Source organism: Glycine max, chromosome 12 (genome assembly GCF_000004515.6).
Source record: "Glycine max cultivar Williams 82 chromosome 12, Glycine_max_v4.0, whole genome shotgun sequence".
Taxonomy (NCBI): domain Eukaryota; kingdom Viridiplantae; phylum Streptophyta; class Magnoliopsida; order Fabales; family Fabaceae; genus Glycine; species Glycine max.
The window spans coordinates 20,167,815-20,239,903 of record NC_038248.2 but is presented as its reverse complement, the minus strand read 5'-3'; the positions used below and the strand labels follow the sequence as shown (position 1 = coordinate 20,239,903).

General features: G+C 35.2%; 2 protein-coding genes across 3 annotated transcripts; both read right to left on the bottom strand.

Annotated features, from left to right (window-relative positions):
• Window positions 1-21,082: 21,082 nt before the first annotated feature.
• LOC100805602 (ubiquitin carboxyl-terminal hydrolase 14) lies at window positions 21,083-36,232 on the bottom strand. 2 transcript variants are annotated; one of them, XM_006592521.4, is made up of 21 exons: window positions 36,142-36,232; window positions 35,909-36,045; window positions 35,392-35,563; window positions 34,150-34,262; window positions 33,697-34,033; window positions 32,785-32,879; window positions 32,465-32,598; window positions 32,328-32,384; window positions 32,168-32,245; window positions 28,778-28,832; window positions 28,651-28,692; window positions 28,201-28,281; window positions 27,472-27,670; window positions 27,320-27,377; window positions 27,118-27,240; window positions 26,809-26,897; window positions 26,644-26,733; window positions 22,374-22,541; window positions 22,156-22,274; window positions 21,912-22,041; window positions 21,083-21,601 (listed from the first exon to the last, which is right to left on the bottom strand). In XM_006592521.4, exons 2-21 carry the CDS (start codon window positions 36,017-36,019, stop codon window positions 21,429-21,431), a joined length of 2,424 nt encoding a protein of 807 aa, XP_006592584.1. In that variant the 5' UTR covers window positions 36,020-36,045; window positions 36,142-36,232; the 3' UTR covers window positions 21,083-21,428. The 2 variants fall into 2 exon arrangements, with proteins under 2 accessions (XP_006592584.1, XP_025980416.1); XM_026124631.2 differs by having other exon boundaries at window positions 35,909-36,176.
• Window positions 36,233-40,661: 4,429 nt separating this feature from the next.
• Window positions 40,662-66,981, bottom strand: LOC100798525 (abscisic acid 8'-hydroxylase CYP707A1). Its single transcript, XM_003541056.1, has 8 exons — window positions 66,832-66,981; window positions 66,120-66,269; window positions 65,603-65,851; window positions 65,388-65,474; window positions 64,931-65,009; window positions 41,324-41,461; window positions 40,987-41,164; window positions 40,662-40,737 (listed from the first exon to the last, which is right to left on the bottom strand). Exons 1-8 carry the CDS (start codon window positions 66,979-66,981, stop codon window positions 40,662-40,664), a joined length of 1,107 nt encoding a protein of 368 aa, XP_003541104.1.
• Between the last annotated feature and the right edge of the window lie 5,108 nt (window positions 66,982-72,089).

Genomic DNA, 72,089 nt, shown 5'->3' with positions numbered 1-72,089 from the left:
CAACAACATGGCCGAGTATGAAGCATGTGCCCTGGCCGTCCAGGCTGCGATTGACTCAGATGTCAAGCTACTCAAGGTGTATGGGGACTCAGCGTTGGTGATCCATCAGCTGAGAGGGGAATGGGAAACTAGAGACCCCAAGCTGATACCCTACAAAGCCTATATCAAGGAGTTGACTAATAATTCCTTTGATGATATCTCTTTTCATCATGTTCCCCAGAAGAAAAATCAAATGGCGGATGCGCTTGCTACTTTGGTATCCATGTTCCAGCTAACGCCACATGGGGATCTACCATACATCGAGTTCTGGTGTCGTGGTAAACCCGTGCATTATTGCCAGGTGGAAGAGGAACGGGATGGTAAGCCTTGGTATTTCAATATCAACCGATACGTCGAAAGCAAAGAGTACCCACCGGAGGCCTCCGACAATGATAAAAGGACGTTGAGAAGGTTGGCGGCCGTTTTCTTCGTGAGCGGGAGCATACTATATAAAAGAAACCACGACATTATTCTCCTGCGATGCGTGGATGCCGAAGTGGCGAACCACATGATCGAGGAAGTCCACGAGGGTTCGTTTGGAACGCACGCCAATGGGTATGCTATGGCCAGGAAAATCTTGAGGGCAGGTTATTACTAGCTCACCATGGAAAGTGACTGCTGCGTCCATGTAAGGAAATGCCACAAGTGTCAAGCGTTCGCGGACAATGTCAATGCTCTACCACATCCTCTGAATGTCATGGCCACACCGTGGCCCTTTTCCATGTGGGGAATAGATGTAATTGGAGCCATAGAGCCCAAAGCTGCAAATGGACATCGTTTCATCCTAGTGGCGATCGATTACTTCAGTAAATGGGTCAAAGCCGCGTCATACGCTAGCGTCACCAGGAGTGTGGTGGTCAGGTTCATTAAGAAGGAGATCATCTGCCGATATGGTTTACCGAGGAAGATCATCACGGACAACGGCACCAATTTGAATAATAAGATGATGGGGGAAATGTGCGATGAGTTTAAAATCCAACATCACAATAGCACGCCCTACCGACCAAAGATGAACGGAGCCGTGGAAGCGGCCAATAAGAATATCAAAAAGATCATCCAAAAGATGATCGTGTCATATAAAGATTGGCATGAGATGCTCCCATTCGCATTACACGGTTACCGGACTTCAGTGCGCACGTCAATCAGGGCAACGCCTTTCTCATTGGTATATGGAATGGAGGTTGTGCTACCGTTTGAGGTAGAAGTCCCGTCATTAAGAATCTTGGCGGAATCCGGATTAAAGGAATCAGAGTGGGCTCAAATGCGCTATGACCAACTCAACCTTATTGAAGGGAAGCGCTTAACGGCCATGAGTCATGGGCGCCTGTACCAGCAAAGAATGAAGAATGCATTCGACAAGAAGGTACGCTTGCGCAAGTTCCATGAGGGAGACCTGGTGCTGAAAAAGATGTCCCATGCTATCAAGGACAATCGAGGAAAGTGGGCCCCAAACTACAAAGGGCCTTTTGTTGTGAAGAGGGCTTTTTCCGGAGGAGCCCTTGTGCTTACCAACATGGACGGCAAGGAGCTACCTTCACCCGTAAACTCTAATGTTGTCAAGCGATACTATGCCTAGAATCTGGGGCAATTAAGGATGCCGCTGCATGTTCTTTATCTTTGTGTGTTTTCTGGGGTTTCCCCCAGGGATTCCCCGTCTACTGTATCTCTCGTTACAATCTTTTAAAGAAGTGAACATGGGTTCGAGGCTTCAGTCCTCACGTTGGTTTTAAACCATGTGTTAGTTTGTGATCGCCTGAGCCCTTTCCCTCAGTTCATGGGATGCCCCAAGCGCTTAATTAAAATTGAACCTAAACCAGCTTTCACTAAAAATTGCTGCGTTTAAAAACGTTCATGCATACGCATACGCCTGCATATTGTTGTGATAAAACAGGGGCAGAATCATCTCGAGCTACTGTCAGGGGTCGAGGCAAGGTTAAAGACAGAAAACCAATCGAGGTAAGACAGTGACCCGGTCATGATTGGCCGCACATTATTTGTTTCCTACTTGTAGGTACTTAGGAACGGACGCAAATGGAGGATAGGGTCACGACTGACCGATCGTCGTCCCTTCTCGGCGCTGGACAAGCAGAGAACGTCGCTGCAAGGCAGCCCAGTATCCTTTGAATTCACAGTGATTATTACTATTGTTTGTTTTAAATAAGTAAAATCGATGCCTAATTCTAACTTAAGTAAGTTCGAGTAGGCAAACGTTAACCTATAAAGAGAGGGGGCCATGGTTATGTTTCCCCTAAAAAAAAATGGCAGGTTAGCTCGCCTGGGCGAGCAACCCCTGCACCAAAATATAAAAACGAGGGAGGGGAACGTTTTTGCATTCAAAAACTTCTTTTCCCCCATTCAAAAGCAATACCCACGGGATTTATGAGTTTGCAGCCCTAGGGTCATCATTTTTCGCATTTTTTTATTCCGTTTTGTGCTTTTATTCGTCACCAACACGTAAGTGTTCCATCTTTAAGCTTTCTAGCTTTTCATTGGTGTATTTTGATCTTCTTTTGGTGCTCTAGATTATGGGGATGTGCTCAAATATGTGGGGCAATTTTGGTTTGTTTTCTTGCTTGATTGGGTTGGATTGAGGGTTTGTATGAGATGGCCCTAGGCCTATAATGCATTTTGGAGCAATGGGGCATGCCACATTGTCCCCATTCTCTTGCTACTAATGCCTAAACGTGCGCCCACCAAGTGTTCGGTGAAATGCCTCAATGGCATTTGCGCATGATTTTGTAGGGAAACAACCTATGGGACAATTTGGTTTGCGCGTGTTTGCTGTCTTTGGAGCATGTATTCAGTTTCATAAGGGCTAGAAAGATTGCCCCACATACACCCTAGGCCTGGGAACCGAAGCTTGTTTTTGGATGCAAGAGAACACGAGAATGGGTGCATATTAGGTGAAGCTACCCTTTTTGGCCAGCAATCAGCTATGGGCTATGCCATAAGAGTTTCCTTACACTTAGATGTTTAGAAATTTTGTTCATCATGGACATGTGGGTGTAGAATAGGTAGCAAAATACCTTTAGCAATTTACACCTTTGGATATGGTAGCAAGATACTTGGATTTGTGTACATGTAATTTTTGGGTAGTCAAAATGTCTCACAAAAATGTATATATGTTGTATGTTATGTAAAGAAATACCTTACAAAAATACCTTTTTAATTTGAATGCAATTTTAGTTAGCAAAAAAAAATATACTTGAATTTGCATGCAGCTTTAGGTAGCAAAAACACTTGAATAAGCATAAAATGTAGCACCTTATTGTGTGGGTAGCCAAGATTCCTCACGAAATTTGTGTATGTATAGGTATTAGAAATACCCGAATGTTCACGTGTGCAATTTTTGGTAGCCAAAATACCTTGAGTATGCATGTATGTAAATTTAGCAAAGGAAATGCATGTGATTTAGGTAGCAAATACGCCTTGGAAGTGCATATACGTGATCTAGGTAACGAAGATGCCTTGATTGTGCATGAGTGCAATTTTTAGTTAGCAGAATATCTTGTGCAAATGTATGTTCGTGAGGAAATATGTGCATGAGTTTGCTTTAAATTTACATTGATGTTTGTGTTTATTGGAGGAGGTTGCATGCCGTTTTTGCTTTGAAGGTAGCATTTCTTGGTGAAACTAACTTCCGCTCCCGAATATGACAGCCGTCGTTTTAGGAGCGCTGAGCACCAGCAGCGCTTCGAGGCCATCAAAGGATGGTCATTCCTCCGGGAGAGACACGTCCAGCTTAGGGACGACGAGTATCCTGACTTCCAGGAAGAGATAGTTCACCGGCGGTGGGCATCGTTGGTTATCCCCATGGCCAAGTTCGACCCGAACATAGTCCTCGAGTTTTATGCCAATGCTTGGCCTACAGAGGAGGGTGTGCGAGATATGCGATCTTGGGTGAGGGGTCAGTGGATCCCTTTCGATACGGATGCCCTCAGCCAGTTCCTGGGATATCCTTTAGTGCTGGAGGAGGGCCAGGAGTGCGAGTATGGCCAGAGGAGGAATTGGGCCGATGGGTTTGATGAGGAGGCCATCGCCCAGTTGTTGTGTATACCGGGGCAGGATTTTGCCCGAACCGCTGCCGGGAGGCGGGTGCGAATCATGCGCACCAATATGACTACCCTGACTCAGACATGGATGACGTTGCTGCTTAGCAATATCCTACCCAGCGATCATAATTCCGACCTCCCCCTACCGAAGTGTCAGCTAGTGTATGCCATTCTGACACGGATGAGCGTTCATGTGGCTCAGTTGATCGCTGATTCCATTTATCTATTTGCAGGTATGCCGCCTACCAGGCACCCTCTGGACCCGGATAAGTCCAACAGGGCCCTGGGATTTCCAGCTTTGATCACAGGACTCTGCCAGTCGTTCGGAGTCTCCGTCGCACCTAGTAAGGTGATTCGACCACCCATCACCCGAGCTTTTATTGAGAAGTATTGCACGTAGAGACAGGCACAGGGTGGCAACCCTCAGGCCCCAGATGCACCGCCTCCACCTCCTCAGGCTGACCCAGCTGGGTCATTTGACACGGAGCGGTATTTACGACATTTGGTTCGCCAACAGGCGGCCAACCACAGGGCGCACGAGCGGACCCATGACTCTCTATATCAGCTTAGCCTCAGCCTACAGAGCCAGGGTTTTGTTTCTTTTCCATGCCCTACTCCGAATCAGTTCAGGGCAGAGGTCGCATGGCCCGGAGATTGGCCTGAGGTCCAGGCTGCAGAGGGATCCGCAGAGGCTCCCGGCGAGCCAGATGAGGCCCGCGAGGATGAGGAGATGTCAGATTTGTTCGGCTTCTTGGGAGGGAGTGCAGCCACATGACTAGGAGATTCCCCAGATTCATGTTCTTTTCAGTTTTATGTTCATTTTTTTTGTCATTTTCATGTTATGTTATGAGGCTAACGTTTGTTTCGTTTTGGTTGACTTTTGTTTTGTGCATACGTGTCATTTGAACTGTTACGTTTGTATTTACTTCGTTGTTGTCAATAGTGTTTGTTAAAGTTCCGAAATCGCGTAGAATTTTTCATTTTTTTAGGAACGTCGTCCAAAATCAAAAAAAAAAAAAAAGAGGAAAGGAGAAAGTTCCCAATCAAAGAGTGGGAGAAAGCAAAAAAAGAAAAGAAGGAAAATTCCCAAATCAAAGAGTGGGAAGAAGAAAAGAAAGGAAAGAAAATCCCCGATCAAGGATCGAAAGAAAACAGAAGAAATATGCAGAAAGGTCTTTTAGACCAGACCACATCTGAACAAATACAGAGTTACTACCAAGTAAACACAAAAGAAGGGGGGGAAACCACGACCTGAAGTTGTCCTCTTCCTTTGATTGCCAAACAAAATCCCGTGCGTCGGTGACTTGTTCGCCTCACTCTAAACAAAAACTGAAAAGAAAAAGGCCAGAAAACTTAGAGCCTAATTTCCCACCAAAAGAATCCAATTCCCAAGAAAAGTCCTATTGATCCATGATCGCGCATGTAATCTTTGATTTGATAGGAAATGATTTGCAAAGTCAAGTCATGACATACCTATGGTTCGGAATTAGGATGAAACACTTACCTGTGCGAGATTGATACACTTTGAGTGAGTTTCTTCTATTTTTGCTGAACCCAGTGTTTCCTTTAAATGCTCATTTAGAAGCGAAATGCTAACATCCAAAATCTCATTTATGGTTATGAGAAGATTTCATTAGTTTACATTCCTTCCCTGGTAGACACATTGTTTTTCATCCAAAAAATATGTTGCTTTGATCAGTTGGAAGTTTTGTCTCTTTACTAAAGCATGTTCGCATTTTAGTGAAGAAAACACCGAGACTATTTTTAGTCTCACAACTTATCCAGAACTACGTAGGTCTGAGTTCCTCATTTGAGGATACGTAGGAGCAAGAGCCTCGCTTTTGTCGGCCGCCCCACAAGATCTCTCATACTGACACTGGAGTCACGTGACATGCGGGGATACCCAAGTGGTAGTCCGCACTTTCAAAACTTTCTTTTGCTATCTGTAAGACAGAAAGCCTGATAGCATGCAGAGACTAACGTCGTCTTCTGCACCCTTCGTCAATCGCGGCCCAACAAGCCCGTTGACACGCGAAGATTTACGTCATCTTCCGCGCTCACAAGATCTGTCATACTGACATTTGAGTCACGCTGACGGGCGGAAATACCCAAGTGGTTATCCGTATAAACATTCTTTTGCTATCTGTAAGACAGAAAGCCTGATACCATGCAGAGACTAACGTCGTCTTCTGCACCCTTCGTCAATCGCGGCCCAACAAGCCCGTTGACACGCGGAGATTTACGTCATCTTCTGCGCTCACAAGATCTGTCATACTGACATTTGAGTCACGTTGACAGGCGGAAATACCCGAGTGGTTATTCGTATAAACATTCTTTTGCTATCTGTAAGACAGAAAGTCTGATACCATGCAGAGACTAACGTCATCTTCTGCACCCTTCGTCAATCGCGGCCCAACAAGCCCATTGACACGCGGAGATTTACGTCATCTTCCGCGCTCACAAGATCTGTCATACTGACATTTGAGTCACACTGACGGGCGGAAATACCCGAGTGGTTATCCGTATAAGCTTTCTTTTTCTATCTCTAAGACTCAAAGCATGATAGCAAGCTGAATGGGTAAATGCGTAGAAATAGATTTTGCGCCCTTTACCATTCAGATTTCGCAAGTTGGGTGATAAACGCGCAGAGACAAATTTTGCGCCCTTTGTCATTCCGCACATCTTTTCGCCACCTAGAGGCGATCGTGTCCAACAAAATGAGGAGACAAATTATGGTCATTCTGCGTCTTGTATCAACCGAGAGGAACAAATTCGACAGTATCGAGATGATGTGTCGGTACTGATCATTTTCAGATTTTTGCAGGTTCCGCTGACAGGAAGGTTCACTGGCCGAAAGGTGTATCGCTCGAACGAAATTAGTGTCTTATCTTTACTTCCCTTTTATCTCCAATAAAAGACAAGTAAAGAGGGGCAACTGTCATACCCTAATTTCGTCCGGGGACCTTTGCTTGGTGGCATGCAACTTTCATTTAACCATTTTGAGGTACTTGGCACCCATCGTCAGGCAATTTGTGAAGTTCCATGACATGCCGAAACTCAAAAGGAAGCATCGTTGCATAATTCGTGAGGTTCCGTAACATTCCGTAAGTCAAAAAGGGGATGATTATGTAATCCGCAAGGTTCCGTAATATTACGGAAAGAAAACAGGTATCGTTACGAAATTCGTAAGTTTTCGTAACTTTATGAAAAAAGAATCACCAAAAAAAAGGTAGGGGTGTATTTAGCATAAATGGGGGTGCAAATAGCAACCAGGCCCACTTGGGCCCTCCAGAAGATTCCTCTAGAAGGCGGTTGCTTCTGGAGGAAGTCACCTTGCTCGCCTGGGCGAGCTGGGTGGCAAGCATCTCCCCCATTTTCCTATAAATAGGGGGAGAAATGAAGAGGAATTTCGTTCAGCCCTCCTAGTAATTCAAGAATCACTTGAAATTAGTGAAAAAAATTGGTTCCGCGAAGAAAATCCGAGCCGAGACACTTTCGTAAGGTTTTCGTAACGTTTCCGTGGGGATTTTCGCGAAGATTTTCAGTCGTTTTTCGACGTTCTTCGTTCGTTCGTCATCGTTCTTCGGTCTTCAACGGGTAAGTTTCCAAATCGAGCTTTTCAATTCATTCAATGTACCCGTGTTGGTCCCCATTTGTTTTTACGTGCTTTTTATTTTCATTTTATTTACTTTCCGTACCCCCTTTTGACGTGCTTTAGTCATTTGCTTAAGTCATTTTCTCATCTAATCAAAAAATAAAATAAATTTCCACGGATCATTTAAATTGTAATATCCGTTAGTTTCTGTTAAAATGAAATCCGACCGTTCGGTCATGCCGTAACTACGTTGGAAGCCAAAAAAAGGGCAAAATAATAATATAATAATAAAAAATATCTTTTAGTAAAATAAATCAAAAAGAATCAATCGGACATTCTCCTTTGGGATTTCTCTTTCTTAATTGAATCGATTAATAACCAAAGTGAAACTAAGGCTAAAATCAATTCATAAACCAAACTTTTGACGTTGCCTAAAAAGCCATTTTCAAAGGTCCAAAGCCTTGAAATGGTCTTTCCCGCTTTTATCGATTAAGTGTAAGTTTCAAAAGGGCTAAAATCAACATGTAGCTTTATTTCCTCTTTCAAAGAGAACATTAATGACCCAATGCCTTAATGTCTTCTCTCTTTTCAAAAGAATCGAAAGTTTGTTTAACGGTCCAACGCCTTAAATAACCTTTCATTCAACAAAAGCATATCTTTCAAAAAGGATAAAAACAACTTAACCAAACATTTTGTTCACAAAGAACTACGTAGGTCTGATTTCCTTATCACAATTAAGGAATACGTAGGAGCAAGGGAAACACCCTCGTCGACTGCAAAAAGATAAAAAAATATAAAAAGGAATAAAGACGTAAAAGGAAACTTAAAAATTGAAAGTCATGTTTGCACATTTAATTAAAGGCTTCCGTCTCTTGTGACGGACGCGTGGGGTGCTAATACCTTCCCCGTGCGTAAATACAACTCCCAAACCTTTCACTTAAAAGTTCGTAGATCACGTCTTTTCCGGTTTTTCTGACGTTTTCCTCAAATAAACGTTGGTGGCGACTCCGCGCGTATTCCTTTCTTGGAACACGCTCCCGTGAGTCACGCGTCACCCTCCCGCCGAAGGGTAGGTTGCGACACGATGCACATGCAAATCCATCTACCTCAGCTAAAGCCAAGATGAATAGGAAAGTTATCCTACAAAAAAAAAAAAGACTCAGCCTCAGGCACCACATGAGGCAACTATAGATTCCACTTTGAAAGATATACAATGTCATGGTGAGAAATTATAAATAACATGTTTTCTTTTAAAAAAACATTAGTCTATTCAATCTTACTTAATTTGTCTCTATTTTTAAGTCATAATAGTTGATTCATTAGAGAATATAAATTCAGAAAATCGATTACCAGTAGCAAAGTTTGTTTTTCAAAAGCTTTCTATTGAATTTACAACGTTCCAATAAATTTCAAAATGGTATAATCGATTACAAGATATTGGTAATCGATTACCAGTGTGTTTGAACATTGAAATTCAAATTCAATTGTGAAGAGTCACATCCTTTCACAAAAATGCTTTGTGTAATCAATTACAATGATTTGGTAATCGATTACCAGTGATAAGTTTTGAATAAAAATCAAAAGATGTAACCCTTCCAATGGTTTTCAAGTTTTTTCTAAAGGTTATAACTCTTCTAATGGTTTTCTTGACCAGACATGAAGAGTCTATAAAAGCAAGACCTTAACTTGCCTTTTAAGAACAATTATTACAATCCTTTACAACCTTTGAATCTCTTTGAGCATCCTCTTGAATTTCTTCTTCTTCTTCCTTTGCCAAAATCTTTCTAAAGTTTTATGGTTTTCTAAACCTTGAAAACAAAAGTGTGCTATTCATCTTTTTCATTCCCTTCTCTCTTTGCCAAAAAGAATTCGCCAAGGACTAACCACCTGAATTCTTTTTGTGTCTCTCTTCTCCCTTTTTCCAAAAGAACGAAGGACTAACTGCCTAAATTATTTTGTGTCTCCCTTCTCCCTTGTCAAAGAATTCAAAACGACACAGTCTGAGAATTCTTTTGATTCTTCCCTTTCCCATAAACAAAATATTTCAAAAGACTAACCGCCTGAGAATTCTTTGGTTTCCCCATTCACAAAGTTTCAAAGGACTAACCGCCAGAGAACTTTGTCTTAACACATTGGAGGGTACATCCTTTGTGGTACAAGTAGAGGGTACATCTACTTGGGTTGTTGTGACTGAGAACAAGAGAGGATACATCTCTTGTGGATCAGTTCTAGTGGAGGGTACATCCACTAGGTTGTTCAAAGAGAACAAGGGAGGGTACATCCCTTGTGGATCTTTGCTTGTAAAGGATTTTACTAGGTTGAAAAGAAATCTCAAGGACCGCAGGTCGCTTGGGGACTGGATATAGGCACGGGTTGTTGCCGAACCAGTATAAAACTCTTGTGTTTGTCTTCTTCTTTCCTATACTCTTTAATTTCCGTTGTGCACTTTAATTATCGCTTTTACTTTTGATTAAGTTTATATTTCTGTTCTTTACTTTCTTAACATTATAGTAAAAGCCTAATTGAATTTAGTAACATTAAGAAGGATAAATTTTTAATTAGTAAAGGTTCATTAATAATTAATTCAACCCCCCCCTTTCTTAATTATTCCGAGACCACTTGATCCAACATCAGGGTCGGCTTAAGGCCGAAACCGCCTAAGAGCTTTAGGTCCAAAAAAAAGGTCGATAATTTTGCATCACAAAAGTATGAAAAAATAATTTTAAATAAAACAATGATAATTTTATTAAACTATTTTATGAGTAAATAAAAGATCTCATTCTTAAATTTGCTTTAGATCTTTCAAGTCCTTGAACCGCCCTGTTAATTGCACCAAAGCTTCCAAGTCAACAACAACAAAATATAAATAGTTGATAAAAACTTTCATAACTGCAATGCAAAATATTTAAAACAGAATTAATGTTGATTTGGTGGTAAAGTTGGCAGTAATAACCATATCTAATTACCTTGTCCAGGACAAAATGAAATAAGGGAACCTCATGTATCTTCTGCCACAATGCCCTCACTATTACTTCCATTGGCAACGGTCTGGCTAGATGGGACACTCGTACATGATCTTTTGTTGTGTCTATTCAGTCCATACTTGTTGCAATTTTGGATCCTCATAACTCTCCCACGCACAGTGGTTGAAGTACGACCACTTCCCTTTGTACGCAAAATAAGAGGATCTTCAACATCAACCTCAACATTTTCAAGCTCATTAGAGACAGGATTTGGAGATCGTTCAACACCATGCTTAAGTTTCAATCGACTAAGCTTTTTGGTAAGCAATTGAAACATAAGATCACAATCTTCCTCATCACAATACGAATATTGACATGCCTACCTTGAAAGATCAACCAATGTGGAATATCTACCAATCAAGTAAGAATCCCAATAGTTAGATCCATGCATGTATACAGCATGGATTCCCTCCCTTTCTTCCTTTGACCAGCTACTAAACTTCAAAGACTGTAATTCATTAAAGAACAAAGCTTGTAATACAATTAAAATGTGACTACATGGCTTTCCCATGGACTCCATTCTCAAACAACAACATCTAAACTCATCAACAATAGGACAATATGACATAAGCCACCTCTTACCACTACAATGATACTTAACAACAATGAAAATTGAATGCATTGTCGTCTTATGGCAATCCGCTACCCTAAACAATGAAGCTCTTTTAAACATAGGGAGGAAAATGTAGAACAACTCTTTGGTAAAAGACCTAAATGCTGACATCTCAATGGCTTTGTAACACGTCTGCTTTGTTTCATCACCGTAGTCAAAACGAAAATCATTAACCGAAAATATGCCAAGCAACGTTAGAACTGTTGTACGAAATCAGTCCAATTGGCCCTAGAGTCAACATACCTCGCAACATGGCTATGGAATGATTCACATCATGAGGTGGTTCTTATACCAACAAAGGAATTTCCACGAATGTAAACAGGGGACCACGTCTTCTTTTCATACAACTCTTTAATCCATTTGTTACCTTACAAACCAAACTTCATAACCATTTCATTCCATTTATTTTCAAATTGAAAAATCTCTAGGTCACTAAGCATGAACCTTTTCAGATCGGGCAAAAAATCATAAGGACAAACATTACTAACAACATTAGGCAAAAGGTTCCAAGCACATAACCTATGGAAGGCACTGGGGTATACTTTTTTAATCACATTCTTCATAGCAACATCACCATTTATTATTATAGAGCATGACACTTTACCTTTCATTGCATCATTGAATTGCTCCAACAACCAGATGTATGTTTCTTTGTTCCCACTAGTCACAAGAGCAACAATGATAATCTGCATGTTTAGCCTATCCATTGTTGATTGTGAGATTATAAAGCCAAATCATCCAATGGCTCACAAAAGTTTCCTAATTTGGGAGACCAAAAGAAGTTTCCTACTGTAGCACATCATGGAAAAATAATAAATGCTAATTCTTATGAGATTTACTAGTCGATTAAAGAGGTGGCATGATAACATTTTCGCATAAGAGTTGGTCTGTTGATTAATGGAGCTGATCCATTGATTATCTTTGAACATGACGAATGAGATTCCTTTTCTAACCTTTTTAGCATGATATGGTAGAATGCTTTACTTTTCTTGGAATAATTTTTGTGCAAAAGTCAAAACTAAAACCTAAATCACAAATCCTCTAATTATGCTCTTAGACTTGAGAACAAAAGCAGTAGTAGGCAAGAAAACAGTAAATGGAATTTGTTGTTCTGCCTCCATTAGAAAAAATCGACACACACACACACACACACACACACACACACACAAGGTCATCCAACTTCTTAGCTAAGATTTCTCCTATAACTTCTCCTAACATATCTGATACAACTATTTATCCTAAAAATAAGTGATCCCAATAATCAAGAGATCAAGATACAAAATAGAATTAAAATGCAATCAAAATTAATACAAATGGAATCAATTAGGATCAACACAATCATGCAATAATATTCTCAGTATTTTGCATTACCCCCCTCAAGTGGGAGCATGAAGATTTCGAATGCCCAACTTGCCAAGCAGAAGATTAAATGGTGCACGTCCCAAAGCCTTAGTAAATGTGTCTGCAAGTTGTGCACAGGTAGGAACATACGAAGGTTGGAGGTGACCATGAATAATTTCATTACGTACAAAATGACAGTCGACTTCAATGTGCTTCGTACATTCATGAAAAATAGGATTTTGCACAATGTGAAGCGCAACCTGACTATCACAATAGAGCAGCATATGCAGGGGATGAATGATACCAAGAATTGAAAGAATACCACTCACCCACTTAAGTTCGCATGTTGTATTAGCCATTAACGATACTCAGCTTCAGTAGAGGACCGAGACACCGTTTGCTGCTTCTTGGTCTTCCAAGAGATAGGAGAATGACCTAAAAAAATGATCCAACAAGTAAGTAACCATCGAGTAGTGGGACAAACAGCCCAATTAGTGTCGCACTAGCCATATAATTTCATATCACAATTGCTATCTAAAAAAAATCCTTACCCCGGATTCCCTTTGAGATATTGCACCACCGGTAGTGCAGCAGTCCAGTGTTTTGCTTGTGGTTGTTGTATGAATTGAGAGAGAACATGGAAACTATATGACAACTCAAGTCGAGTAAAACTAAGATAAATAAGGAAACCAACGTGCTTGCGATACCTGTCTGGATTGTCAAGAAATTGTCCTTTGGCAAGACTAAGATTATGGTTCTACTTTATTGGAGTTTCCATAGGCTTTTCTCCAAGCAATCCAACTTCACTAATAGTGTCTAAAGCGTATTTTCTTTGGAAAAGAAAAATCCCAGTAGGAGATCTGGCCACTTCCACTCCCAAAAAATATTTCAATACTCCCAAGTCCTTCATATGAAAACACTGACTCAAATAATCTTTGAAGCGCTGAATAGATGTAGAATTATTTCCACAAATGATTAGATCATCGATGTAAACCAGAACCACAAGTTGCACATCTTTATCAATTAAAGTGCATAAAGAATAATCTGAGTAGGATTGATGAAATCCATAATGCTTGAAAGCTGAGGAAAGTTTACCAAACCAGCAATGGGGAGCTTGTTTTAAGCCATGTAATGATAGCTTGCACACCATACCTGGTTGACCAATGTGAAATCCAGGAGGTAATTTCATGAACACTTCCTCTTGCAACTCACCATGAAAAAATGCATTATGCACTTCCATTTGATGAAGATCCCACCCTTTTGTTGTAGCAACAACTAAAACAATCCGAACAGTGACCAATTTGGCCACAGGAGCAAATGTTTCAGTGTAACCGATTCCTTCCACTTGATGGTTTCCAAGAATGATCAGGCGAGCTTTAAACCGTTCTATAGTGCCATCGGAATGGTACTTGATCTTGTAGATCCATTTACATCCCAAGGCCTTTTTATTTGCTAGAAAAGAACACACAGTCCATGTGTGATTGTTTTCAAGATCTTGTATTTCATGTTGTATAGCAGAGCATCATCTACCATCTTTAACTGCCTCTGAGAATGTTCTTGGTTCTTTCTCTGCAATCACAGCTGCAAGAAACCTGCGATGCAGGACAAAAAATTTATCACAACTCATATAATATGTTATAGGATAGGCCGCACCTCATTTTCGCTGTAGAGAGAGTGAACAATCGGATGGGCTCATCTTGTGGAGAGTATAAGTCACAAAATCTTGCAGCTTCACAGAGGGAATTCTGCTACATTTACCTCGGCCAAGAGATTCCTCATTATTTGGTTCAGATTCATCATCATCTTGATGTTCCAACATCTTGAGTGAGCTCCAATTTGACACCCCCCTTACTTCAAGAATCCTATCTTCTATAGCCACCACTGACTCCTCACTCACTGCATTTTCAATTTCAGTTTCAACACTTCTAGCTGCAACATTACCAGTGGAAAAAGAAAAGGGAACTCATTCTCAAAAAAATTAACATCGTTCTTGACACAAAGTTTTGTTATTTAGATCAAAAAGCTTCCATCTTTTCTGTCCATGAGGGTACCCCACAAACACACACTTTTTACTTCTGCTAGCAAACTTGTCGCCCTTCTTACCTTGATTATGAGCATAACATAGAGACCCAAACACCCTTAACTGATCATACAAAGGTGGCTTCCCATTAAGCACCTCATAGGGAGTTATTTAGTTCAAAAATGGTGTTGGCATTCTATTTATTAGATATCCAACTGTTAAGATGCACTCACCCCAAAAAGAAATAGGTAGGTTACCTTGAAATCTCAAAGCATGAGCAACATTAAGGATATGTCTATGTTTTCTTTCCATTCTGCCATTTTGTTGGGGGGTTCCCACACATGATGTCTGAAAAACAATGCCACACTCAAGAAATTGCATTCTCAAACATATAAATTCAGTTCCATTATCACTTCGAATTATTTTGATTTGCTTCTCATATTGTCTTTCTACTAAAGCAATGAAATTCAACAAGACTCGTGACACTTCCTTTTTATCAAGCAACAAATAAATCCAGATAGCTCGAGAAAAATCATCTACTATAGTTAAAAAATAATAAGATCCACAAGAAGATGGTGTTTTGTAAGGCCCCCACAAGTCATAGTGAACCAATTCAAAACTACTACTAGCTTTATTACTGCTCAAAGGAAAACTATCTCTAGTTTGCTTTGCCCTTTGACACACATCACATGCTTTATTTCCGATTACACTACTATCATCATTTGGAATTAGCTTAATAATCTTCAAGGAAGGGTGCCCCATACGCTTATGCCAAAGATCAATTGATCGTGTGCCATTGAAGGATTTGTGGCTCCGTAAATGGTAGGGCCATTCTGTTTGCACAAAATTTTGAGAATGGTGAAGTGAAGAAGTATATTAGTGATAAATTGCTTAGCTATAGCTGGTGATCTTCCAATTTTTCAGTGCTTTTTTCTTTTCTTTTTTCTTCCTGATATTTTTATTGAGTTCCTAACAACATGCTTGGGACTTGGCATAATGAAGAATTTTGAAATAATTTTCTGATTCTGATAATAACAAATGAAATAGATTATGAGACGAAGTGAAGTGAATTAGCATCCATTTTTTGTTTTAGAAAGAAAGTGTATTCCCTGTGCTTAGGAGCTACTCGAAGTTAGTAGGCACAAAGAACCTAGGAATCTGCTACTTAAACCCTAAAATTCCAAAATCTGCTACTTAAACCCTCAAAATTCGAGACTTATCACATCTTTAATTGATGCAATCTTGTCCCCCAAGGGTATTGGATAGAAGACTCCAAGAAGATTGGACCAGAGATACAAGAGAAGGCCCTAGGGTTCTTATAAGCCTTAGGGTAGATTTTGGGCCCATGGGCTCAGTATGAGCCCATTTATCTTTGTACATATTAGATTAAGGTTTCATTATTTTTTGGTCTTTTATTTAGAGCTTCATAGTGTAGGGAGGGTATCCTAGTAATGTAGGATTTTCAGCCCTTGTATTTTAGGGCACGTAGACTAGTTTTTGTATTAGGGGTAATTTTATAATTTCACATGCATTAAGTGCACTATTTGATGTGTGTTTTGGGAGATAAATTTAATTGAATTGGGAGAAGCCCAATCCAATTAAATGTTGGACCATCTTAAGGGGGAGGTGAGCATTTGCTTGCTACACCCTATTGTCACATCATATAGTCACACTTTGTGCATGTCCTTCATGCTTTACATGTCTCATGACACCTAAGCACACTTAGTGGAGAATCTTGGACTTGATCTTGGATTAGTGGGCTGAACCATAACTAAAATTCACTAATAATAATTAGTGAAATTTTGGCTCCAAATTTGGCTCCGCCAATTCAAATTCAAATTCAAGTAAAATTTGAATAGATTTCCCTCCAATTTTGTGAAACACTTAGGCTATAAATAGAGACTTTATGTGTGCATTTTTTCAACTTTGATCATCTGAGAATTACACTTCAAAGTTCAGACCTCATTTGAGGCATAAAATTTCGTGCTCCTTCTCCCTCCACTCATCTTCTCGTACCTTCAAGCTCTTATCCATGACTTCCTATGGTGGTGAGCTTGTTCTTGACTCTTCTTCTCCTTGAAGTGACATCTTCAAACATCTTTCTTCCTTCTCCATTCTATTGTCATTGATCTTCAAGAAGCAAAGGACTTCATTGATGAAGAAGATCCAAGGCCTACAAGCTCCACATGGAGTTACATCATGTGCCTACAAGATCCAATTTCATGGTTTTCTTGGTGAGGCATTGAAAAGTAATGTGTCTTCTTCCAAAACATTTAAAAGACTTTATAGAGCTAGTCTTCTCTTGCATACTAGCCTTAGGAGGTTGCTTTTCTATTGTCTTCCCCTTATTATCTTTGGGCTTAGAAGGTGCCACCCCTAAGATGCCTTGACCTTAGTCTTTCTTTGGATAAAAGTGAGAGCCATAAAATTTTGAAGTAGACCTCCTTTTAAGTTGTTGCTCTATCCTTATTTCTCAATCTAAATAAGCCTCTACATTGTCCTTCCCATGGAAGTATGGGAGATTAATGTTAGCCTCTTGAGGCTTTCTTTCCTTTTCTCTCCTTTGGGGGTGATGTCTAAGATGTGACCTATGCCTTCCTTCATAATAGTCACGAAGTTCTTCACTTAGGCTCTTGCAAGAGTCATGACTACTATAGGAGGCGTGTTTTTCTTTTCTTGACTCTTTTATTTTCCTTCTTTCTTTTTCCCTTATATGTTCCCTCTAATCTTAATTTATTTCTACCTTCTCTTTTACTTTTTCTTTTCTTTCTAGTGTTTCTTTCCATAACTAGAGGGAACTCAACTCATCTAAGATTCTAGATAGAGGGTCCTTATGACTAGTACCCTCACCATTAACACTAGATGAATGATGACTCATGTTGGTTCCTAAGTTGTGGTTCTTTCTTGTTGGGGGTTTGTAAAAGGTAAAAGGTAGGGCTCAAAAGAACTCAAGATAAGCGTGATAAGCAAGAAGAAGGTATTATGTAATAACAAGATAAAATAAGCGTGACTAGTAAAGAAAATAAGCTATGAAAGTAAGCAAGAAATTAAAGTGCAAGAAATGTAAACTAGGCATATCTTAAGAGTGTTTGGATGACCACATTTAAGGTTCCCAACAAAACACTTACTATCTTAAGGGAAAATTGCCTAAAATTATTACACACAAATGAAAGTTTGGTAACCTATTGGAGGCTCCCAACACACTTCCAATGAAATGCCTTTTTGTTAAAAAATTTGAAAGCAATGAAGGTAAGTAAATTGCCAATTACAAAATTACAAAAAGGTTCCCAATTTTGGTGGTTGATCTCTCTTTGGTGATTCACTCAATTTGGAGTGTTTCTTAGTCCAATATCTCTTAAGGTGGTTGGCCATTTGCTTCTTGACTCAAATTCTTCAAGGGATGACACTAATCCTCCATTCCAATTCCCTATATGACAACTCACAAACAAGGAAACAAAGAGACAAGCAATAACCAAAGACAAAAAAAAATGAAATGAAAGTTAAACCAATAGATTTTTAACAAGACAGATTTTCAAGGACTATTCAACAATTAAAGCAATGAAAAACACATAAAAGCAAACTAGGACTCAACGAGAAACCTAGAATGGCTCTAGAGTAGAGTAGAAAAACTAAAAAAAAAAAGACTCAAGAAACCTCTAGTTTTGGCACTTGTTTTCACACTACTTTTCAACTGAAATTTCAAAACTAAGATTGGTATAAAATAGGCACTAATTATAGAACAAATTTTGAGCCAAAACAACAAATACACTTCCCTTTTACTTTTTTTCCGTGGACACTGATTTTCCTTCTAGCTTGTGTGATTTTTCTTATTTTTTCCTTTTATCCAAATCACTTGGTTCTTTTTTCTAATTTTTTTTCCAGATGTCTTGAAAATTCAATAAAAATTTCAGCTCAAAATTCAAAGTATTCAAGCCATGGTGGAGTTAAGAAGACAGTGTGCCAAAACTAACAGCAACCAGAATTTCAACCTAGAAATCAAGAGTAGTGTTTATGTTGCTTAATGCTTGGATAATTACAATTTGTGTTTGCTTATGCTCAATTGTCTTGAATAACACAATTCAAGAGAGATTAAGACTTATTATGATTCACAAATTCAGCCACAACTCAGCACCACAACTCAATTTCTTCATAAGCATCATATAGGAAACTTACAAAACAAAACAAAAAAAAAAGTTTAACAACAAGACTACTTCTAGGAATTGATTTAGAACATGTATGAACTAAATAACATGCATGAATTAGACTCAAAATTCAAATGATAGGCTAAGAATTGCAAGAATACATGAACAAATGTATCTAGAATTCAATCAACAAAATCAAAATTGAACACAAACTTAGAACATAATGTGATAATTATTATGATGAAACATGACTCTAAGACAACATGAATGAAGTAATTTACACTTACATTTTTGTGTTTTCTTTTCTATTCAATATTTTGCAAGAAAATTGAGATCTAAAGATTCAGAACAAGAAGATTATGACTAAAATATGATATAACCTAAAATCAACACAAAAACATAATTCGAGAGTAGATCTATAAAATTTGAACCATAGAAATGCAAGAACAATTGTAGATCTAAGATTTAATCGGTTTATTTTTTTGAATCTACTCTAAACAACACCAAACCACAAGACAATGGAAGATATACATGAAGAATAAGATGAAAAACAAGGAATTAAAGTGAATTGACCGAACAAAAAGATAGAGGAAGCAAAAGAACATCACCTAGATGAAGATGCTCAAATACTACATAATGTAGCTCCATGTGGAGCTTGTAGGCCTTGGATCTTCTTCATCAATGGAGTCATTTGCTTCTTAAAGATCAATGGCAAGAAGAAAGAAAGATTATTGAAAATGTCACTTCAAGGAGAAGATGAGTCAAGAACAAGTTCACCACCATAGGAAGTCATGGATAAGAGCTTAAAGGTAAGAGAAGATGAGTGGAGGTAGAAGGAGAGAAGGAGCACGAAATTTTATGTCTCAAATGAGGTCTGAACTTTGAAGTGTAATTTTCAAATGATCAAAGTTGAAAAAATGCACACGCAAGACCTCTATTTATAGTCTAAGTGTCACATAAAATTGGAGGAAATTTTGAATTTTTATTCAAATTTCACTTGAATTTGAATTTGAATTGGGAACCAAATTTGAAGCCTAAATTATGATTAGTAAATTTTAATTATGATTCAACCTACTAATCCAAAATCATATCCAAGACTCCACTAAATGTATTAAGGTGTCATGAGACACGTAAAACATGAAGGACATGCACAAAGTGTGACTATATGATATGACAATGGGGTATAGCAAGCAAATGCTCACTTCCCCCTTAAGATGGTCCAGAATTTAATTAGATTGGATTTCTCCCAATTCAATTAAATTTATCTCTCAACACACATATCAAATAGTGTACTTAATACATGTGAAATTACAAAACCAACCCTAATACAAGTGTCCTAAAATACAAGGACTGAAAAATCTTACATTACTAAGATACCCTCCCTACACTATGAAACCCTAAATAAAGGTCTAAAAATAATGAAACTTTAATCTAAGATAAGTGAACTCATACTAAGCCCATAGGCAAAAAATCTACCCTAAGGCTCATGGGAACCCTAGGACTTTCTCTTGTATCTCTGACTCAATCTTCTTGGAGTCTTCTATCCAATGTCCTTGAAAAGGTAGGATTGCATCCCTAATGACCAAAACTATCACTTCGAAAATCTCAAAACATATTAAATTAATTTGGGGCAAAAAATTATTTTTTATTTTTAAAAAACTTTGAAAATCAATTACTTATATAAAATATTCAAACTAACACTTAAGAAAACTTAAAAAACCTAAAGTACCAACTAGACTTACTCCAACAATAAAAGAAAATAAAAAAAAACCATTTTTTATTCTAAGAAACTCATCAAACATTTTCTATTGGAGATGACCTTAGGTCCTTTAATCCTTTTAAAATCTTCGTGGAACATTAAATGACTACCTCTTGTTTTTACCTAATTTTTCTTGGTAAATTTTTTTTTATCGGCAAATAAAATTCTGATTTGATAAAAATGCTTCTATATTTTTATCAAAACTATTTCATGAACTATTCTCCAAGGAATATTGTCATGGTATGACTAATCAAAACTATATTTTCAAATGTTTGGAAAAATTAGAATAAATTCGTTTTTTGGTTCAAGTCTTCAAGATACGTGAATTACTGCACTCAAATAGAACAAATTCGTTTTTTGGTTCAAGTCTTCAAGATACGTGAATTACTGCACTCAAATAGAACATATTTTTTCAGCTATTAACTGCCAAAGAAAGAATTTATGCTTTTGTGAAGGCAAGAACAAACAAAAGTCATACAAACTTTTCAAAGAAACCGGTTTTAGACATCAGAAAAATGAAGTTGTATAAACATTCACTAAACTGCATTCGTTGTATTGTTATTTGAATCCCTAGAACTGACAATCCGTCTCCATTGTAATTTGAATTCCTAAACATGCAATTTATAGAAGATGAATGCAATGTGAAGTTCCAAAATGCTTCAATACCGCAGAGAACCAAGAAAAGAAGATTCGGCCAACTAGAGGAATGTTTACCATGCCACCAAGGAAAGGTAGCATGAATATTATCACATCAGCAGAAGTAGGTGGCATGTTAAGGCCATTCAAAAACGACCTGCGCCTCTTAATGGTTGAAATATTCACCTTGTTGAAAGCCTAACACCAATCAAAGCCTTTCGAAGAAATAAAGATAGCCCATTTCCTTTGGAGGATCAATGGATGCCCCGACCTTGTTGTCGTTGAAAATTGCCCATCTACCATCTTTTAAAATGTGAGCAACATAGTGGCCACACTGCGTAGAAGTTCCACTGTGGCTCACAATCCCCATAAGTCGATATTCTGGAATGCGGGAGGTTGAAAAATAAAATCAGATTGTTAAATTAATACAAACAAGAAGATGAAACAATTTTAACACCCTACCACCCAACCCAACAAAATTTTTATCGATTAGACGTAACATGGAAGGAAAAATGTGGGCAACACAAACAACAGATTAGCCAGATCAAAATTTTGAGGTGTGGTGAGAGGGGAAAATGATAATGATTCACAATAATTACAATCTCCGCCCCCCCCCCCCCCCCCCCCTTTTAATTAATTAAGGATCAATAAAATCCACAACAAGGTACGTCATAAAGTGAAAGCAACTTACTCCCTCCTCCATCGGGTAGGTTAACATCATTGGTAGTGGATGCAGAGGTTGATGGGGCAGCATTCATACTGGAGACTGATGCATCGAGATTGTTAAATATCCAATCCGTTGCTTTCTCAATGTCACCATCCTACAGAACAGTGATTTCCATTTGTATAGTCAAACATTGAGGCACATTTTATCAAAAACCTAATCCTACAGTCACAAGGGAGAGGGGAAAATAAAAAAATAAAAAAGAAATTACCGATGCCTTCAGAGCCTTCCTAGCAATTTCTTCTTCAAATCCAAAAGAAATTAGAATATCAACTTTTGATTGGTCAACAGTTTCAGAGCCATGGCCTTTGGAAATAGGATTGTCAATGTCTACGTAAAACAAATTTATCCAGCATTATTGTCCTGGATATTACCAGGTAACTTACAAACAAGTTTGTTTTACATGATAGTTAAAAAAATGTCAGGTACCTGGATCATCCATGTGAGATAGCAACCAATTCATTGCCTCTTCTACTCCAACATTGGATGTATTTATAGCAGCTTTCTGACAATGGAGATGGTTAAAGCCCATGGAAACCAGCTGGGCAACAATTTCATCGTTGGCCGAAATTTTGTTTGAATCTTCCTCTTCAGGAACTGTAAATCACAAATAATTAATGTCAAGATTTGATAATTTTCAGATTTAGTTCAGTTAAAATAATTGTTATTAAAATGAAAAGGCACAACTTTTTATAACTGAGTTGAAAAATTGATAAGGAGCAAAATTTGCAAGTTAACACTTGAAACTGAAGGAGTAAAAACACCCTCCTTTCCCAGGAGGTTGCTCCATATAAATATCCTCCTCAAGATCACCGTGGAGGAAGACATTCTTAATATCAAGCTGATAGAGGGGTCAATGACGGATAGCAGCCATAGCAAGAAACAAACGAACAGTGGTGAGTTTGGCTACAGGAGAGAAAGTATCACAGTAATCAATGCCATATACCTGTGTGTAGCCCTTAGCCACCAAGCGAGCCTTAAGCCGATCAAGCTTACTGTTGGGCCCAACTTTAACAGTGTAGACCCATCTACAACCCACAGTGGTCTTACCAGGAGGAAGAGGAACAAGCTCCCAAGTACCATTATTTTCAAGAGCCTGCATCTCATCAATCATAGCCTGTCCCCAACCAGGATGATCAAGTACCTCACGGACAGTGGAAGGAATAGTAAGGGAGGACAATGAGAAAACAAAGGAACTGTATGAAGGAGACAAACGGAGGTAACTTAAGAAATTATAAATAGGATGAGGATTACGAGTAGAGCGAGTACCTTTCCTGATGACAATGGGCCAATGTGAGTCAAAATGAGAAGAAGAAGTGGAAGGATCCATGAGTGGAGGACTGGTTGAAGAAGAACGAGAATCACGAGGAGAAGCTTCAGGTACTGGAAATCCAATTTGTGTTGTCCTCGATTGATCTGTAATCAAAGGTGAAGATACAATTTCAGGTGAATTTGGTGAAGAAGATGGAACAACACTGACATTTTGGTCTGAGTCATCTAGAGGACAAGGAGAAGGAATATGAAGAACTTCCTGGAGAGACAAAGAATGGTCTACGGAGGGTGAGAAGAAGGGTGTGTCTTCAAAGAAGGTTACATCTGTAGACATGTAGTATCGTCTCATGGTTGGAGAATAACATTTGTAACCTTTTTGAAGACGAGAATAACCCAAGAACACACATTTGACTGACCTAGCAGAGAGTTTGTCTAAACCAAGAGACAAATCATGGACAAAACAGGTACAACCAAACACTTTAGGAGAGACATGAAATAGTTGATCATGAGGAAAGACAATTGAGTGAGGGATTTGGTTTTCAAGAGAAGAAGAGGGCATCCTATTGATTAGGAAACAAGCAGTAAGCACTGCATCTCCCCAATGATGTGTAGGAACATTTGAATTTAGCATTAGGGAACGTGCAGTTTCAAGAAGATGACGATTCTTCCTTTCTACTATGCCATTTTGTTGTGGTGTGTGAGGACATGTGGACTGATGTAGAATACCTTTGGAAGACAAAAAAGAAGAAAGGTCATGAGAGAAATATTCTTTAGCATTGTCACTCCTGAAAATTTTAATTGTTTTTCCAAATTGATTCTCAATCTCATTGTAGAATGACACGAATATAGGCAAAAGTTCAGATCTGTCTTTCATTAAATAAATCCAAGTACATTTGGAGAATTCATTAATGAAGGTTACAAAATATCGAAAATCAAAAGATGTAACACGACTTGGTCCCCAAATATCAGAATGAATGGTAGAGAAAGTCGAGTTACATCTTTGTACAGTTTGAGGAAATGACGACCTGACATGTTTTCCTAATTGACAAGACTCACAATCTAAGACTCGAAGATTCTTGAGACTAGGAACCATCATCTTCAATTTTGGTAAACTTGGGTGACCTAGACGATCATGCAAAAGTTTGGGCTTTGAGATTGCAAAACAAGCCCCAGGTGGACTGGATTCCAAATAGTAAAGTCCTCGTGATTCATGTCCTTCTCCAATCAGTCGCCCCGTCCCATGTTCTTGAATAACAAACGAATTAACAATAAAGGTTACTGAACAATTTAACGAACGAGTTAACTGACTTAATGAAATTAGATTATAGGGACACTGAGGAATGAATAACGCAGAATTCAATTTCAGAGAAGGAGATAAAGAAACTTGACCACTTCCTTGAGACGCAACCTTGGAACCATTGGCTACAGTAACAAGGTGAGGAATTTTTGGAAAAGAAAAGGATGAAAAGGAGGACTTATTACCAGAAATATGATCAGAGACACCTGAGTTGAGTATCCAAGGACTAGAACCTTCAATGGATTGAGAGATACAAGCTGTTGAAAAACATGGTTCAAATGAGGATTGAGCTTGGTTGTTGGGTTTCTCGGATTTAAGCTTCAAATACTCCTGATACTCCTCATCAGAAAATCTAAACTACTCTGCCTTCTCTGATCTAGAGACCTGTGCGACCTTGTCGGGAAACCCATGCAACGAGTAACAATTCTCTTGGGTGTGACCCATCCTCTTGCAATAAGTGCAATGAGGACGTCCACCCCTTCCACTGCAACCTCCTCTGTTGTTGCGGCTACCTCCTCTTCCTCGAGACGCAGCCATGGCTGACGTCTCCACACCATCGGCAGGATTCTCATCCTTCAATAAATGAGGCACGCGGAGAAGTCTAGTGATAAGGGAATCCATAGATGGAACTTGGTCCCCAGCAAGTACTTGATCACGAACATGATCAAAGTCTGAATGTAAGCTCCTCAGAATAAGGACCATGTAGAACTTGTCAAGTTTCCTGTTCACTTCTTCCAATGAATCAGCTACAAGGAACTTTCTCAACTCTTCCACGGCAGCCCGAGCCTTACCCACATGAGCGATCATGCCATGACTAGTTTGCTTGAGGGCTATAACCTTCATGGTTGCGTCAAACAAGCTTTGGATATCATTGACAAAAATTTCCTGGGCCTTCTCTTCCAAAAAGAACGACACGTTTTAAAGGATCTAAGAATTTCCAAAATATCCGGCTCAACTGATTGCCATAATATAGCGCAGAGCTGATAGTCAAGCTTCTCCCATTCAGGTCTCTTGTCATTTGGAACGGAATCGGAAGCTTTCTCCAAGTGGTCATGATGTCCTTGACCGAGAAACCAAAGTTCCACGGAAGCAGACCACGAGGGATAATTCTTCCAGTTCAGCTTAGCAGTAGTGATGGTCGGAGTCCCGGAGAAGGAGAAAATAGGTCCAGAGGCAGCCATTTTGACCCACAAGATGAAACCCTAAAGGGGTAAAAAGGAGAGAAGAGTGGGGTGATATGTTCCAGGCAACAAAACTCGAAATTGAGGGCTAGAACGGACTCAAAAGAGGCCGACGAGCAGACTGGTGGCGGCGCATGGGCTTCACGCGCCCGAGAACGCACGTGAGAATGGCGGCGGGTGGCGGCTCCTTTGGAGGCGCGACTTCCAGGGGTGGGTCGCGCTTTTTGAGGCAATCCTAACCCTGGTCTCGCCGGAGAAAACTGACCGGAGATGGCGGCGGCCGGCGGCGACGGCGGACAAACCCGCTCTAATGCCAACTTGAAACTGAAGGAGTAAAAACACCCTCCTTTTCCTCTTAGCTTTATTAAATTCAAAAGGTTACATATATATTAGAATACAAGAGAGAGAGAGAGAAGGGCAATGATAGTGACAACTCACTGCTGCCCTTCTAAACAAGCTTACCAACTAAGCTACCAAATGTAGATAAAAATACAAAAACATTCAACATTAACTAAGGTTGTATGATCAGATTCATCACGTGTATTTATTTAAGATAAAATTTCTGTTTGAGACAAAATGACAGACCAACTATATTCTTCTATATTAATACTAGTCATAAGAAATGAACAGGTTCGGTTTAAGACAGATTAAAAAAGAGCATTAAAAAACTAATTTAGTGGACTGAGATTATGTGAATCATCAGCAATGGGAAGTGATATTACATCATAGTGAGCCATAAATTCAATCTCTTCAAATCAAATTTCACCAATGATATAGCAGAGGGACCTTAAACATATAAAAACAGAAGTGACACATGTGAGCACAATAACACAGAATTTAGTTCAGTTTTGACACAATTTTTGTACATCTGATTTCTATGTAACAAATTATCTGCTTTTCTTTATTTGAAACTACAAGATATCACTCGAACAGAGAACTTCTTACATACCACCATCAGGTAATAGCTCTTCCCCAGACTGCTGACCTTTGCTGCGCATGTGACTGATATCTATGATATCAGGAACATCAATGTACACATCTGAAAGAAGAAAAATGCTTAACAAAATATATAATACCTTTTTAACGTTAATAGGCATATAAAGACATAACATACCAAGCTTTTTTGGTACCCAATCTGCCTCCATAACAAATCTCCGCATATGTAACACCAGGTAATCAGGAAATGAGGTCAGACCTGCAGTCCTACGGAATAAATGTTGTTTCAGCAATAAGGTTATAAGTTATTACTATATTAGCTTGGCAAAATAATGCCTAAACAAATGTGATTGTCATCCACTCAACAAAGACTTAGTAAACAATTCATGAAACCAAAGAAAATCCATTATATAGCTAAGTAACTTCTATCTGATACAGTAAGCATGGCACTGCAATATAATATATTTTGAAACTTCAACATGCTTACTTCAGTGCTGTTGTCTTTGTCTTCAAAGCAGTACTGTAAAAATCATGTATCTCCTCAGGAGCTGAGAAATTCGCAAGGCAAGTTTCTAAAGGTACCCTTGGACGCACAATCTCATTGGCATTTCTATCAGAATAAATACGCTCAGAAGCATCCATAGAAACATATGAATGAAATAAAAAGATTTCTGAGCATCTCAACTTACATTTCCTTTCCTTCTGCAAGTTTCTCTGCTTTCAGTTTGTGAAAGGATTCTAATTCTTCTGAAATTTCTCAAAACAAAACAAGTATTAGATTTGAGATCCCAAAGACATTTCAATTCTCACATAAGGAAAGGCTAGTGACATAAATATTCACCTTTGTTAGTTGCCTCATGTAATGGGATATTGAGAGAAAGAATGTAGTCATGCCTTCTATTATATGTAACTTTTCCAGATGAACACAAAATTCTATCTTCAATACCAAATTTGAAACTCGTCGATGGATCCAGTTCAACTTTCCCAGCATTAGCTCGCTCAACTTGATCAAGAAAATGTAGGAAAAATTCTAAAGCATCCTAACATCAAATTGGAATCAAGCAATCAAAAACTAAAGATAGCATAGTAACATGACTTTAAGCAGAAGAATATACATATACTGTATATTAAATCAAGGATAGCAGCATTTTGAAGAATCAGAACACCTTATGCTTATACATCATCTACATCAGACTTTTTAAAAGGCAAATAAGCATATGGCCTATTATTATTATAAAAAAAAGAAAGTAAAATCAACTAATAAATTGTTGAGTGTTATGACAAAGATAATATTGATCATAGGCCTTGAGCATAGACTTCAAATGATGAAAACTAAGTATTAAGAGTAAGACTGCAACTATAATTTAATAGTAAAATTAAGAGTATTGTGACATTTTGTAATTAATAGTGAAAACAATAATTAAAAACAACATAATTCACAATCAAATGGCCACCTATGTTTGCTTTCAACTAAAATTCATAAATAACTTTTGACATATAAAACTGCAAAATATTGAATGTTTCTTATATCATTAATGCATGGACGGGAAAAAAATAGTTCTAAACATACCTGTTGCCTCGGAGATGAAAATTCAGGATGGCTGGCAGCTATTACAGATTTAAACATATGTGGACGTATCCCTTCTTGTTTCTAATGTTTGAAGAAAGTGAACATGGGCAGACAGAAAAAATGAGCAAAGAAAATGGATCAAGATAAGAAAGAACAAGAAAGAGGATATGTAAAAACATTCAATAACATGAATCTTTCATTTCTAGCAGAGACTTCAACCAAAAGGCACAGCAACACATCCAAAACCATCATAATTAAAGTTCATCCCATGTAAAAAATTGTTCCATCACAAAAAAGCTTGTAAAGCATATAAATCTAAAGGGAAGCAAAAAAAAGAAGAAATGAACAAAAAAATAAGTACTTAATCAATATATGAAAATTCAGTAATCATTAAGGTAAACGTAGAGTAAGAATTTAAATTTTTAAACACCCAAGAGCCAGAAAGCTTACAGCAGTTGTAGTTGAAGTAGCAACATTTTCTTTTTCATCATTCTGGATGCCAGACGAAGGTAACACAAATTATCAAAGACTCTAAACAAAATTTCAAACGAAAGTTTACTGAGTTATGGGGGCATACCTCAAATGCCGGAACAGAATATTTACCAGAAAGTATGCCGTGAGCCAATTTTGTTCTGTCAATAAATGAAACTATAATTAAATTTCATTAAACTATAATTAAAAGGGTCTCTACCTTGAACTACCTCCTTTCATAAACAATTTCTTCCATGGAGGAAGCAGGTAGATTTATACATATGGGATTATTTACACAAATAACCTATTAAATCCGATTTTAGTAAATAATAATAGTATTATTATATGTTATGTTTAAATAGTTTATTACATTTTGCATTAAAAGAAAGTAGTTTATCACATTTTTTATTACTACTATTACTTATTTTATTACAATATATCTTATGCTATAAATATATATATATATATATATATATATATATATATATATATATATATATATATATATATATATAAGTTGATCCATGTAGCCGACCCCACCTAGTGGGATAAGGCGTTGTTGTTGTTGTTGTTGTATATATAAGTAGAGAAACTAAGCTGGACTCAAATTGAAGTCCAACAAACCAAAAAAAAAAGAGAGAAACACATAAAAAGGGGAACATGTTATGCGAATGTTCACGTAAAAAGGAGGAAACTTAAAAAGGAAAGATAAAAGAATTAATAGGGGGGACAAAAACAAAAAGGTTTAAAAAATTAAGGTGGCGCTTGGTTTGAGTGTTTATTTTCTGAAAATAATTTTCATTTTCGAGATTTACAAAACATGTATCAAGAAGAAAGTACTCTAAGGTGCTACCTTGTTTTCACTTCTTCAGAAAAGGTTGGAAATGTTAATTTGTAGTTTTCAGTTTTCGACATGCTTTTGAAAATATTTCTAGAGAAAATGTTTTCTAAATTTTAAGCAAACATATTTTCATCCTTGTTTTCTATTTTCTTTAAAAATGAAAACAGAAAACACTCAAACCAAGCGCCACCTAAAAAACCTTAAAACCCAAAAACAAAAATGGAGCAGCAATGTAAAACAAAGGAACAAATGCGATTTTTCACCACAAATGTTGAAGTCGCAGCCGCTTATTTGCAGGTGTACAACAATTTGACATCAAAACATGGCTGCAATCACTGTGGTAGGAAACCCTCACCACACCGCTAAAGTGGGCACGATTGACTACTTTGAGTGGTAGCAGCTCAAGGATGATAAAAATGACTTCAAAAAGAAATTGTTGAAGATAATTGAGAATCACAAGGTAGTGTTAACCTTATTTGGGACAAGAAGTTTAAGAAGGTTAGGAAGGTTGCCAAATTATCTTGAGTGAATGAAAAGGTTTTTGAGCAAGAGAGAAGGAATCTTGTTAATGGAATGAAAGTGTTCAAAAAAAGTATGAAATAGAAGGGAGTGTTTTAAGGCCTTACATAGGTGCAATATTGTTAAAAATTGGGCAAGATATCAAAAGTTTAGAAATGAGACATGGAAAGTTGTGAGTGACAAACAATCCAAAGCTTTTGAGGACTTTTACTCAGATCTTGGAACAAAGAATGAAGAATGTAAGACATATAAGCTTGCCAAGAATAAGGAAAGGAAATCAAAACATTTGGATCAAGTATGATGTATTAAGGATGAAGGAAAATAAATTTTTCTCATCCATCAAGATATCAAATTCTCAATGTCTTCTTTTAACTCTCAAACTTGAATTTTGCTATAGTAATCCAATTTTTGTTTGTCTACTTCTATTTCTAATCCTTCCATATTGGTCAATCCATGCCTATTTTTGAAAAGCTGACAGAAATAGTTATCCCATAGCTCTTCAATATCGATATATAACAAAAATTGAGTAAATACAAAGGGATAAAACTTATGAGCAATACTATGAAACTACAGAAAAAGGTATTTGTGCATAGATTAAGAAAAGAGACTAAGAATGCAGAGAATCAATTTAGATTTATGTCAGGGACTCAGGATAGTCTATATAACAGAAGCTATTTATCTTCTATTGGGGTTGATGGAAAGGTACCAAAGAAACAAAGAGACCTACATAGAGTTCTTATTGAGTTAGAGAAATTATACAATCAAGTGTCAAGAGACGTTCTGTGGAAGAAGGCTTTCAAAAAGAATGTATGATAGGATAACTACTAGTATGGAAACTCCTAGAGGAAAGGTTAAGAAAATTCCTATAAGGATAGGTTTCAATCAGGGCTCATCAACCTTAAGTTCAAACTTATTTAATATAGTCTTCAATGTGCTTTCAGAGAAATACAAAAGATTATTTGTAAATGCATGCTTTTTGTGGATGATATAGTTTTGATTGAGGAATTAAGGGAAGACGTTAACTCAACTTGAGCTGTGGAAACAAATATTGAAACAAAGAGTTTCACTTAAGTAAGACTAAGAGCATATGCATTGAATTTTAGCAAGAAACAAGAAGAAAATGACTTACAGATAAAAATTGGATATGTTTCTAAGTTAAGTATATGAGATAGATATTACAAATTGATGGGGGAAATTAATGAAGTCATCACATGTATGATACAAGCTAAGTAGTTAAACACGAGAAAGACATTGGGAGTTATTTGCCATTGCAAAATACCTATCAAGCTCAAAGGGAAGTTTTATCGTACTACTATACGACTAGCTATACTCTGAATGTTGAGCTCTAAAAGAACAAGATAAAAAAATGGGAATAACATAACTGTATCTTAAGATGAATGCGTAGTCACACACATAAACAAAGATAACAGAATGACTGTATATAAGGAGATATTATATTTAGGCGCATGCAAAGAAGTCACTAGAGGCACCAATAAACAGAGTAGATTGCATGATTTTTAACCCATTGAAAAGGGGGCTAAAGGGAGACCAAGAAGGACATTTAAAGAAATTATTAAAAGGAATCGCACAGTGGACAACATCCCCAATAATTAGGTTTTTAATTGAGCCTAATGGAAAAATGTGATTCATGACTTCATGTAGTCAATCTCACCTAGCGAGATAAGGCTATTGTTGTTTCAACTTTCAATATCTATTTGTGCTATTTTATCAAACTGACTTGATTGATTAATTCTAAATATAAACAAAAAAAAAATGTGATTTTTGTAGTAAGCTTTGGTGAGTTGGCAATGTTTTGAAAAAAATAGTCAATCTTGTTACACAATGTCTCACTTCATCATGTAAGTTTAAAAGTTGACTGAACATTTCATCTTTTGATTTTTCATTCTCTTCCATACATGCACAAACAAAGGACCAATACGCATGTATTCACATAGACAAAACATGACTACCAAATAAGATATTGTAATAGTAATCTAATAACCTAAAATAAGCTAGCTACTTAGCACATGATAGATTTGTTAATTTATATACGAAAAAGACATTTTAAACAAAAATTCTATGATTTTGATTATAAGCTTTTGTAAACACAATAAACTAATCCAAACATGCACTTACAACTGCATATTTAGGTCTACAGTGGGATCAGCAGGAGACATCTCAAATGCCTTCTTTAGACTTTGGTTCAAATAGTACCTAAGAATGAAATTACAGAAATTGAAGTAAATGCAAACAGGGTTCAAACAGTTGCAAGAAAAAATAAGAGACATGAACAGACCGTGATGTGAAGGATCTTGTTGAAAACACAACTTGCATAGTTGCTGCCATGTAACAACTGGAAGAAAACAAAATGAAATACAGAAGTGTCAAACTTGTATTTTATAATAAGCAGAAAATAGTAGGGACCAACTCTACCTGTTTCCAATATTGACCAATCCTGTATATCCAGGTCCAAAAATTGGATCTACTTCTTGTCCACTTTCTTGGATTCGATTCCAATCAAAATTCGTATTTTGATCAAGTTCTCTTTCAGCAGTTGTCATTTCAGTCTGAATATAAGAAATTGGACCAGTTTAAAATATTAAGAGTCAAGTGATATTTAAATTTAATTAATTTTAAGTACACTCTTACGCCATGCCTGTTGGAGTAACAAGACAAAAGTTTATACTCAAGATTAATAATTAATATATTTTTTATTGTGCGTGAAAAGTATCATTTCAAGATAAATAATTAACCTTTCGTAGTGATGAAAAGTCAATGCCAAAAAATGCCAGATGCTGCGCTAATTGTGGATCCAAGACACTTTCATCATCTGGATAAGAGTAAACATCTGTGCTGTCACAATACATTACCCATAATTAGCACACCACAGAAAATGAAAAAGTTCATCATTTACTCCATAGAGCATATTTAGATTATATAGAAACATAACTATTTAGTGTGAAACAAAGCATCACAGTGTGACAAATGTACTTAAATAATGACACCTTTAAACCTCAATTGATAAAATCATGATAAATTTCTAACTTATCTCTTTCAGCATGACAGTGGAAAAGTGGCAAGCTTGCATCTAACTTTCAAAGTACATAATTCTATCTTTAAATATTGTCATCAGATAAAAATAACATGGTGTTTGGGATGAATCAAATGGATAAACACAAGTTAAAAAAACATCATTCTTTAAAATGGTTTAGAATTTCGCACATAATGTATGGTGAATCCAAGCTTAAAACTATTAAAAAACAGTTCCACTTTATCTTATCCCCATCCCTTCCACCTTGAATAAAATGAGAAAAACTGTCTATGCTTACATTTCATAAGGAAATACTCTTCCGTCAGCATTGGGAATTTCAAATTTGAGATATTAAAATTGATAATTATCTTTATATTTAATTAGGATTTAAATTTTGAACAGGAGCAAAAAATACAGTTTAGAAAAAGCTACATCATAATCAATTGACCAGATCATTAAAAAATAACAATTGAAAAAGGAAAGAAAAACCTCGCAAATCGTAACCCTGAAATAATCAGAAGGGCATAATAGTTTCCTTTCACACTTACAGACTGCAAATCATACAAGTAAGCCATTGATATTAATCAAAGAGCATATACAAGACAAAACATAATATTCAGCAAGAAGGCATCACCTGCTGCTTCAAGATCAGCAGTGATAGTTCCAAGCTTTACAGCAACAGGGAAGCCTGTCTCTTGGTAATGCTCAACAGCATGGTTGTTTCCACCAGTTCCACCCCACATTTTCCTCCCACAAAGAATCATTCCATCAGTCAGGTTTAGCCAAAGATTGTCAGTCTTGTCACATTTAGCACATTTCCACCCAGATGGTGGAATAACAACACCATTGTCAATTTGTTGTAAATTTGTTGCATAGGAACTAACTTTCTTCTTATCAGCAGTCCATGCTGCAAGTTGCTCCTTTCGTTCAGCACCCTCAGCTAGTAAGATTGCATCAACTGCCAACCTTACCTAAAATATTTATAACAAATGAGATAACTAAACTAAACTCCTATATAGCATACATATTCTCTTGAAATAATGAAAGGGGGAAATAAACAGAAAACTAAAAAGAGGAGAATAAGTACCTTCTCTGGCAATTCCACAGAAGGGAATGGAAGAGAAACATACTCAGGTAATATAACTACACTATGAGTTTCCTCATATTCTGGCTCATTGTTATCAAATCCCCCATCAACACCTAGAAATTAATAAGAGAGATAAAATTATGTTACCCGAAAAAGGAACAGCTGATTGTCAAAAACTCAAATATTGGAAAGAATAATAATTTAGCCTTCACAAAACTGCCAAACTGATTACTCCACAACCCAATACCTAGAATGTTAGAGCAAGGTTTTAAATTGCGGCCACGGTTGCATTTAGGTTTTTGCGATTACGAGTATTGTGGATTTGGCAATGCAGATTGAGGTTGTTGTGGTGTGTATTGTGCACACCTTGACACAATTATATTAAAATTTCATGTATTATTAATTTATTATATAATCCTATTAATGCATAATAATATATAATTAATATTATCTCAATCCCCACCCGACAAAGCCACAAGTCTCAATCACACCACATACACACACACATGTTGAGATCGACCCACTCAGCCCAAATCCCCCAACACTGACCCACATGGACACACCCAACTCACACGCACACACACTGTCAAACCCATAGTTCCAAAATTTCCAACCGCACAATCCCCTTCCCAGATACAACCACAACCATCCAAACACACACACACACACACACACACAAACAAACGACTCTTCTCCTCCCTCAACACCCAGAAGTCACATTAATAGCTGCTGAACAGAGATTGGGAAGATGCGCACAGCAGAGGCCTGGTGGGTGAACGGTGGACCTATGCTCATGAATTTTGATGAAGGGCAAAGCTACAAACTACAAAGGCTTCAATTCCAGAGAGGCAGAAAAGGTTACAAGTTTGAAACAGGTTTTTGGGGGAAAGTATCGGACAAAACGGCATTTTCAAAGCTGTGTTGTGGCCGGAACAACGTTTAGTTGCACAATCAAAATATGTGATTTCTTTTCACTCCACAATATCATCCTGTAACGGTATCATTGAGGGGCAAAACCGTTTTGTTACACCCAGTTTTGTGTAACTGAGCGACATTTAAAACATTGATTAGAGCTTGTGACAAACAAGATATGTAAGTGACAAACACAGAAGTCGTGCTTAACAACTGAACAAAGATTGAAAACGAACACAGAAATAGTCACAAAGCACATCATAATGTTTTCTCATGAGATGCATGATCACATATATTGCCAAGAATGAAGTGATTTTAAATTTAACACACCTATAGCCAAGAGAGTAGGTTTCTTTGAAGGCCGGTCTTCTGGAACTAATTTATTTGTCTGCTTTATATGCAAATAGACAGGATTTCCAGTCTTCTCATAATTCCAACCAACAAAATCCTTCCCGAAAGCAAGAAAAGTACACATGTCGACGAACAAACCACCTTCCGACCTCTAAAATTCATCAGAAAAAAAAAAACCAGTACCAAGCATCAATTTCCTGCACTGTGAAGCTCTATACACATTAACATACAAAAAAATTGCAGGAATCCAAAACCATTCACACTAACATCTTAAACTCGCAATGTTGAAAAACCACAAAACCATTCGCATAAAAAACCTAATGCCTAAAATTCTGAAAAACAGTTAACCAAACAAACAGCGTGGTTACCACAAATTACTCAATGCCTTCGAATTCTAAGAAGAATTATCAAATTAGAACAATCGAAGAACAACACGAAGTTGTTTCAAACAACAATTCATCATTTCCAGAACTATACGAGAGAAGAAAAACATCACCGGAGAGTCGAACGAAACGCAGCATTCGTGCTTGTAGATGCGATTGGTGGGTTCGGGGATCCGAACCCGGGAGAGATTGGAGCGGAGCAAATCCAAGGGTTGGATGGTCATCGTCGTTCGCTGAAACACCGAAAACCCTTGGCGGAAGAGCAAGAGAAGTGATAAAAATAAGTAACGCGAGAATTTAAAAGAGAGAGAGAGAAAGAAAGAAAGAAAGAAATGAAGTCTTTTACAAGTCTTGGTACGATACAAACGAGTCTCACTTTCACTAGGTGCTTTGCTTCGATTGAGTGTGCTTCTTTATATTGCTGTCATTGGAAAGGGATTTTAAAAGTGGACCGTATGTGAATCGGTAATAGACCCGTCTTTTTTAAACTCAAAAAATTCTATTTATAATTTTTATAATTTATATTCTCTTCGATGATCTATATTATTAATAAAAGAAATATTCATTTTTGTCTATATTATTAATAAAGAAAATATCGCTTTGGTGTCCACAAATTTTAAATAATTTTACCATTTTCAGTTTTTTTATTGGATCCTTTTTAGTTTTTAAACTTCTACTACTATATTTTAATAATTGCTGATTAATCTTATGTTGTTAGTTACTTTTTATTAATCTTATTTTTATTTTTTAACTTCTAAATCTTATTCCCTTTTCTTTTATTTTTATTTAAAATCTATATTATTAATAAAGAGAATACTCCTTTTTTGTCTATACTATTAATAAAGAAAATATTTCTTTTAATGTTCATAAATTATAGACAATTTTATCTTTTTTTTAGTTTTTTTTATTGAGTCCTTTTCAGTTTTTAAACTCCTACTACTATCTTTTAATAATTATCCAATATTCTCATGTCGTTAGTTATTTTTATTTTTTAACTTCTAACTCTTTTTTCTTTTTCTTTTATTTTTATTTAAAATATGTAAAGGCACGCTTACCCTAATTTATATAGAAAACAAATAATTAATTTATCAATGCAAATAAAATTAAGTAAGTTAGTTAATTTAATTAATAATATTATAAATTTAAATCTTATTAAAAAAACACTCATAGAAAGTACTCCCTTTGTTTCATATGAAGTGTGGCATTTGGGAAAAACATTTGTTTTAGAATAAGTGTTACAGTTTACTTGCATTAGTTGATATTTTTCACTAATACCCATAATAAATGTCACTAGTTTTTGAATTTAATATTAATATCACTCCTTTTCATCTATTTAATAAAGTTAGTTTTGTAAAACTATTAGTCTATTTCATATATTTATCCGACTTTCTTGTTCTATGTAAACTAACCTAAAACAACATTTATTTTGTGATGAAGGAAGTAATGATAATATTTAACGATAATACACGTAATTCAAGGAATGATTTATTTCTACTAATGAATTTGCTTATATTATTAATAGATCAATAAATGCATTCACTTGCATGGATAATGAATAGACATCTTTCACATTAAATAAGGGTATAAAAGAAATTTAATAACTAATACATCTTAAAGTGGGTCAATGTTTCTTACAAGTATGACCAAAACCATATACTCATTTGTTTTTTTTTTATAAAAAAAAGGACCAAAAGGAATACTCTATAGTCTTTAGTCTATAATTATAACTTACAACAACATAATTTATAACTATTAATAAAAGATAATACTTTTCTTTGATATTCACATTTCTTTAAAAGCAAATTACACTAACACTCCTGAGATTTCGTCAAATTACACAAAATATCCTTGTTTTTAATACTTGCAATGCCCTCCCTTACTAGTTGTTTAAACCTTAAGGGTGTGTGTAAGGTAAAAATGGATGTCAGTGTAATGTTTTTCAAACAATTAAAAAAGATTTGCATAGGGATAAAAAATGCAGGAATATTTTGTGAAGTGACAAAAATACCAGGAAGGGGTTGAATTGTGGCGTCATAATGTTTTTAAATCCTTTTTGAAAGAAAACAAGTTTTTGATATAAGTTAAAACGAGACAGTTCATAATAAAGAATTGTTCTGAGTTCAGAACGAAAATGTAAGCAGGTCTGAAAAAAGAGTTTTTACAATTCATAGCTCTATTTCAAAAAGAGTTGCTTGTTTACAAAGACTTAAGTGGAAAGGTTCAATTTTAAGAGTATTTGTAAAGGTTTTTTGTTTTAATGATTAACAAAAATAGTAAACAGATCAAACCACAAAATCAGTGCAAAGAGAGAAAGGGAAAATGATGCACAAAGATTTTTATACTGGTTCACCCTAACCTTGGGTTACATCCAGTCCTCATCTTTCAAGATGAGATTTCACTACACAACTAACCATTGTTGGACCAACAAATCACTTAATTTCAACAACCTGCCAACACTCCTACTAGATTTCACACCTAGCCACAACCAACACCATTGGTAACAACCTTTGCCCCCCATTATTGGACTTTTGACAAAAAAAAAAGATTATGTATTTTTGATTGCACAAACATAGATCTTCACCTTACAAGAGGGTTTCTACTCAGGAAAATACAATCTCTCATTTCTATCTTAGATTTATTACAAATTATAAGCTTTTTAAAAAAGTGGGTCTCTCTCTCTATTGAGAAGGTTGGAGCATCAATGACAAATTTCTCACACAAAGAACTTTGCTCGAGTTTCTCTCACTTGGAAGGCTTCAACTTGACTTCATCATGCTCTTAAAGCTTTAAAGAAGACATTGAAGTGAAGTCCACTCAACTGACAAGTTTCTGAAGGAAGTAGACAAAGATGACAATTGTCTGGAAATGACTGCTAGCAAAGTCATTCTAGTTGGTCATTCTAAGGTTCGTATTTTGAGGAACCTTTCTGATAAGCATTTTGAAGTAACATCAAAATGATGATTTTGATGTTAGTTGAGAAAGGATCCATACTTGAAGTAGATCCTTTTGATGAAGATCAATTGTTATGTCATTCTAAAGTAGCCCCGCTTCATCAATATTAACACATCTTTACAACACAAAGCATTCCGAAGTAGATTGCTACATAAAATCAAAGTGAAGGTACAATTACCGGTATGTGTCATTTTTTTTAATTTTTACTTAATAAATAATAAAACATCTTCCAATACTAACTTTTTTTCAAAACAAAACGTGATAGTCTAGAAATGCTAAATAGTTGCATTGAATTAAAATAAATGCTTATGTAGAGTAACTTAGTTTTCATGCATAAACAAATAAAACTTGTAGTGTCACAAAGAAATTGATACAACCCATAATAGTGTGATACTAAACCATACATTTTTCATTCCTGTTACAACAAAATACATGTCTGTGCAGAAAATATCTCTCAAAATTGATATGAACCCTCATGGCACAAGGGCTAACTTAGGATCGTCTAGGATTAAACCTTGTTGGAAAATTCAAAAAATTGATTAAGAAAAGGATGGGAAATTGGCAAGATTCAAGGGTTTCGCAGTGGCTAATTTCCTGGGACTTAATAAGGTGAATCTTGGCATAAAATGGATGAATGAGATGGTAAAAACGTAGGTTAAGTGGTGACTGGACATAAATATAGAAATGGTTATAACTCAAGCTACAAGGCTCCAAATGAGGTGATTCCAAAACGAGGTGAAAGCTCTCGTTTTGAATTTCAATTTAGGCTCAAGAATCACTTAATTTGAACGAGTAAAACGAGAGTTATGGTCACGAGATAATTCTAGGTAGAATTGGATTTTCTGGAATTGTGGTTTGAAAGAACAAGGTTGAAGATGAAATGGTGGAAGGAAAGAATCACTCTTTCCGACGAGGGCAACACACAAAGGATGTGAAAGACCTTTGATATAGCTAGGGTGTTCTTAAATCACTCAAGAACTTAGGAGAATCACTCTTACTAAGATAAAAGAGATAAACTCTAATTTTTCTGAATAAAACTTAACTTGTGTTTATTGATAAAATGGTTCAACTTATAAAGAAGCTTTACCATCAGATTTTACATATGCTTCATTAAAGGCAATTACAATCCACTTAAATTTAGTAATGATCCACTAACCTAGGGAATTAAAAGAACTTAATGGATGAGTGTAACTAAAATTGTGGCAACCAAAAGTCACCCCAAGGTTGATGCCTAAGCTGCCAATTGGACCCTTATTACAACTTGAACTAAACCAAACTAAAGCCCCTTTAGTTGATTAACCCAAAACATATTTTTGGTCAGCCAACTTTACATGGATTGAGCCATTATTTAGACAAACTAAACACTCTAAAATTGAGATGAAGTGGTGTCATTTAGTCCTCCTCCATTTGGGCCATGATACAACTCATAACCTTGGACTTTTCTCCTTGAAACTTGGGCTTGTATGCAAATAGTATGGACAACACTTGTTGAAGAGCTTCCTTTGTTTTCCTTGCTCTAGCCCTTGTCATAGGTCCTCCTTGTCCTTCAAGTGAATCCTTGCACTTGCTCTTGGTCATGTCCTCATCAAAAATACATTAAAGCAGTAAAGAAATTAGGACCAGAACATACCACTTATCACATTATAAGTATAGAACTAACTAAGACATGTCCTCGAAAGAATCGTCACTCTTATCCTTAGACTTCGGTTCCAATTGCCTCAGTAATTCTTGATACTCCTCCATCTCCTTGGATGACATGTTCAAATGGTCACCTCGATCCTTTATAACCTCCACTGGGTGTACTTGATGCACGCTATATCTAGTCTATTGGTCGGCACTATGTGGACTCAAGTATGGCAAGTTTAACGTGTAGTCCCTATTACGGTGTAGGGTCATACCCACTCTCTTTGAGAGCTACACTGAGCCCATAGACGCCTCGGTGTACTCGATATCGTCAGTACCTAAAAGTTGTTGGTTGTAGGGGCGAGTCCTTCGCTCATCAAACGCCACAAACAATAGAAAATAGTAAAACAAAAGTAAAACATACAATTTACGTAACCATTGTGTGTGGTTATCTAAACAAACAATATTCCCGCATTCTAAGCACAAAACTATCACACTTAACTCACCAAAAGGCCCAATTATTGCCACCAATCCTCCTAGGTCTTGATGGTCTTACAAAAATCATGTGGATGATAGTTGGGAGTGATCGCTACATACAAATAAATCATACACTAACCCTTCATCTCCCAACTCAAAAAGCATAGTCTTGGAGCCTGTCAGAAGTAGCAAACAAATGAGTGCACCAAATGCAGGGTAGTCACCACTCACTAATTCCCCTAGGTTCTTTAAACCTCTATGCCCACTACGCCCCCATGTATCTTTATCAATCATCCACTTCCTCAATGCAACCTCACCTTCTCATAGAAGAAAATAAAACCACTGGTTCTTTACTCTTTGTCCAATCCTCTTGAATCTTGCCACCGCATCATGTGTGTAGTCCTCATACCATGTACATTAACAAACGCGTACAAACAAGCAAACAAGAAAGAAAGAGGAGGCTCGAGCCTACGCACTATTCTTGGGGAACCAATTGTGATCCCTTAAGCGACAAAACAACTTGTGATACACAAACAATTGGATAGCATAACGGTTGTACTTATAGCCATTTAAGCAAACATAAACAATTAGTCGAGGGTCGAACACCCCTGAACCTAAACCACAATGCATACAAATAAAAATGAAAATATGCAACACACACACACACATAATAGAAAATAAATTTGCATATCACATATATAATTGTCAAAGTTCACACTTTGTCGGTCTTATCATTCAATAATCATAATAATAAAATACAGGCACGTATTTTAGTAATTTTATCAACAGAGAATCATCAAAATTTTAGAACATGGATCAACCATAAGATCTTGCAATTATCTCATCAATATAATAGAAAATAAATAAGGAGTTCCAGAAAATAAATAATTCTGATATAATTTACACAAAGACAGAGATTCCAAAGTTAAGCTATTTACTGTCCAAAAATCACTTTGTCACTTGATTTTTCAAAGTTTTGCTCCTAAATTATTTTTAGCGCTCTTGGTGCTTCAGAAGTCGGATTTTCACAAATCTTATATGCTACCCTACATTTTAAACTAAAAAAAATCATTTTTGAAGTCAAAACTTTAATAAAAACAAGCCATACTACTGTAACTCACAACCCAAATTCATGACAAATTTTTCATTTTACTAAAGGTCCTTAAACTTGTTTTATTTGTAACTTTTGCTAGGAAACTCCGATTTAGGTGAAATTTAAGGCTAACTCTATGTTTTAAGATGCAAAGATCTCAATTTTGGCATCTAAAGCTCAAGAAAAATAGCTCAACACACAGATTCAGGACATGACAGCAAGCTCAAAAATTCCAAAAACAATAACATGTTCAAGGAAGTTCAACAACAAGCATATAGTTCAAGAGTTAGAGAGACCCCCTTACCTCTTGATGAACTCACGAAATGTCCAAGCTCAGTCCAAGATGAACACTCTTTCTGACTCAAGTTTCAATGCTTCAAAGGCAACTGAATGCATGAGCAAGAAGGAAAGATGAAAAAGAAAGAACAAGGGTAATTCAAGAAGGATGAAATAGCTTACCAAGCTCAAGAAAACATGTAGACTCTTGGAAGAAGAAGCAAAATAAGCCTTCTTTCCTCTCAATATGTCTCCTGCAAAATGGGAGAGAATGACCAAGTTTTGGCTTTTAAAAACAATCCTAAGATTAGATTATGGCTTTGGACCAAAAGAAAATTGGATGTGGAAATCTTATCTATTTGTTAAGTACAATTTGGAATGACTAATTGACTAGACTTCAAACCATATTCCAACGTGACCAGCCATGCTTCAATTGGGTAGTTTTGCTTTTTGCAAAACTACCAAAAAATGGAAAAGATAGGATTTACCAAAATGGATATTTTTTGTTTTTGTTTTTTTACCAAAACTAGTAAATCTTATCTTAATTGTCTAGGTTATTGTGCTAATCTACCTAGGAACACATGTACCCAGAGTGAACCTCACACAGAGTTAAATTACATTGTCGCTTAATGCGCGGTGTAATTTTTCTACAGATGAAATTTTTGTTCAGGCAGTTTCCAAATTTCTACCAACTAACTAAAATAAATTATTTACACTAAAAATAAATATAACTAACACTAAAATTATATAATTAATATCATATAGAGAATAAATTAAATCACATAAACATATAATAAAATTACACAATGCAAAAATTCCACTATCTAGTCCTTAATAGTGCAATTTTACACTTGCAAGAAAATAAATTGAGAAGGAAATTTTAGGTTATTACATTGATAACTGCAAAATTTGAGTTAATTTGACAGTCAATTTTGGTTAAGAATGATTGTAATTTCTTTACTTTAGTGTTGTTTTTAATGAACTAATAAATAAATTAATATCTTTGTAGTTTTTTATTAGTAGAATTTAAAAGAAGTAGATTTCAAGTGCTTTGAAGGAAAATTGATGCAAAGCCTTGAAGAAAAAGTTGAAGATTGGAATAGCTCACTTAGTACGCAAGACAGGTCCAACGCGTCTTCTCGCTTAGTGACCAGCTCACGCTTAGCGTGCGCGAAGAAGGCCAAAGGCGTGCTTAGCGCGAAAGCCCACAGTAACGTGAGGTCAGCGTGAAAAGTAAGTTAGCTTAGTCTTATAAAAGGAGTAGGAAGTGGAAAGGAAAGACATAACCTACACATCGGGATACAAATCCCTAGACCACCCCAGAGACTCAGAGCTCTCTAATAAATACATCCTAAGCCTGAGCTCTCTAATAAATACATCCTAAGCCTCAGAGACAACATTTTGTGTAATTTAACAAAACCTTAGGAGGTTTCAATGCAATTTGCTCTTTCTTTAAACATTTTTACCCCTAAACATACTATAACATGTGGTTTTTGCCCTCCACATCTTCTTTAGATGTTTCTTAACTAAAATTGTATATGATATTATTTTTGGCCTTTTATATAAAAAAATGAATATAATTTTTTATCTTAATTATTAGTATTATAAACTTATTTTTAGATATAGTAATTTTTATTTTTTTATATTTCTAATTTATTATGAAGTCGTGATATACTCATTTTTTTTCATAGAAGTAGATGTATTAATTGGTAATATTAATTATGTCACACTTTTTTTAGGGTGTCATATAAGTCGAATTTATTAGTAAAAAAGAACATTCCTTAAATTATGAGTAGTTTCAATAGTTATAACCATCACTTAATTCTATAAATATTTTTTAAACAAAATTTTAATTTATGATGTTATTAATTAAAACTAATTAACTTAACTACTCTTTTTATGTATTAATTGGCCTCTTTTTATGTAGTCACTTGAGTCATTTGTTCCTTCCCGGTGAAAAAATTACCACTCCTATAGACTTAGCTCTAGGAGATAACATAAAATCCAAAGGGAAAAGGTTGCTCATTGAACCAACATTCAATATGCCATCTCTTCTATTAAACATAGGAAGTGTTGACCCTCAACTACTTCCAAACTACATAGAACAGTGGACTTCTGTTGTTATAAGAGATTATAGGGTGAACCATGAAAATCATGTATCCACCAACCAAGACATGATAGCAAGAGCCGAAACCTATCTAGGAGATATAGCTAGAGCTTGTTGGGAATCATTTAAACAAACTTTCCTAGAACAAATAAAAACAAATCTAGTAGACCCTGGTCCTAACATCTATAATTTCTGTAGCTTAATACTGCGAATCTTTACAGCCCAATCTATAAATGATGGAAATACCATCAAACAAAAGATTTATCTAGGTAAAACCTAGAAAGACTTTCTATAAGTTACTTTGGTAAAATAAAAGAATTTATCCAAGATTACCTAATATATGCCTCTGTAGCAGGAGGATTTACTGATAAATCTTTGGGAGAAAAATTATTCTTAAAACTCCCTGGTAAATTAGGACAAAAAATTAGAGACAGTTGGAATGATGACCAAATTGACCCAGTCATGAACAATCTAACTGTTAGAATCCAACACATAATGAAAGTGATGGAAAATACATGTACCAACATAGCCATTAACAAACAAATAAAAATGGTTGATTCAGAGATTTGTAAACAGATTCACACTCCACAACAATACCATAAAGAAATTAGGAGGAAAAGGCCTCAGTACAAACCTCCCAATAGACAACCCTCTAGGAAAAAGAATCCAACTCGTAGGTATTTAATTAGAGCCTCTAATTCTAGAAAACCTACTCTCAACAAAGAAAGGCATGTTAGAAAATTCAAAGATAACAAAACATATAAAAAGCAACTAGAATGTGATGCTTGCCACCAACTAGGACATTACTCTAGAGATTGTCTGAACAAAACCAATTTGTTTACAAGAGAAGTAGAATTGATAAAAAGTTGTAGGATGAATCTCATTCCCATAGATGAGACAGTCTCTATTGACTTAGAAATATATTCAATAGTCAGTTGGTCTGACTATACTTCCGAAGAAGAAGAAGTTAACAAAGATTATAAAATCTTAAATGAATTCACTAGAAATGAGTACACTAATCTCTATCAAGTGGACGATAAATATAAACATTATGGAGAAATCCTTGATGATTTGGGATACAACCTTATGTTCAAAACCGAATTAAATGACTGTGTACATGAGATACAATTCCACATAGGACCCGATCATAAAGAATGTCATTTTTGCAAAAGATATGCCCACGAAACATTAAGAGCTCACTATAGTTTATGCTACAAGAATTTTTGCAAAACTTAAGAACAAACAGTTTTGAAAACTGATTTTCTTGATTTTAAGAAGGAAAATGATTCTGGAATTAAAATTATGAACAATAGGATTTCAACTTTGGAAACCAGATTAAACCAAATTAAAAAAAACGGTAGACTTTCTCTACGAAAATTTTGAGAAAAACAGAGTGCAAAATTTTATTGAATAACAAACAAGTGGGCTTATGGCACTACAAAACAAAGATTACATTCCCATAATTTGCAATAAAAAGAATAATAAAAGCCTACATATTTTGGTTAAAATAAATTTTCCTAAAATAAACAATTTTGACCAAACTGAAGTAATCTTGCAAGCTTTAGTAGATACTGGTTGTTCATTTACCTCCATATGCAAAAGTGTTGTACCCCAACATAATTGTTTTAGAAGTAACGTAATAACCAAAACTAGAACCATGTCTGGAGACATAATAACTAATGATACAAAAACCATAAATTTCACTATTCAGTTATCTACAAATTGTGACATTTTTGGCAACAATTTTTTTATAAATAAAGCAAACGTAGTAGATTTGCAACTAGCCAAAGAAAAAATGATTTTAGGACTTGATTTTATCGTACATGATAATAGATCAATCATTATTACAAAAGATTATTTATTAATCTCTGCAAACTCACAAATGTCATCCATAATAGATGAACTCACATCAGGGTTACGAACAAAGCATGGTGATGCCCCCACCAATACCAGTAACCAATGTCCTTGTGACATACCTGGTAGTTGTAAAATAAAAGGATCACAAAATTATGGTAGGATAAGCACTTTAGAAACACCCCATGATTCATACCAAGAAAATATTTTAGATAGTATAAAAATTGAAACTGAGCTACAATACGAATTATCTGTAGCAGAATCTGAATACAATTCCATCAAGATCAACCAAATCATAACTTTCGATAACATACTGTTGGATCAAGTGGCCTCAGAATAATTAAGAAGGGGGGGGGTGAATTAATTATGAACGTGTCTTGACTAATTAAAAATCTATCTTTCTTAATGTAACTAGATTCAATTAGGCTTTTACTACTAAGTTAAGAAAGAAAGAGACAAAAACAAAAACTTAACCAAAAGTACACAACGAAAATTAAAGAGTGTAGGGAAGAAGAAGACAAACACAAGATTTATACTAGTTCAACCACAAATCGTGCCTACATCCAGTCCCCAAGCAACCTGTGGTTCTTGAGATTTTTTTTCAACCTTGTAAAATCCTTTACAAGCCAAAGATCCACAAGGGATTTATCCTCCCTTGTTCTCTTTGAAAACCCAAGTGGATGTACCCTCCACTTGAACTGATCCACAAGAGATGTACCCTCTCTTGTTCTTAGTGTAACAATCCCCAAGTAGATGTACCCTCTACTTGTACCACAAAGGATGTACCCTCCAATGTGTTGGGACAAAGAATTCTCAGGCGGTTAATCCTTTGAATCTTTGTAAGGGGAAATAAAAGATATCTCAAGCGGTTAGTGCTTTGAAATCTTTTGCTTATGAAGAAGGGAAGAACCAAAAGAATTCTCAGGCGGTTAGTCTTTTGAATCTTTTGTAAGGGAGAAGAGAGACACAAAAGAATTTAGGCGGTTAGTCCTTTGTTCTTTTGACAAAGGAAAAAGAGAATGAAAAAGATGAATATCAAGAGTTTTTGAACAAAGAACTTTTCTTGGAAGAGAAAGTTTTGAACAAAAACTTTTAGAAAGATGAAGAGAAAAAGAATCAGAAAATTATGTAGAAAGAGTTGAAAGATATTGAATGATGTTGAGAGAAGATTGAAAGATAGATTGAAAGATAGATGATTGATTCTCTTGATACTTCAATTCATGCCATAGTCATATATTTATAATTTCTTGATGACTCAAGTCAAAACTTGTAACTCTTGGCAATTTCTTTAAAACTAGTCACTTAAAAAGTTATGACTTTTGAAAGAATCTTCATAAACAAGTCACTTGAAGAATTGTGACTTTTGGAAATGTATTTTTTGAAATCAGTCACTGGTAATCGATTACCATTAAGGTGTAATCGATTACACATCAACAGATGTGACTCTTCATTTTGAATTTTGAAAATCTTAACGTTTTAAAACACTGGTAATCGATTACTATAATCAGGTAATCGATTACCAGAGAGTAAAACTCTTTGGTAATGATTTTGTGAAAACTTCTTGTGCTACTCAATGTTTTGAAAAACTTTTTTAATACTTATCTTGATTGAGTCTTCTCTTGATTCTTGAATCTTGAGTCTTGAATCTTGATCTTGATCTTGATTATTCTTGAATCTTGGAACTTGATTCTTGAATCTTTGCTTGAAAATTTGCTTAACTCTTGATTCTTTGGCATCATCAAAATAACCTTGGAAGACATTGCTTCCACACATACAATAGGTTATAGACGAATTAAATAAAACAAGCATAATAGGAGAAGACCCCACTAAATATTGGGAAAAAGATCCTATTATATGAAAATTAGAAATTATAAACCCAAACCTGATAATCAAAACCAAAGATATTCAGTATGGAAATTTCGAACAAGAGGAATGTAAAAACCACATAAAAGCCCTTTTAGATTTAAAGGTTATAGAACCCAACACTAGTCCTCACAGAAGCCCTGCTTTTATTGTTAATAAACATTCAGAACAAAAAAGAGGAAAAACTAGGATGGTCTATAATTATAAAAGGCTTAATGATAACACTCACATAGATAGATACATTATTCCTTCTAAAGATGTGTTGATAAATAGGATCCAGAAAGCCAAATAGTTTTAAAAATTTGATTTAAAATAAGGATTTCACCAAGTAAAAATGCATCCTGACTAAATAAAATGGACCGCCTTTTCTTGTTCAGAAAGATTATTTGAATGGAAAGTAATGTCTTTTGGATTGAAAAATGCACCACAAATTTTCCAAAGAAAAATGGATAACATTTTTGGAAATTACAAAGAATTCACGTGTACATATACAGATGATGTACTTGTTTTCTCAAAAACTAAGAAAGAACACTATCTACATCTTAAACAAGTTCTTCACTTATTTGAAAATTTTGGTTTGATTATTTCAAAGTAAAAAATGGAGATTTGTAAGACCCATATTTCTTTCCTAGGAACAGAAATAGCAAACGGAAAAATAAGGCTTCAGCCTCACATCTCCCAAAAAATCCTTGGCTTTCCAGACAAAATGGAAGATATAAAAACCCTAAGAGCCTTTCTAGGCTTGCTTAATTATGCAAGAAATTTTACTAAAGACTTAGGGAAATATACAACTCCTCTTTACAACAAGACCTCCTTAACTGGATAGAGAAAATTTAATATAGAGGATATAAAATTGGTTCAAAAAATAAAAGAAATGGTTAATAATTTGCCATACTTATCTCTCCCATTAGATTCTGACTACCTAGTCATAGAATGCGATGGTTGTGAACAAGGATGGGGAGCCATCCTAAAGAAAAAGAAAAATAAATATGAAAAAAATTCAAGATGAGGAATTTTGTAGGTATGCCTTAGGAAAATACCACACGAAACCACATGTATACTCAACTTCTACAAATTACAAAGTCAATGTCGTGATAAATGCCCTAGAAGGATTTAAACTCTTTTTGGTCAACAAAAGCGAAATCACCATAAGAACTAATTGTGAAGCAATAGTAGCTTATGATAGTCAACAAATAAATACCGATAAAAAACCTCACAAAAGATGGCTTTTACACAACAACCAAACCCAGATTCCTGGCCTTTACATAGGTGTGCATGCCTATTTCAACTAGAAATTTGTGTGTACTAACAAAATGCCTTTCTGTGAGGATAAAATTAATTGTCCATGCAAAATAAAATTTCTTTTTAGGAAAGCCAAACTAGACCTAGACTAGTTCAAGTCTTTCGAATATGAAGACTTGGCAATCTCCACAAAAAGTCTTCTAGACTATGGATGTCTAGAATCAATCCTGATCCCTCCCTCGGATAGATTTGAAGGGTTTAACCCTTCTATAAATGAAGCTATAAATCTAATACAGGCAGAAATGATGGATGACATGTCCATCAAAATTGTAACTTGCCTAAGCAACTTTTCTACTCAAAATTATCCCTGTTATGTTATGAAACTCATACCAGAGGATCACAAGAATTTTCCCTGTTTGTTCAATGATGAATACAAGTACCAATAATTTTTCTCAGAATCAAACAAATGAGATTTTGACCTGATAAGAGAGACCCATGATACCAAGCTCTTTCAGCCAGCATACAATAGGAAGTTTTTTATACTCTTCCCGGTTGAACATAACAATAAATTGGTCCAATTCTTCCAAAAGGAGAAGAAGGATAAAGAGATTTATAAGGCCAGTGGTTGTCATGGACAACAAACTCCTCCATTTCCATCTACTGATCTTTCCATGGAATAATCGTCAGACATTTTCTGCTTTGGGAACGCCCAAGAAGAAGAAAATGTTATTGTTACAAAGTCATCAAAGAATTGATCAGAAGAAAGACACATCCTGCCAAGATACAACTGTAATCGGAAGCATGAATCTTTTCTTTTACTGAGACTCTGACATTGAGTCTTTTCATAAATAGCTGTCATAAAAATAGGCCATGTGACAAAGTAAAGGAATAATAATTTTACTATTCTTGACTGAAGGGGCCTTTTGTTTTATTGCTTTATCTTTGTCTATAAAAGGAGCCTTGAAGATCAGTTGTAAACACACACAAACACTAAAAAGATAGTGAGAGAAAGAGAAGTAAATGTTTGTAATGGTTTGCTGCGAGCAATAATATCCAGTGTTCTTCGGATCTCCCTCTTTTCCCCCTTATTCTTCCTCCTATTTGTAAGTATGATATCTACCATGTCCGACTAAGTTTTTCGAAGGCACCCTCAAGGGGCCTTAGTTATTTTCATTTAGAAAATGTGAATATGATTTAGAACCTAAACATTTACTTTATTTCATCCTTTTTTTTTAAATAAAACCTAGGATTTGTAGGCCTGCAAAGGTGTTCCCTTGATATTTGTTTTCAAAAATGATGGAAGTCATTTATGGTTAGGTTGGTGCTTGGAGGAAAATAAGATCTTCGTAAGACCCAAAGAGTGTGGGCGGTTAGTGATCTTTAGTACTCGGCTTAATATCCAAAAAACCTATAAGGTTCTTCTATTTTTTTTTTAAAAATCTAGGATCATCATATGAAATAACTTACAATGTTCAATTGAGGAGTGCCCTCTATCCATCTAAATCGATCTCTCCTTCCGCTTACTCCTATAATTGTGTTTTTCTTTAATCTCGTTTTATTACTGATAAAATATAATATAATCCAACTAGGGGTCTCTGCCACCTTTCCTGATCTATATTATATTGATTATTTTAAGTTTGTCTTTATTTACAACTTCTTTTATTATTTACTTATTATTATTACACTTGACTTGGTACCTCTTTGGTTATAACTTAATTCTATAAATATTTTTTTAAAATTTTTTAATTTATGACGTTATTAATTAAAACTAATTAACTTAACTACTCTTTTTATGTAGTCATTTGTTATAAAAGAACAAGGTTTTGTTACACTCCATTTTATTGATCAAATTTATTTGAAATCACAAATTTTGTAGATTTCACTTCTTATTTGATGAATCTCTCATGAGCTGTAGCTTCCAATAAAAGTGTGTGTCAAGTTAAGACAAATTAAAACCCTCAAATTTTTTGATTTATGCAAACAAATGATAAGGTCTTATATCTACATTTGGATGTTTTTTCATACAAAAGAGGTCCAATATTTTCATCTATCCTCACAAATGATAGCCTATGGATGTTGAGTTTGTGCATTTATGAACACTTAACGCTTTGATGTTTTTTATCCTTTGTGCAAAGAATAAATGTTCTATTCTTTATATGATATGTGGAAAAGTATGAAAGAGAAAAGAACCAACAAAAAAGCTACCTATTGTATCATAAGACGTGCCAACAATAAAGGCAGACAGTGAAGGAGAGATTTGTCTGTATAATTGTACACAAAACCCTCTTATTGTAAAAGCCCAACAAGAGGCTAACAAAGGTTGATACCAGTGGTGTTGCTAGTAGAGCAGTGGCTAGGTGTGAAGTTTAGTAGGGTTGCTGGCAAGTTGTTGAAATCCAATGGTTGGATGGTTATGTTAGTGACATCTAATCTTGAAGGATGAGGATTGGATGTAGCTTAAGGTTGGGGTGAATCAATATAAAAATTATTGTGCGTAATCTTCTTCCTCTCTCTTTGCACTAATTTGAAATTGTTGATTTGTTAACTGATTTTTTGAAATCTTTAAGGTAGAAAACTCTTTTATAATGGAACTTAAAATTGAACCTTTTCGTCAAAGTCTTTTCAACTAAACTCTTTTTGAAACAAAACTCTTAATTGTAAAATCCTTTTTTCAAAAATTGCTTGCATTTTTGTTCCGAGCTTATAAATTATTTTCGAAAGTGATTTTGATAAAAAAAATTGTCCATATCATCTTATATATACATATATTATTAGAGATAGGGGGAGCAACATGAAAAAGCTTAAACAAGTTTTGTCTTTTGCATGCTCAACTCAACTCTTTGAGTGACATTTGTATTGATTATTGTATCTTAGTATCTTTCTTTTCATGTGTACATCATGCATCATCATGTAGAAGTAAGAAGATTGTTTCTAAAGTTAGAAACTTTTTTAGTGCATAAAACTCTATTTCAATCGATTACAAGGTGTATCGTAATCGATTACACAAGTGTTTGTAGCTTGCAAAGAGATTCTAGTTTTGGTTTAATCAATTACTAGTAAATCGTAATCGATTACGCAGTTCAATGATTGGTTTTTCATGAGTCTCTACTTTAATCGATTATCAGGTGATCATAATCGATTACTTTTCTCTTAAAAGTGTTCCTAAAAGTAGTCAAGAACACTTTAATCGATTACATCAAGAATATAATTGATTACATTATTCTTGGAAGTTTTCCAGATGTTGGGAAGAACACTTTGATTGATTGAAATGATAATATAACCAGTTACTTCTTTGAAATAATTGATTACATTGACTATTTAATCAATTACAGACGGTTATAACTATTTTCTCTATAAATAACAACCTTGTGTTCTCATTTTATTGAAGAAGAAAAATAGAAGAATAAGTGTTTAGAATAAGTGTGTGATTCACAACTTCTAGACTTCGATTTTCTAAAGCTCTCATGGTATAAAGTGAGTTATGAATTTCTCTTGAGTTCAAGAAGACACTCATTCACTCAAGAAAAGGTTCTTGCATGTGGTTGATCAGGTTGTGTCTCTCCTTGACTCAATTTTTCATGTGTTTTACATGTTGTATATGCTTGAATTTTTGAAGGCATGCTAGAATATGTTTTTCTAGTTTGGGCTAAGGGTAGGTTTCTCTTAGTCTTTTATTCACAAAGGACCCTATGGTTGGGTACTTTAGTCTCTTTTTCTAGGGTAGGAACTGAGATTGATTATGATTGCTAGTAAGAATTCTATATGCATAGTGAAAATCTAATTCGGTTTGGATTAGATAACTAGGTTAGCTTCTCTAGAGATAGAGAGTGAACCAGTATAAAAATTGGTGTATATCTTCTCTTGATCTTATCTTTCTTTCTCATTCTAGTCTTGATCGATTTATTGAAGGTTAAAGAAAATAAATTTTTGAGAAAGAAATATAACAAATGATTTTGTGTTAAGGGTGATTGATTAAATATTAATTTATCAAAAGTTTGTGATACGATCCTTGGAAAAGAAGTTTTTTTTTTAACTCTGGTTTTTAAGTTTAATTTAATTTAGAAACCAATTTACCCCTTTCTTGGTTTGTGATTTCCATCATCTTTTTCATTTCCCAAGTTAAGCAATCAGGTTGATAATCCTTTTATTGAGACGCTCTTGCTTTACCAAATCAACTTTTCGTTCTGCTTTGGTAGCTTGAAATTTGGTAGTATAAGTAGATTTTTGAGCTTCTAATTGCCGCAATTGTTTCAAGTCAGTTGTAGTAGAGTGATAACGACATTGATGCATATTGTGATTAAAGATTAAATAAACTATTTCCATGTTGATATGGTTGAGGAGTTGGCGACTAGCATCAGAAACTGTGGGAGCCTTGACCACTTTTGCAAAAGAAAGCCAAATTGACTTCAACATAGTTGGATCGGAAGGGCCATCCCCTAACATAAACTGCTCCACATGAGAAAAGTGATCATTAATGGCAGACTTATCCAACATCATTGGAATAGAGGAAGTTGGGGATTGAAAGTATTCAATTTAAGCTTTCCTTAGTGATGTTTGGCAAAACAGGGCATGTGAAAGCTGGTGATTAAGTAACTATTGGAGCAGTGGGTATAGAAAATAATTCAAAAGGCACATTGGAAGGTTCTTCAATAGAAGCTGGTTCCTAAGGTTTAAAAAGCAAAGATAGGTTAGGAGAGGCTATAGTTAATAAAAAGAGAATCTATGGCGATTGAAAACTTATGTGTACAAGAGTGGAAATAAATCCAATCTTTAACCTTTTGCGGCTTTGGCTAGAAGTAGCAGCCAATATCTTCAAGTAACTTAGAATGAGAAACAATGATAGGTAATGAAGAAATAGGATAAGATAAGGAATGTATATTAATAGTTGAGTTGAAGGAGGGTGGTCAGGAATAGTCAATTTCTGAGTAGTATCAGATCTAGTAGTCCTTTTGAAAATCAAAGGGGCAGAGTTTGGAGTGGTGTCCTCCTCCACATTTTCCATATCAATGGTTTCAATTCGACGTTTGGATGTGATAGGAAGATGTTAGCTGAATAAATAGAAAAGAGAAACTAAATGACAAAGATGCAAAATAGTACCAGTTGGCAGAGCTGGTGAAGGATTAATGGTGATTCCAGTCGAGGAACTCCTTTTCTTCTTAGTTGAAATAGAAACCAGATGAGGAGAAGGTTGGGTTTGGCTTGGAGTTTGAGAAATAGGATCTCGTTGAACATAATCATTGGCTTGCAAAAGGTAAAGAGGAAAACCTTTTTTGAAAAAATGGGCGTCTTTCACAGTAGGCCACCAATTGAGAAAGCTAGTTGTTTTCTTGTGATCAAGAAAAAAACAGATGGGATTTAAAGAGGTTGGGCATCCATTGGGTCAATTCAGTGGTTTTATTTACCTCATTGGCATACAGTGAAGGACAAGAAGTAGGCGAGGTCATGGTTCCAAAGGCCATGGGAAAGTGTTGAGTGAGGCCAAATTGACGAGCCACAAACTGTGGGTTGTAAGGTTCAACATAAATTTTGTCATACCTTGAAGTAGGCTTGACTCCACAAAGCAAGTCTCTGGCCGACAAGATGCTACCCCAATTTGCCGATTGAACTACTTTAGCTTCCAAATCGACAAGCGAATTCATTTTCAACCTGTCAAGAACAACATGGTCAATATTATTAGGGGGAAGAAAGAAGAAAACAAAGGTTAGAGGAATATTATTATATTTTTTTCTAGCACCAAGAATATAATTAATATAAAAATGGGAGTATTATTTTATAAATGTGAAAGTTATTCATAAAATAAGAATAATATTCTATTGTTACATATTAGGATCAGATCATGTGATTAATTATCATAATTAGTCATGTGAATAATTGTAAATTACCTTTGTCTTATAGCTGGAAGCTTCTTAAAGTAAAAGATATGAGATAATTTTATTTTCATAAAGATAAAGAGATATGAAATTATTTTAAATAAAACCTTTCCTTTTTTTTTTATTTGAAAAATACCCAAATCCATATCTCTTTAACATTATAAATAGAAGCATCTACTTGAGGCAAAGTGCACTAGACACAAACTAGAAAAACTCAAGCCTAATTTTAGACCTGAAAAGTAGTAAAGAGGATTTGCTCTTTAGAGTTCGAATCATCAAAAAGTTGATATTAGAGATTGTTCTTGGTGTGGATACACGTAGAATCTTCACACTATTGAAGAACAATTTTGTTGCTTCAAGAACGCACATCCGAGTACACAAACCTAATTTTCTCTATTTATTATTGTTGTATATTTTTGAATGCAAAATAGATAATAATTTTTTGATGCAAGTGTTGAGAACACTTCTATGTTGTAAATCATGCAGGTTTTGATGATGTCAAAAATAATTTGCTTGATAATGAGTGTCATCACCAAAAAGGGGGAGAATATGAATCATGCAGGTTTTGATGATGTCCAAAAGAATTCACTTGATAATGATTGTCATCATCAAAAAGGGGGAGAATGTGAATGTATGAATACATGATTTGAATGATGCCAAAGTAGAATCAAACAAGCTTACTTCAAAGGAGAAACATTGCTTCAAGATTAATACAAGGTTGCTTCAACAAACAAAGCCTTGCTTCAAGATTAACTAAAGATCAAGCCTTGCCTCAAAACAAAGTGTTTCCAAGACATCCAAGGCTCTGGTAATCGATTACCAGCAGTGTAATCGATTACCAGAAGACAATTTTAAAAAATAGTTGTTAAAAAGGGTTTTGAATTTGAATTTTGAACCTGTAATCGATTACCAGATGTTTGTAATCGATTACCAGCAATGATACTCTTGAAATTCAAATTCAAAAGTCACGACCTTTCAAAATATAACTGTGTAATCGATTACAAGTGAAAAATTTCAGAAAAAGCTTTTTGAAAAGACACATCTCTTCAAACCATTTTGAAAAGGCACGAAGGGCCTATATATATGTGTGTTTGACTTCAAAAAGAAAGAGAGAGGGAGATATTCAAAGAGAACTTCATTGTCAAATGCTTTCTCAATAACTCTTGGGCAAACACTTGCAAATCTATTGAGAGTTCATCCAGGAACATCAAATTGTATTATCCACTCTGGAAGAAGGATGAGCTGTACATAAGCATTGAGCGAGTGTCAACTCGCTAAGCACACCACCTGCAGCCTCCAGGATGAGCGAGAAGACTGGCGCTAAGCCAAAAACCACTTATGCAGGCTAAGCGAGCCATCTCACAATAAGCGCTCGGCCGCCAACAAGATTGCCTATTTAAAGTTGAAATCTCGAATTTGGAAGGGGGGGGTGAGCTTTTTAGAGAATTAGCTTTTAGTTTTGGTTGTGGAGGGACGGAAAGAGAGAGCTGAGCTTGACGAGGAAGCCATCTTGCGGAGCTTTGGATGAGATTTTGAGTGATTGTGAGGTTTCTAGAGGTGGAGGAGACATCCCCACTACTTGTACTTCTTCAGTCTTTCATTTTCTCTTTTCATTGTTGTAAAAGAAGCTTCCCTACTATGGAGAGCTAAATCCTCAGTTGGTTCTTCCTATGTGGTACTTGATGTAAATACTTTCATATTTATCTAATGATGTTTTATGTGTTCACTATGCTATCAGTACTTCATTCTAGTGTGCCTTTGCCTTGATCACGCAACTACATGCTTAGGTAGGGTCACTCAACATTGGGAAATGGTTTGATCCTTAGAACCTGATAGGACGGGGCTAGCTTATCGTATTTTCATGAGACATCGGGGTACAATAACTTAGTTTTTGGTATGTTATGCCTTAATGCGGTTCTGGTTAAGTTTGGTCCAACAAGAGACATTTGAGGACGACGCTTGATTAGGATTAGGCTAAACATGCACGAGACATCGGGGTTTAGTAGTGCAGGAGACAACATAGAACACATGAACATTGTTAGGTAAAGAACATCCTTAGTAACATCAGTCCACCAGTAGGAAGACCAATCGGTTGTCTATCTGTCTTCACACACCCCTACTCACCTTTACTTGCTTTTGAATAGTTTAATTTACATACTTGTCCATACCACACACCAAACATTTATCACAAGATGCTCATTTGCTTAACTACAGCTTTACCAAGTAAAACAAGTTTCCCGAGAGTTCGATACTCGGTATTCACTTACCGTTTTATACTACTTGAGTGATCTGGTACACTTGTCGGCCGTCGACCAACAAAGTTAGTGAAAATCTCAAGTGGGTTGCTTGAGGACTGGACGTAGGCACGGGAAGTGGTCGAATCAGTATAAATCAAGTTTGCATTTCTCTCTTCCCTTATCTCAGTTATTTTATTGCAGTTTACTTTGTCTTGGGCATTTAAAAGAACATTGTTAAATTGATTGCTTCTTCTTCTTCTGCATTCTAAGCCTATCATTTAAAAAGGGGTTTAGGTTTTTTAGTGGGAAAATTTTGAAACTTAATTCACCCCGCTTAAGTTATTGAGGCCACTTGTTCAACAAGTGGTATAAGAACAGGATTCTTGTCTAAAGTTTAAAAACTTTAAGAATAGATATGGCCTCATCTAACTTTCGATTTCCCGAGGGAAATTCTATTAATAGGCCCCTTTTTTTCAATGGTGAGGATTATCACTATTGGAAAAACCGAATGCAGATCTTTATAGAAGCTATAGATTTAAATATATGGAAAGCCATTGAATTTGGTCCCTTCATTCCTACAATGGTAGTGGGAAATGCAACTATAGAAAAACCTAGAGAAGAATAGGATGATGATGAAAGAAGAAAGGTTTAATACAATATAAAGGCAAAAAATATAATCACTTCTGCATTAGGCATGGATGAATATTTTAGAGTCTGAAATTGTAAAAATGCAAAAGAAATGTGGGATACATTACAAGTAACCCATGAAGGCACAACTAATGTCAAGAGATCTAGAATAAATACTCTCACACATGAATATGAACTCTTTAGAATGTATCAATATGAGACCATACAAGATATTCATAAGAGATTTACTTACTCATATAGTTAATCATGCATCATTGGGAAAAATATTTCCTATTGAAGATCTCATTAACAAAGTGCTGAGATGTTTAAGCAGGCAATGAAAACCAAAAGTAACAACAATTGTAGAATCAAGAGATGTCACTAATATGTCTCTTGCCACTCTCTTTGGAAAACTTCAAGAACATGAAATGGAACTTATGAGACTCCATCAACATGAAGAGAATGATAAAAAGAGGAAAGGAATAGCACTCAAAACCTCATCATCTTCTATTCAAGAAGAAAGTGACAAAGAGGACTTGACTGAAATAGAAAAAGATGATGATTTTAGATTTTTTGTGAAGAGATTTAATAAATTTCTGAGAAACAAAAGAAATCAAAGGAAATCAAACATCAATCCAAAGAAAAAGGAGAAGATTCCTCCTTAGCTCCAAAATGCTATGAATGCGATCAACCTGGGCACATGAGATTTGATTGTCCTGTCTTTAAAAGAAGAATGAAAAAATCCGACAAGAGGAATTTCAAAGAAAAGAAAGAAAATAAAACATTTATCACTTGGGAAGATAATGACATAAATTCTTCAAGTGATTTAGAAAATAAAATCATAAATCTGGGTCTCATGGCGAAAGACTATAAAAGCGGAGAAGAGTTGGCACATTGATAGTGGTTGCTCCAAGCACATGGTAGAAAATGCATCAGAGATTATTCATATTTCTCCCAAAGATAGTGAATATGTGATCTATGGAGACAAAAAACAAAGGCCACTTGATCAACAAGCCCAACAAGTGGTATCAAATGATACCAAAATGTCACTTGTCTTTGATTGATTACTTTTGATTATTTTTGCCTATGATTGTTAATTTTTGATTGAGTTTTGATTGTCCTTGATGATTATGATTGATAGTTATGTTGATTGTCTTTGATGATTGCTTTTGATGATTATTTTTTATTGAGTTTTGATTATTTTTTATGATTGCTTTTGATTGAGTTTTTGATTGTCTATGATGGTTGTGTTTGAGAGTTATGATTGTCTTTGATGATTGATTTTGATGATTGTGTTTGAAGGTTATGTTGATTATTGATAACTTTTGATGATTGTTTTTTTATTATTATATATTTTGATTGTTTTATACTGGATATGTATTTTTGTGGGTGCAAAACAGTTTGTTTTAATGTCTTTTGGTATCACTTGACTCTCATATATTGCAACAAGCGGTAGCATTTTCTTTTAGGCCATGAAATGATACTTTCATGGATACTTGTATGGTATGACATTCTCTACTCTTTTAATTCATTATAAATTGCTGAATGATTTTCTCCTCTCTGCTCATGATTTGTTTTTGATGTTAACGAAGGGGGAGAGCTAGATAAAAAATAAAATAGTAAGGGAAATTATCTATTCTTTATGAGACAACTTTTTATATATCAAATCTATGAAATCTTCAACTGTCTCATATAAGCAATCATTGCAAAATCAAGGGGGGAGTAAGCTATACAGATAGATATTTTGTTGTTGTTGTTGTTGCTCCTAACCTACAGATGGTTGTCATCATCAAAAAGTGTGAGAATGTAAATCATGTAGGTTTTGATGATGTCAAAAAGAATTTGTTTGATAATAAGTGTCATCATCAAAAAAGGGAAGAATGTGAATCATGCAGGTTTTGATGATATTGAAAATAATTCACTTGATAATGATTGTCATCATAAAAAAGAGGGGAGAATGTGAATGTATGAATACATGATTTTGATGATGCCAAAGTAGAATCAAACAAGGTTGCTTCAAAGGAGAAACATTGCTTTAAGATTAATACAAGATTGCTTCAACAAATAAAGTCTTGCTTCAAGATTAACTAAAGATCAAGCCTTGTCTCAAAACAAAGTGTTTCCAAGACATCCAAGGCTCTGATAATCGATTACCAGGCAGTGTAATCGATTACCAGAAGATAATTTTGAAAAATAGTTGTTAAAAAGGATTTTGAATTTGAATTTTAAACCTGTAATCGATTACCAGATGTTTGTAATCGATTACCAGCAACGATACTCTTGAAATTCAAATTCAAAAGTCATGACCCTTCAAAATATAACTGTGTAATCGATTACCAGTGAAAAATTTCAGAAAAAGCTTTTTGAAAAGACACATCTCTTCAAACCATTTTGAAAAGGCACGAAGGGCCTATATATATGTGTGTCTGAATTCAAAAAGAAAGAGAGAGAGATATTCTAAGAGAACTTCATTGTCAAATGCTCTCTCAACAAGTCTTGGGCAAACACATGCAAATCTATTGAGAGTTCATCCAGGAACCTCAAATTGTATTATCCATTCTAAAGGAGAGAAATCTTTCTGTTCATCTCAGAAAGTAAGTTGTAATCAAGAGACTGGTTGTCTCTTGAATTGTGAGTTTCCTAAACACAAGGGAAAGGGTTTCCTTGGGTGTTCAGAAGTTGTAAAAAGGTTTTTTTTTACAAAGTTAGTGAAAATCTCAAGTGGGTTGCTTGAGGACTAGACGTAGGCACGAGAAGTGGCCGAACCAGTATAAATCAAGTTTATATTTCTCTCTTCCCTTATCTCAATTATTTTACTGTAGTTTTCTTTGTCTTGGGCATTTAAAAGAACACTTTTAAATTGATTGCTTCTCCTTCTTCTTCTACATTCTATGCCTATCATTTAAAATGGGGTTTAAGTTTGTTAGTGGGAAAATTTTGAAACTTAATTCACCCCCCCTTAAATTATTGAGGCCACTTGTTCAACATATGTAACTATCATCTTGTATGCATAATACACCTTTTTATCATTGAACACAAATTTTGGTGTTGTATCATAGTCATATGAGGGATTTGTGAGATTGAGTCAGCTTATCCAAAATTTCTAAACTCAAACACACACCAAAATGAATTCAAAGGGTTCATCTATTCCAATTTTGCTTTCACTATTTGATGGCAGACACTACCTCCTTTGGGTTGTTAGAATGGAAGCCTATCTTGATGCTTGTGATCTATGGGAAGTTGTTGAAGACATGTACAAATTTCCACCCTTACCGAATAATCCAACGGTAGCTCAAATAAAAAATTGCAAAAAGAGGAAACAGAGAAAGTCAAAGGCAAGAGCTACCTTGTTTGGAGTATTATCATCCACTATGTTGATAAAAAATAGTGACACTGAAAACACCCAACGAGATTTAGGAGTTTTTGAAGCAAGAGTATGATGGAAACGAAAAGGAGAAAGCGATGCAAGTGCTGAACTTGGTTTGAGAATTTGAGATGTAGATAATGAAGGAATAAAAAACAATTAAGGAATATTTTGACAGGCTTCTTCACATATAGGAACAATGTAAGGCTTCTTGGTACTAATTTTTCAAATAACAGAATTGTTAAAAAAATTCTAGCCATAGTGCCTGAAAAATTTGAATCCACAATTGCATCTCTGGAGAACTCTAGGGATTTGTCAAGTATTAATCTAGAAAAATTGGTGAATGCACTACAAGTACAAGAACAAATAAGGCTTTTGAGGCAAGAAGGATATGTAGAGGGAGTTTTCTGAGCCAAGAACTACAAAGCTAACAAATACAACCAAAATAGCAATACACATGTTTTTTTGCCTTATCCCTACTGCAAAAAAAATAATCATCCACACAACAAGTGTTGGTGGAGGATAGACACAAAATGCCACAAGCGTGGCCAATTGGGACATGTAGATTGAATTTGCAAGTCTAAACCAAAGGAGGCAAAGGTGATTGTGGAGGAACAAGAAGATGAGCAACTTTTTGTAGCAACATGCTTTGCTACAAGTAGTAGTTCCAATGATTCATGGTTAATAGACAATGATTGCACAAATCATATGACCAATGACCAGAAGCTCTTTCAAGGAGCTTGCCAAAAGCATCATTTCCAACGTAAAAATTGGAAATGGTGATTTCACCTCATTCAAGGAAAAATGGATTGTTTCTATTGAAATCTTGAAAGGTTTGAAATATATCTTTGATATCTTATATGTTCCTGAGATTAATCAAAATTGTGTTAAGTGTTGCTCCTTTGTTGGAGAAAGGCTATAAGGTGTCTTTTGAACACAAAATTTGTTTGATTAAAGATGCAAACAACAGGTGTTCAAAGTTCATATGAAAGGAAAGAGTTTTCCTTAGGTTCGATGAAGGAAGAGCAAGAAAACGATGAAGATGACAATGTTGACAAGATACAGTTGTTGAAGAAGCCATATGAGAAAAACCTTGAAGACCAGACGCCTCAAGAAAATAAGCCTACAAGGAATTTAACGGTGGTCCTACCTGAGAAAGATGATGGCAAAAATTACAAAAAAAAAATAAAAAAAGAAAAACACACTACTACAAAAGTAGCTTTTTAAGACGCAAGATTTACATCGGTTCTTAAAGAACCGCTTTAGTATAGGACGCGGTGGCATTTTTGTAATTAGGGGGAGAAATTTTGTTTTTAAGGTCACACATTCTAAGGCGGTTACAAATAACCGCCTTAGAATGTTATCTTAATGCAAGACAACGACGGTCCTTTGATAAGCCCGTCTTTGTTCCTGCGTGGCCCATACACTAACCCCTCTCTCTGCTGAACCTCACTCTCTCTTTCCACAACATAGCTGAACCTTGCTCTCTCCCCTCTCTTTGTTGTGCCCTTCGCTCTCTCTTTCCACAACATAGCTGAACCTCAGCTCTCTCCCCTCAAACCTCGCTCTCCCTCAAACCCATCTCTCCCTATCTTAAACCCCTAAAAGTTCCTCGAAACCTCGCTTTCTCGAAACGCACCTCAAACCCCTGAAAGTTCATTGAAACCTTGCTCTCTCGGCAACGCCCATTATGTGTAGTGGAGCTCGTGCTGTGAGTACGTTAGAGAGCCCGTGCCTGTGACCTGTGTGGCATCTCCCAGAAGTGTAGCTTCTGTGACCCGCCATGGTCTTCACAGCTTAGGTCATCATACCGGTAATTTTACGAATCTCCTTATGGTCTTTAATTTCTGCTACATATTTCCCCCATTTCCTGCGTTTATATCCAATCTATACATGCTTGATGGTTTCCTGTTCTAGACCTAGAGAGCTGACACACGAAAATAGCCTAAATACTTCGAGGCCTTGGCCAAATTTTCAAACCAAATAAATGAGAATCTGTTCTAGAATGTTAAGTGAAATATTGAAAAGAATTTTTACTTTCATTGAACCTTAAAAATAAAAATGATGAGTAATGTGGACATGTGGTATCCAAGCTTGTGTATTCAAAACACATGTGTGTGTGAGTGTGTGATTTGGATTCATTCTGGCAAAATCTTAAAATTTTAAAATACAACACAAACATATCAAATGTTTTATTGCATTTGGCATCTCACTTGTACAACCCATGGTTCTGTTTGATGCTTCAAGCATTTTAAACAGTCCTGTACTATAGATCGAGATGGTTTAAATTCATTATCAATCATTATATGCCTAATTTGCTGCTGTTAGATTAGAAACCACCAATATATATACAGCTGGTATCAAGAGCAAAAGAGAAGTGCAGGTGTGTACAACTCTGTGTTGTGCCCCTAACTAATAAAATTCCACAAAATTGTAGCCTGTAGGTTCAATTTTCAGCATAAAGTTGTTTGTCATGTAATTGGTTACTCCTCTGTTTGGAATTTTATAATTAAACTAGGTAACTGTTCATAAGATAATGGCATGTCTGGGAGGACATCATATACAAAACTCGAATATGAAAAATCAAATAGTAGGATTATTTTAAGATTCTGCAACCACTTAAACTTGGTGGTTCTGAGTGCATTACATCGAATTAGTGAAAAGCAAGCATAAAAGGAAATTATATATGTAGAGTACTTGTAGTTGCAGTTGACTTCAGTTATGGGTGTTCTTTGGTATGAATATTCTTTACCCTAATCCTTTCTTTTCTACAATGAGGAGTAGTGTCGAATCAGAATGATAGATAGAATAGAACAAAACCAGGTGACCCAGTAGCAGTTAAGTCCACTAGTATATCTAAATCAATTTTTGTTTTCTATCGACATCATTGCACGTTTCTCATTCATGGCCATTATACGCCAAAAAGCTGGAACTTTGTCCCGCAATATCACTCAGGGTAGCCCACCATTTTGGTCACATGCTAGTGTGCTACTCGCCAGAATATTTGGAACTTTGTTCTTTAATATGAAACTTTGCAATTCTTACATATAAAAACTGATAATTCAGCATAGTGCTGTGAATACAATATAAGATCAACTATACAGTACTAGTCTTTAATGAGATATCTAAACCTTGGTTTATACTAAAATTAGTGAAGTATTAGAATTTTAAAAAAGTTAAGATCACTTAAGCAATTTCTCATAGGCCTAAAACAATTTGATAATAATATATTAAATGACCTATCAGGTCTAGTAAGGAAGCGACATATTTCATGATTACAAAACTTTTCAACATTAGTAATTTGCCTTATTTACTTTTGAAATGGGATTTTTTGAGTATGGACTATATGTATCTCTACCCGGAGACACAATTTTATTTGATTGTAATATGATTGTGTAACAAAATTTGGATGCTGCTGCTGTATTTGTTATCAATAACTATTGGCACATGTGTAGCTTACGATAATTTGCATGGTGCATTTTGACACAAAAAAAGTCCCATTTTTTGAATAATGCTGAAGTCTTGCATATATAGTAAATATTCTTCTGACCCTTGTATTCCACATCAGCTATTGCTTCTCTGAAATGGAATGATATAATGCTTGCCATTCTTAAACTCTCTAACACAACCTGACCAAGTCCACAGTTTGCCATTATAAGTCACTAGCAACAAACTCACATCTAACACTTTGCTTAAACCACTAGACTCAGTAGAGACTTGTAACATCTGTTCATTTAGTTTTTATTTTGTTGGACCAATTAAAATTAATTTATGCACTTCAATTTTTGGACAAGTAGATGAGAGAAATTCTATAAAAGTTAAAGCGAATAAGTTGATTTTAACTTCCAGAAAAAAACTCAATTCATTTTATCTTCTTATTCTCTTCTATAGGTATTTATGGAAAAGTTTTTCTAAAACAATATAGTGCCCTTATAAGGTGTAAATTCTAGAAAAAGCATGAATTGTTTAGCTAGATGTGACATTGGAACACTGCATTAACCTCGTACCTTGTGAGTAATTCGCATGTTTCTAGTCTGATCCCAACTCAGTGGTAGGTTACCTTCATTAGACTTGTGAATTGCCTTCTGCTCAGCCTGCAAAGCCAGCATTACCACAAATTCTAGTCATTACCAACATAAAAATCCCAACACCCCCTTTTTTTCTTACAATATAGATAACCCTCATGTTAAAGTTCCCTTTCTTTGTGGATCATATTTCGCACCTTTACAGACTCCAGAAGTTTCGGTTCATCATGCAGGTACTTTACAACCCATGTCATGGCACTAGCTGTGGTGTCCTGAGCAGCAAAAAGCACCCCAATAATGTTATCTGCAATTTGGTCATCAGATAACACTTCTCCCCCTTCACCTTTCCAATTCAATAAGCAGCTCAAGAGATCCCTTTCAAACAACTTCTTCTCCTTCCTCTCACAAATTATGTCACATATAATCTTGCTAAGTCTCCTTCTAGCCTACAAATTACATATCCAAAAAAATAGTAGAAAATTAAGACGAGGCTTTAAATTGCAGCCGTGTTCATTGTCGCGATTGTCACAATTCTTGACATTGCAAGAAATTGTAGGCAAATGAGACCGATGCAGCTTTAATTACGGCTGTGATGGAATCACAAAAAGTCTAAAAACCTTGACATTGCAGCTAAAATCAGTCTCGGGCTGATTTTTAAATCTTTTAAGCACAATACACTAAGACATGAAATTTGTTGAAGACAATTAGTATTACCAATAGTGCCTTTTGGTATTGTGTTCTTGGGATGCACATTGGAAAGGATTTGTAACCATTGTCCACAATCCGGTAATTCTTCTTTAGCTCCTCTCTCAAACGCGGCTCTAGATGGCCAAAAACTGTGAGGATTCCAACTTCAAAAGAAAACTGCAAGCAAGCATTCAAGGGTGTTGGACCACTTAAATTATTGACCCTCTCATTACACTATCTGTTACGAACGCTATTCTACATACTACTTCTAAGGAACTAGGAAGGAAACTAATGGAGATAATTGTTCTGCTTGATTTTTCATTCCACTTCTTTTACATATTTATACTACTATAGCTAACAGAAATTCAAATTGCTGTAAAAGAATTATCACTACCAACAAACTAGTGGAATGCTGTAACAAACTCAGGAAGATTCTACAAGCACTTAGAGCCTTCGCGCAAAGCAAGTAAGTGGGCTTCTTACTCACTCTTCTTGGCCTGTTAGTAGCTTCTGCAATGTGGCCTGTGTGGTGTTCTGTTGTTGAATTGCTATCACTATCCCACTTATATAGTAAAATATACATAAACAAATGCCAGAAATGCGAGACTCACCAGTGCTTGAATATAAATAGCAATATAATAATCCATCCAATCATTGGTCCAGTGTCAATGAGTCAATTTAATATAAAAGCTATACACATACACACACATATTATGTTTGCAGCAAAAATTAAACCTACCATTTTCATTTCCTTAAATGTGTTAATGACTTGGCCATCACCACCCCAAGAGTTCATGGCAGATAAGGCTAAGGCTTCAATATGAGGCACCAAGTTGCGAAGTGCTTCTAAAGACAGTGACCTCTGAACAAGCTTCCTCAAATTAATCATTCTGTTAGTCTATCTTGTCTGGACGCACGCTGGTTAGGCACACAAATATAGAGTAGCAAATTTTGACTTGGTTGATGTAAGTGAATGAAACAATTAATTTGTTTCCTCTGTCATTCATTTGATAGGAACTGATGTCTAGAGACTAGAATACCCTGCCTATGTGACTTATGCATTGTTGGGAAATACCCAAGTCCCACATTAGATGAAATATAACATGCATGTCCCAATAGTTTTTGCTTTTGTATAAAATGTTAAGTGAAATATTAAAAATAATTTTTACTTTCATTGAACCTTAAAAATAAAAATGATGAGTAATGTGGACATGTGGTATCCAAGCTTGTGTATTCAAAAGACATGTGTGTGTGAATGTGTGATTTGGATTTAATGTCTATCGTAGTTTTCACCACATTTTAGAAGTTATCAATCAATATCAGATAGAACCAAAGCATTTAAAAACCCAAAGACAATACCAGACATAGAAATATGTTGATGGTTGTGCGAAAATACAAGGTTAAATTGTAGAAAATTCCATCTTATTCTGATGGCTAAGATTGTGGATTGTTAGACGATATAATTCTGAGTAATTACTGTACTCTTGAAATATTAAGTCATACCAAAACTATAAAAATGAAAGAATAAAGCATATCTGCCAAAAGAAAATACAGATTTTGCATGGGCCACACAATTTTATTATGTGATTTTTTACAAGAATTACATATGGAGCTGCTGTTTCAGCATACAGCCTATTCTATCTATGTTTATGGTTTTGCACTTCAATCAACACAATAATGAACCAAAATACACAGAATGCCAAATGGATTTTTCTTCATAACTAGCAGAAATCTTAAAATTGTTGCACACAGCATGGCCACTTGCTGCATGGTTTACACCATTGCTCCCTTTGCTTCCTTGTATAGTTGATCAATATGATCCTGCAAAATAATGTTGGCAAAGAGTAATGTTTATTTAAGTCATGCACACTCAAACATCTGATTGGAATTTATAGATCAGCATTTGGTGCTAAACATGGAAGCCAAAACTGATGCACATTTGGTACAAACTGTGAATCAAACTAGTAATTCAAAAGGTCAATAGTTATGAAATTTTGATCAAACCACAAGAAGCAAACCTTGTAGTACTTGAGAAATTGTGGTCTCTTCAATTTGAATGTTTGAGTTATTAAATCTCTTTCTATGTCGAAGGGATTTGGTTCTAGATGAATGACTTTTAGTAGCTCAAATCCTCTAAGCTGAATATTTCTTTCATGTCAAATGTTTGGTAATACAGGCTAAATATATCATAAAACTAGAAACTGGAAGCATATGATAATGAATTATATATACATACTTGGTGTTTCTGACCAGTGCTGTTGAGCTCATCCAAAATGTGTTTTCTTGCTTTAAGGTTATCACATAAAGATTTAAAATCATGAGTCAAATTGTGCTCTTTTGCCCAATAATTTTAGTACCATAAAATATCCAATTGATCGATCCATAATGCAGACTGTTGAGATCATCAGTCAATTTTATATTTTGTGTGTTTAGGGAAATTTTAGTACCATAAAGTATTTTAGTACAATAATTTTTCAACCAAGGTAATGCAGAGTATCCAATTGATCGATCCGTAAAATGTTGCAATCTGAAAGTTAGCTTAGTACCAAAAATATGTCATGGTACATGTAATTTGACTTTTTCAGACTGTCACAAACAAGTATATCCAATCCAACCCATGTTGAAAGCATGATATCACATGCAAAATCATAGTATAGTTTCTATTGCATATATTTTTAATTCTCCTTGCTTAATTACGTAAGTTAGGGTGGCGCCTAATACAAAACAGGCGAGATTCTGATTCTGATTCTGCAAATCAATATGACTCACCCAAAACATCTCTATTTAAATCGTACTTATGTAGTAATAACAAAGTGAAATATTATTATTCATTAGAAAGAGAATAATACTATGATTTATCAGCAAAGGAATCCTCTGAAAACATCATAATGGCTGGCACAACTAAACACCGACTGTAGTAGTTCCTTGGCTGTTTTTGTTTATAAAGATTACATAATTGTGGGTCAAGTCTTTGAGACTGTTCTACCTTGTTTGTGTCATTCCTCCACTTGCAATTTTTTTTTGTCATTTTGCTAAGAAACAAGTGAGGTTTCCTAAGATATGGGATTATTTTAATAACAAGTGAGGTTGCCTTAGTGTTCAACAGACGTTGTGCGTTTGACATAACTTAACCTTGTTTTGTTGTTGTTGTTTGGTAATGGTGGTTGCAGGGAACATATTCGAACAACAGCTGATACATACTTCACTAGGCTGCAAACGGGTCAGTGTGTATTTGTTGATTTTATCTGCTTGATGAATGCTCATATATAGTTGTTACTAGGGTGATGTTGTTTAAGTAAATTCAGTTGAATGGATTGAAGATTATTTATGTTCATGTTAACAATTTTATATTTTGTGTGTTTAGGGAAATTTGTGTTTGCCTGCATTTATGTGTTTACAATGTATATGCAATTTTATTTTTAGGTGTAGCAGATATAATACTGTAGGTTTTGGGAACAACAAAGAATCTAAGTAAAAGACTTAAGTTAGGGATTATTAGACAAACATAGGTAGTATAAATACAAGCATTGTACAAAAATCCACAAACCTGATCCCACAAATTTGTAATTACTAGAATGATGAGTTCCCCAGTTAAATAACAACAACAAAACCAAAAATATAAATTAAAAAACTACGGAAGAAAATTTGGACCAAATATTGAGAGTTCTAACTTCCAAATCTCCAATCGGACACCAAATACGTAACTTATCTCGCATTATTATATGAGTTTAATGTTTATCTATTAATTTTATATTATCATTCTAATTATATATTATTATTTAAAACATTTTTAAATATTTATTTTAAAAATTAAAAAGTTATTATATATAATAAATCGCTACCAACGTATCATTCATTATATATGGGGATGTGGCACTTTCATATATTCAATTTTTACAAACAAAAAGAAACATATAATTAAAATTGTTACAAAATTTAATAGTCAAGATCTCCCATTAAAGACCTTGAGCTTAAACACTCTCTCTAATAGTAGTATTTTACATAATAATAATAATAAATAATGATATTCATCCTACAATTCTTACCACAAATTATACCACAAGTACCACATCGGCAAAATATTTAAATCTTAATGTGAAAAAAAAACAAATCTCATCCCTTAACAGGTCAAAATTTACTTTTTAAATCTAAAAAAACAGGTTAGAAAAAAAATCAAATTTTAATGGAAAAAAATAAATAAGATAAAAATGGAATGAGTTTTGTTTGTTTTAATCATATTTGTTATTTTTTCGTTAAGATTTGATTTTTTTATTTTATTTTTGTTGACTAGGGATGAGATTTGTTTTTTTTCATTAAAATTTAAATATTTTGCTGACATGACAATTGTATAATTTGTTGTAAAAGTTGTAATATGAAATCATTGTTAAAAATAAGCAAAGAAGAGAGAATCTTCATAAACATGATCGGTCAAGAAAATTAATTATCCATAAAATTAATAAATATTTTGTAAATAACATGTAACGAATAATATCGATGATATTCTTAGGTAACAAATGTTATATCGACAAATATTTCATCATAGGCACTTTTTATGTAAAATACTACTATTAGAGAGAGTGTTTAAGCTCAAGGTTATGTAAAATATCATTATTTTTTCACATTAAAATACTACTATTTTGCCGAGCTGGTTATTGAAGACCAAGCTGTACCTGTGATTCCAAATAGTCAAGGACAATGCTATCCATAAGACCTCCCATTGTTTTTGCTTTTGACAAGTGGTAGTGATTACACCTTTTTCTATATTTGTAAAAAATTAAAAAAGAATGCATGTGTCAGTGACATAATGACAGACAACAGAGAAAGTTACGGTACTTTTATTAGTCAGCAGCACACAAGAAAGAGCGAACAGGTCATCGGAAACAGGACATTTCAAAATTTTAACTCTTGATACGTAAGGAATGCTTGCTTTGTGATTGTGTGATACCATAACACATTCTAGTCTAAATCCCTGGACATAATATTCTAATAATAGTAATGATAGTAATATAATTATAATACATGAGTGACCTAAATAGCTAGCTTAAGGTAGATGGGACTTGAGAAAGGCAAAAATGTATAATAGCATAAACAAGGGACCAAAATTACCCGTGCCAAAATTCGCAATAATAGTATCTTCACCATATCTGGCCTTCCTAAACAGTGAATAAGAGGGAATTACCCCATCATTCTCTTCCAGGTCCATCAATTCCCACGAATGAGTAGTGTGTAGTTTTCTTCCTTTTTGTTTTAGTGAATTTTTAACACAAAAAGTGAAAAGGAAATCAAACAAACTCACCTAGTGACTCTAATAAAAATTCATAACTTCTTTTCTTAACTTTGATGTTGATCACCTTGAGCAAAAACTTCTCATTTGAGAGCCTCCTCAACAGCTCTCATTGAGCTTGAGCAAAAACTCACCTGTGCTATTTTTTCCTTGTTTCTTAACATCGGGAAATGTCATATTTGTCTAAGTTAGATAGGGCATAACCCCTGTACCACACACGCCTTCATTTTCGTTTTTGGTCGGGTGAGGGGTGATTTTTATTTTATTTTATTTATAAAACTTATAATATTACAGATATTATTGTCTAATCAAAATTAGCATTGCATTTAAGCAATCATTCTTTCATGAAGATAAATAAAATTAAATGTTGGTTTTGGTTAAAAAAATACCTCCATCCGTAACGAGAATTTGGATTTTTGAAATGCAATTAGATGCAACCGAAAACAGTAGTTGGAGTGCAGGAAGCTTTTAGTCACCTAATGATACTAAATCTAAGGTCCTATTTCATTGTCTTTAATTTTTTTTAAAAGAATATTCGTTAAAATAGTAACGAAGACTTGTTAATTTATAATTAAATATAAAATTGTTTGATAAATATCAATTTTGAAAACAAATTGAAATTAAAAAATATTTTTAAAAAGAAACCACTAAAACAAAACAAAAAATTCAATTGATTTTTTTAAAAAAAAATTATGAATCAAGATCAAAGAGTT

Bases quoted from the DNA above. Each gene is read 5' to 3' on its own strand.
- LOC100805602 (XM_006592521.4), bottom strand. From the start codon at position 36,019: ATGACCATCCAACCCTTGGATTTGCTCCGCTCCAATCTCTCCCGGGTT. The intron at 28,693-28,777 runs GTATGCCCCCAT...TCTGGCATCCAG, and splicing joins ATTCTGTTCCGGCATTTGAG to AATGATGAAAAAGAAAATGT. The intron at 28,282-28,650 runs GTAAGCTTTCTG...TTCAAACATTAG, and splicing joins CTACTTCAACTACAACTGCT to AAACAAGAAGGGATACGTCC.
- LOC100798525 (XM_003541056.1), bottom strand. From the start codon at position 66,981: ATGATTAATTTGAGGAAGCTTGTTCAGAGGTCACTGTCTTTAGAAGCA. The intron at 41,165-41,323 runs GTGCGTAGGCTC...TTCTATGAGAAG, and splicing joins CAATTGGTTCCCCAAGAATA to GTGAGGTTGCATTGAGGAAG. The intron at 40,738-40,986 runs GTTAGTGTATGA...TGATGAGCGAAG, and splicing joins TTTGAGTTGGGAGATGAAGG to GACTCGCCCCTACAACCAAC.